At 53.4% G+C, this 69,425-nt stretch overlaps 4 protein-coding genes and 1 pseudogene across 5 annotated transcripts; 1 reads left to right on the top strand and 4 right to left on the bottom strand.

The window, feature by feature from the left end:
• Nucleotides 1-4,448, bottom strand: part of LOC117194563 — a 6,666-nt pseudogene extending 2,218 nt beyond the window's left edge.
• A 9,645-nt stretch (nucleotides 4,449-14,093) lies between these two features.
• On the top strand, nucleotides 14,094-15,927 carry LOC117194679. Its single transcript, XM_033399191.1, has 4 exons — nucleotides 14,094-14,128; nucleotides 14,208-14,346; nucleotides 15,509-15,749; nucleotides 15,818-15,927. Exons 2-4 carry the CDS (start codon nucleotides 14,253-14,255, stop codon nucleotides 15,822-15,824), a joined length of 342 nt encoding a protein of 113 aa, XP_033255082.1. The 5' UTR covers nucleotides 14,094-14,128; nucleotides 14,208-14,252; the 3' UTR covers nucleotides 15,825-15,927.
• A 22,066-nt stretch (nucleotides 15,928-37,993) lies between these two features.
• Nucleotides 37,994-39,220, bottom strand: LOC117194672. The gene is made up of 2 exons (XM_033399185.1): nucleotides 39,011-39,220; nucleotides 37,994-38,924 (listed from the first exon to the last, which is right to left on the bottom strand). Exon 2 carries the CDS (start codon nucleotides 38,875-38,877, stop codon nucleotides 38,323-38,325), a length of 555 nt encoding a protein of 184 aa, XP_033255076.1. The 5' UTR covers nucleotides 38,878-38,924; nucleotides 39,011-39,220; the 3' UTR covers nucleotides 37,994-38,322.
• Nucleotides 39,221-39,404: 184 nt separating this feature from the next.
• LOC117194671 (protein tantalus-like) lies at nucleotides 39,405-45,244 on the bottom strand. Of its 2 annotated transcripts, XM_033399183.1 has the most exons (3): nucleotides 45,152-45,244; nucleotides 44,730-45,082; nucleotides 39,405-40,221 (listed from the first exon to the last, which is right to left on the bottom strand). In XM_033399183.1, exons 1-3 carry the CDS (start codon nucleotides 45,186-45,188, stop codon nucleotides 39,976-39,978), a joined length of 636 nt encoding a protein of 211 aa, XP_033255074.1. In that variant the 5' UTR covers nucleotides 45,189-45,244; the 3' UTR covers nucleotides 39,405-39,975. The 2 variants fall into 2 exon arrangements, with proteins under 2 accessions (XP_033255074.1, XP_033255075.1); XM_033399184.1 differs by lacking the exons at nucleotides 44,730-45,082; nucleotides 45,152-45,244 and adding an exon at nucleotides 40,629-40,708 and having other exon boundaries at nucleotides 39,405-40,574.
• Nucleotides 45,245-49,522: 4,278 nt separating this feature from the next.
• On the bottom strand, nucleotides 49,523-69,189 carry LOC117194562. Its single transcript, XM_033399108.1, has 3 exons — nucleotides 68,195-69,189; nucleotides 49,694-49,791; nucleotides 49,523-49,562 (listed from the first exon to the last, which is right to left on the bottom strand). The coding sequence occupies exons 1-3, from the start codon at nucleotides 69,077-69,079 to the stop codon at nucleotides 49,523-49,525; spliced, it is 1,023 nt and encodes a 340-aa protein (XP_033254999.1). The 5' UTR covers nucleotides 69,080-69,189.
• Nucleotides 69,190-69,425: the final 236 nt, after the last annotated feature.

Below are 69,425 nucleotides of genomic sequence, written 5' to 3'. Positions count from 1 at the left end.
GCAATGGCTGGGTACTCACTCGATGGATGGCTGTGGCGTCAGCGCTCTGCATTGGCTGGGGCGTTGGTTTTGGCGCCTGCGCCGAGGGCTCTGCTGCTGCTGCTGCTATTGGCGGTGTTTGTGTTGGTGTTGTTGGCTGCTGCTGCTGCTGCTAGGGCGCCTCTGCGGGCCGCTCTGCCGCCGTCGCTGTGGCGTCTGGTTGACCCTCGTCTGGCCATTCCTCTGGTCATGGCTGGCTGTTGGTTTGTGTGTTGGCGATCTGCTGCCTGTTTGTTGTTCTTTAATTGAAAAGTCTCTTGTGTGTGTTTGTGTTTAATGTAATTTATTGGCTCTTTTATTCTCTTTTTTTTTTTACGATGTGGACGGGAACAAAAGTTTGTCAAGGTAAGTAATGGGTGTGGTGGAGGAAGGGCGGCACGGCACGGCACACGACAGACACCACAAAAAAGAAAACAAAGCACAACAGCAAGACAACGGAAAACGGCGACACGAAAAAACGACACGAAACGGTTATGGCACATACGTCCGACGATCGCGACCTCTCGAGCGGGTGGACGAGATGAGAGTGGCGGACGAGGTTCATGGTGGTACTCTCACATGTCCGCCTACTCCCATACTCTCCCCCTCAACTCGACTGGCCCGATCGCCGATCGTCATTAACCGGTGCTCTCACCCCCGGTTCCACTTTCACTCACCCCAATATTGAGTGAGATGAAAGTGGTCCGAGGGCAGCAGCACCGATAAGTAGGCAATGGAGAATTGGAATAGCCGTTTGTTTTAGTGGCTGTGTGTGTTGTCGTTGTCGTTGGTTGAAATGGCTTTATTGGGGCGTTTGGCAGAGTGGCGGAGGTTGGCAGTGTTAATTTTGCTCCTGCTCAACCGCATTTGGCATTTAGTGGCATTTGAAGTGGGTAGGGGGTGGGGAGGAATTGGCTGGGCATAAATTGCCGAATTTGCGACCGATAACAAACTGGGCATTGATAAATGCATTTTAAATTTGAAATGGCTTTTTGGTGTGTTATCGGTCATAGCCTGGTATTTGCGTGGTATTTTTGGTAATACCACGTGTCAAGGGGAATTATGGGAATGGCAGATAGGTTGGGAAGAAGAGTAAGAAGGTAAAACTAATTAGAAAACTACGAAAAATATACAATTAACTACAGAAAAACTTCATTAGTCTACAAAAACTTAATTCTAATATCACAGGTAAGTAACTAAAACTATCTACGGACATGCAAAAACTACAAAAAACAACAGGATTGACATCTACAACAAGAACATTGATGCAGACAAGGTAAAATAAACGATAATTGACATACATTTACACACATATAAACATATTAATTATATTTATTTTATTTCTAACAGGAGGACAACTACAACGAATCACCGGCCGGCATAACAAACGCAATGCGAACATTACGCCGTATACCGGCCGGCTCTGTTGTCCCCCTGTGTGTTGTTTATTGGCTGGCTGGTTGTGAGTATTGGCGTGCATCGTGGGCAATGATGGTGTTGATGGCGAGCGGCTCTGGTCCGGCCGCCCACGTTGCATCTGTCTGTTGGTTTGGTGCAGCAGACCGAGTGGCACTGGTCCGGCCACCCGAAGATGCATTGTCCAGTGTGTTGGCATTGGCATCGAAAAGTGATGCCAACGAATCGTGATATTGGCCGCATCCAAGTGGCTGCTGGTCCGGCCACCAGGATACGTTGTCGATTGTATTGTTGTTGGCCGCATCCGAGTGGCTGCTGGTCCGGCCACCCAGGATGCGTTGTCAGTAGAATTGGCCTGGCCTCCTCGGCCACGTTCGTCGTCAATTTGTAACGGCGTTTTGAGTGGCTGGTGGTCCGGCCACCCAGTTGAGGAGGTGTTTGCTTTGGCGTGTGATTTTAATTTGTGTTTATTTGCAGGTACTTGTCGGCGTTTGGATGCTGTTGCTGGCGACCCTTGTCTGGTTTGTGTTGGCGTGAGAGGCGTTTGCAGGTGAGTATATGTGTTTATTGGCAGCCTCTCTCCTGATTCTCCTTCTTCTTTTGCAGGATTTGCTGGCGTCCGGCGGCTCAACACCAGGCCATCCCGCCCTCACATAATTGGCATGAGAGACGGGTGCGACCCAGTGGAGCGGTAACAGGCGCCAGCATCTGCGTCGTCGTTGGAAATGGCATTGGAATTGTCAGTGTTGATGGCGAGGCAGCTTCCTGCTGGGCAGCTCTGTCTGGTGATTGGCAGGTAAGTGTGGATTTCATGTGTTTTGGCCGTTTTTCGTGTTGTCGTGGTGCATGTGGTGGTGGTGCAGATGGTGGGCAGTGGCAGTAGCTTTGGTGCTGCTGCTTGAGGCTACAGCGGTGCTGGCGACCGTGCTGGCTGGCCCGGACGCGGACGCGGACGCCAGGCGATGGCTATTCAGGAGCAGGGTGGCCGTGCTGCCCGAGCTGGGACTGCTGCCGGGGCTGGGATTGTTGCTGTTGCTGCTGGAACTATTGCTGTTGGCGCCGCTGTTCTGTGGCTGCTTCTTATAGACGGCCATCAGCGGGTCGGAGGCGCGGCAAATGCTGTTCATTCGTGCTGCTGTCGCGGCTGCTGCCGAGTAGCTGATGTTGCTGCTGTTTCCCCCTGCACTGCGTCGCATATTGTTGCCGCTGCTGCTCCCGCTACTGCCGCCGCACTCGTTGACGGGACTGTGGCCGTTGTGGCTGCTGGTGCTGCTGTGTCCGGGGCAGACTAGCGTCTCCTCCAGCTGAAACTTCTTGACCAGAGCCTTCACCGAGGTGGCCGATCCATGGGACTCTCCCGTGGGTGCCTTGCGGATCACTTTCGGTGTGGTGGGCGCATCGGGAAAGAGTGTCAGGGTGGCCACCACTGTGGCGAACTCGTCGAGGCCGTTGCTGCCCAGCTGGATGGTGGCCTGCACCGGGGGCTTCTTCACAAATGTCGCCGTGTATGTGTTCTCCTTGTCCGAGTCGGAGGCTCGACGTGTGGGTGTCACGATCTGAGTGGGCTTGGCGGACAGGCAGACCGTGTTGCTCTGTCCGTGTCCATTGCTGGTCAGCGTGTGTATGGCTGTCGTTGTCTCTGTGCTGGTGCTGGTGCTGGTGCTGCTTATGGGGCTTCCCAGGAGCTTCCCGGTGGCAATGGGTATTTTTGAGATGCTGCTACTGCTCCCATTGCTGTGGGCCCGATGGTGGCCATTGTGCGTGGGTTTGTTGCTGCCACTGCTTGACTTCTGTTTCTTTTGTTATTCCTGTGACTGCTGTTGCTGTTCCTGCTCCTCTGCCTTCTCCTCGGCCACTGGCTCCTCCACTTCCTCATCCTCAAGGTCGTCTTCTTCCTCCTCCTCTTCCTCTTCCTCTTTAGCATCGCTCTGAGCCTGCAGATACATTTGTCTATCCATCGAGCTCTCATCCTTCAGCCAGACATGTTCCAGGCATCCAGCGGCACTCATGCGATCGTTTGGCTTAATTCGCAATGCGCGGTGTATGAAATCGATGGCCACTGGCGAGACGCCACCGAATAGGTTGTCCGGAAAGGTGAGCGCACACTGCGAGATATTGAGGAAGGTCTCCTGCTTGGTGTTCCCGCCAAAGGGCGAGAAGCCGGAGAGCAAGACATAGGTGAGAACGCCCACGGACCAGATGTCCGTCAGCAGGGAGAGTGGCTCGTACTGGAGCACCTCGGGGGCCACGTAGTCGGGTGTGCCGGCCATCTCGCGGACATTGATGCCCTCGCACACAACGCGCGAGATCCCAAAGTCACAGAGCTTGAGGCCATCTTCTATCCGCTCGCCGGCGAGCAAAACGTTCTGTGGCTTGAGGTCCAGGTGGGCAATGGATCGGTCGTGGAGAAACTTGAGAGCCTTCAGCACCTCTCGCATGCAGTGGCGGGCCTGGGCCTCTGTCAGGCACTCCTCGGTGTCCAGTATGGTCTGCAGCTCGCCACCAGTGGCCAGTTCCAGCAGCAGGGCTGTGTCCGAACGGGTCTCGTGCACCGCATTCAGATTGACAATGTTCTCCTCGCCCTCGCAGAGTATTAGGACGGCGATCTCGTGTTTGATCTCCTTGTCGCTGCTCTGTGCGCGTCGGCGTCGCTTCAAGAACTTTGCCGCGAAATGGGAGCCCGTGTTCTTGTGAATGGCACGGCGAACGGCGGCGAATTTGCCCCTGGCAAACGGCGTCTGTTCCACCTCGTAGATCTCGTTGATGTCATGCGACACGAGCAATCCGTTAAAGCGTTCGTCATCTACATCCAAAAGGCCATCGCCTATGGGAAAGATTCCCTTTTCGGTGAACATGATCTATCGATCTGTGCCGTGTCGCCATTGACGTTTTTTTTCTGTGTTGCCCTGTTTTCTTTTTGTGGTGTCTGTCGTGTGCCGTGCCGTGCCGTGCCGCCCTTCCTCCACCACACCCATTACTTACCTTGACAAACTTTTGCTCCCGTCCACATCACAAACCAAAAAGAGAACGAGGTGGAAAGTTGTGAGTTGCTGCGGACACCGCAGCTCTACAGTTATACCCGATACTAAGTCAGTATGGCTCTCCTGCGGCAGACGCCGCTAATATTGAACCACACGACAAAGAGTGCGTGCGAGAGAGACAGAAAATCAGTCTGAGCGTGACGTCGGGCGCTGCGTGGCCACTGCAAATTGATTTCTTGCTTTTGGCTACAAAAATGATCCGATATGATCCAGATTCAGCAATCTGATAGATATAGTCATTATCTATGATTCTGCATTTATAGTTTTCTCGAATGTGCAATATTGTGGATGCAACAGATTTTCGTTCTTTGTGGAGGCGGAAGGGGGTGGAGCGAAATTCTGAGATATACGTTTTATAGTGAAATCTAACTGAAGTGCGGATACCAAATTTGGTTACTCTAGCCTTAATAGTCTCTGAGATTTGTGGATGCCCCAGATTTTCGTCCTTTGCGGGGGCGGAAGGGGGTGTGGCGAAATTTGGACACGAAACGGTCAAGGTCCGATATCACAGGAGTGTGGATACCAAATTTGGTTGCTCTGGCTCTTATAGGTTCTGAGATCCTTGAACTCATATTTTGCAATTGGCAAAACCGACCATGAAACCTGTGTGTTAGAGAGAGACAGAGCGAGAAAGAATGAAATTGTTTTCTTGATTCTGGCTATAATAGTTATACGATCTGGTTGAGATTTTACACTCTAGAACATATAGTCATCCTCTACGATTCTGCGTTTTTGGTTTTATCGTATCTTTAAAAATGTGGATGACACAGATTTTCGTCCTTTGTGGGGGCGGAAGTGGGCGGGGCAAAGTTTTGAAATGTTTTTGTAGCAGTGACATATCACAGATGTCTTGCTCTAGCTCTTATAGTCTTTGAGCACTAGGCGCTGAAGGGGACGGACGGACGGACGGACGGACGGACGGACAGACGGACAGACAGACAGGGCTCAATCGACTCGGCTATTGATGCTGATCAAGAATATATATACTTTATGGGGTCGGAAACGATTCCTTCTGGACGTTACACACATCCACTTTTACCACAAATCTAATATACCCCAATACTCATTTTGAGTATCGGGTATAAAAAGGGGAAAGGAAAAAAAAGAGCAAAAGGAAAAAAAGAAAGAAAAAATCAAGGGCGAAACACGCGGGAAGAAAATGAATAAAGAGAGACGAAAAAGAGAAAAGTGGAATACTTACTGGGGAGAGATATCGAGTGGATCGCCTAAACGCCCCTACACCTTATCGATAGGTGGGGATTCGGCCCCAGCCAGAAAATTGCAAGGGCTGGCAGCGCCGCCCGAGCAAACGCGCCAGAGGGCGCCCGGGCGCCCGTGATCCCAGATGCCGTAAGGAGCGCGCGTAAAATGGGGCCGTTTGAATGAGGAAAGCACACTCCGTCGCAAGGTCGTGGAAAACGGGAGTATTCCGCTGCGGGAAGAAAGAGGGGGGTGTGAGGAACCGTGGTTCCCACAGGCCGAATTCGACCAAAGCATAGCCGGATAAAGGCGGTGGGACGGTCGGATAAAGGCTGATGGCTGGCTGGATAAGGCGAAGGTCAGCCCAGATACCCACGGATATCCGGATGCGGCGAAGAGGCCAAGGGCCCCGAGAGGAGAAGTGTCCCGCTCTCGGAGCAAGAGAAACGCGAGAGGCAGAGGAGACGGCGGGATCGGGCCGGCAGCGATCCGACGCATGACCAAATATGGGCATGGGATCACGCCACCGGCCAGGCCCCGTTACGAAGGTCGTGGAAACCAGGAGACGGCGATGGAAAACTACCAACGCCGAGCCGGGGCCCGTCAAGGGGCTATAAAAGGAGGCTGCGGCAACGAAGCGGGTCTCTTTTTCCGTGGAGAAGTGATCGCGCGCGCACGTTGAAACCCCGCCGAAACGTGAGAGTAATACCCGGTACGGTTCGAAGAAGTGCAGTGAAGTGAATAGCAACAGGAAGACAGGCCCCGCCTGCCCCCAGAGTGAGTCTAAGTTAAGAGGTGATCCACAGTTGCCGGCGGAAGCTAAGAGGGGAGTGCGAGACGTAGAGTGCGGATTTGCGTGGCGGGCCAAAGCAATAGCGGAGGTCAAATAGCCAATCAATAGCCTCAACGCTGCCACACCCGACGAGAGCCCACGCGTGGTGGAGATCCATAGATAAGCTGAATTGTAGCATCTAGCCTTAAGTCCTAATATAAGTACGAATAAAGAGAGATTCGATTAAAGAAAAGGAAGGTCTTATCATTTGTCGTTGGGGGCAACAATAAAAATACGTTGCGACGAATCGGCCGACCGCTGAGCGAGCCCAGCAAACTCAAGCGAACCAAGAAGCAGGTCCGTTACAGCATGTCCGTAGATAGTTTGTCCATAGTTTTAGTTACTTGCCTGTGATATTAGGAATAAGTTTTTGTAAATTAATGTAGTTTTTTCTGTAGTTAATTGTATATTTTTCGTAGTTTCTGATTAGTTTTACCTTTTTCCGTCCTCTTCTTCCCAACCTATTTGCCATTCCCATAATTCCTCTTGACACGTGGTATTACCAAAATACCACGCAAATACCAGACTTGACCGATAACACACCAAAAAGCCAATTCAAATTCAAATTGCTTTTATCAATGCCGTGTGTTATCGGTCGCAACTTCGGCAATTATGCCCAGCCAATCCCACACCCACCCCACCCACCCACATCAAATGCCATCGAAGACCAAATGAGGCTGAGCAGGACTAAAATGTACACTGCCATCCTTCGCCACTCTGCCAAACGCCCCAACAAGCCATTACAACCGCCCACAAGATGCTATGCGGTCGACTCTTCGGAGCGTTTCGCGCCCGGATCGTAAGATCCGGAAGTTGAAAGTATCCGGGCGGTTATACGGGAGCAGGCAATTTTCCCCCTTCCCATCCCATCCCATCCTTGACAACAGATCAGCCAATTCACACAGCACAGAGAAACATTAGGCACGGGCCATTGCCCAACAACAACAAACACAGCCACTAATGCAAACAGCCATTAACATTTTCATTGCCTACTTATCGGTGCTGCTGCCCTCGGACCACTTTCATCTCACTCAATATTGGGGTGAGTGAAAGTGGAACCGGGGGTGAGAGCACCGGTAAATGACGATCGGCGATCGGGCCAGTCGAGTTGAGGGGGAGAGTATGGGAGTTGGCGGACATGTGAGAGTACCACCATGAACCTCGTCCGCCACTCTCATCTCGTCCACCCGCTCGAGAGGTCGCGATCGTCGGACGTATAATAATTGAACCATCGCCGCCGCCATTAAAATAAAATAAAATCGCAAGCTTGTTTGTTCGTTGCCATCAGTGTTGCCCGTGTCGTTTGTCGTTTTGACTGTTTGTCGTATATCGTTTGCCGTGTCATTTGTGCTCTGGTGCCAAAAAATAAAGACAGTGAAGGCCAGACGACGCCAAGCCAAGCCAGGCAGCAGCCATTTTGTGTCGCCCACCCCACCCTCACCATTCGCCGCTGTACATGACCATTCCAAACGCGGAAAAGTGCTCCTCGCCAATCCACCACGCCACAGCCCTTCCTTCACCCCACCCACTACTATCTCCGACAAGCTTTAGTTCCTGTGCCACTACAAACATCACAAACAGCACAATCTAAAAGAGAAAACTGTGATAGACAAGAAAAAAAAAAAAAAAAAAGAGAACTAAGGTGCCAATAAATACATTAAACACAAACACACACACACAAGAGACTTTTCAATTAAAAAACAACAAACAGGCAGCAGATCGCCAACACACAAACCAACAGCCAGCCATGACCAGAGGAATGGCCAGACGAGGGGCAACCAGACGACACAGCGACGGCGGCAGAGCGGCCGGCAGAGGCGCCCTAGCAGCAGCAGCAGCAGCCAACAACACCAACACCAACACCGCCAATAGCAGCAGCAGCAGCAGAGCCCTCGGCGCAGGCGCCAACACCAACGCCCCAGGCCAATGCAGAGCGCCGACGCCACAGCCTTCCATCGAGTGAGTACGCAGCCATTGCCATGGCCGATATATCCACGGCCACAGCCACTCCCCCTCGAGACCCGTCACAAAAACCGCGCCAACCACAAAGGGAAAGGCCGAAAAGACGCCGCTCTCACTGCCACTTTTCCCGCCTCTCACGCTCTTGGACGCACAAAACTGTTCAGGAGTAACGGGAGAGGGAGAAGACGGAGGAGAGCCGGCAAGCCGACGCGCAAGAGCGGAGCGCAAAAACGGCCAACGGGCAGCCACACACACACACACGACCGGATCGAACCTGTTGCGTGTCGAACCTGGTTCGAGCTCGAGCAGCGGGTCGATCCGAGCCATAGCCCAGCCTCCTCCAATGCCACAAATCCCACCAACACCAAAACGACGCCGCGCCCTCATCGACAGTGGGAGTGACGATGAGGGTGAGGGTGAGAGGAAGCAGGCTAGACGACGGGGCCGCCATCACCAGCAGCGGCAGCAAACACAAAACACAAATACAAACACCAACACCGTCACCGCCACTCACACCAGCACCATCGCCAATACCAACACCAACACAACTACTGCCACTCCCAATACACACACCCTTGCCATTGCCAATGACATCCGGCACGGCGAGTTCGGGCATCAGCCTGTGGAGGACAGAGGCTTGAGGATCCTCATCCGAGGTCTTCCCCATTCCACGCCCTCTGACTGGTTCCGGGACTGTATGCAGGCCGAGGGGTACACGGTCCGGTTTACTCGGGCGATCACCGATCGATTCGATCGCAGCCGCCAATACAACCTCTTCGAGGCTGAGATCGCCCCCAAACCGGACCGTGGTCAATTCGATGTTTTGAAGCTGCGACGCCTGGGTGGGAGGCCCGTCACGGTTGAGAGACTTTGAGTCTCCCGTGACCCTGCCCAGTGCCATCGATGTCAGGTGTTTGGCCACACCCGCGCATATTGTAGACGAGCTGCTGTCTGCATGAAATGCGCGGGTGGACATCAGACGACGGAGTGCAGCAAGCCAAGGGCCGTCAATCCCAAATGCGCCAACTGCCAAGGCGCCCACATCAGCGCCTACAAGGGCTGCAGCGCCTACAAGGCAGCCAGGCAGCGGCTCCTGGCCCACAGGGTCGCTGTCCAGGAGCATCGACGGCAGCAGCAGCAGCCTCAGCCACTACGGCAACAGCCACAGCAAATGCAGCAGCCAATACATTAGCAACAGCCAGCACATCGTCTCCAGCAGCCATCACAACGTCACCAGCAGCCACTACAGCGACAGTTGCAGCAGCAGCCACCCACACAGCCACTCCACCCACAGCCGCAGCAGCAACGCCAACGCGGTCCGGGTCGGCAGCATCGGCAACAGCTACAGCATCGCGACCAACATCCCCAGCCACTGGCCGAGGGGCGCCAACACCACAGGGTCCTGTCGATGCAGCCGATCCCAAATCGTGCTCCGACGCCACGCCAACCCCAGCTACAGCAGCAGCCAGGCGCCCAGTGCGATGGGAGCTGTGCCCATATCCTGAAAAGATATGCCGTAAAAATTAAAGAGCTGGAGGATAAGCTGGCAGCAATTTTGACGAAACTGACAAACCTGCTGCAGGCAAGGGACGAGAGCACGGGAGGAGTGCCGCCACTTCAGACAAAAACAGCAGCAGCAGCATCCACACAGCCATCACCACGACCAACTGCAAATACGCACCATGACGCCGCAGCCATATCGGACTCCGAATCCGATATGGACTGCGAAGCAATTGACGACGAACATGACGACGAATGGACCGACCACGATCCATTCGACGATCTGGAGGGTCAGGGCCAAGTGTGGAGGGCCCAAATCGAATACTCACCCGCAAACAATCAGCAAAAATCAGACAAGGGTCGCCAGCAACAACATCCAAATCAACGAAAGGCACCTGCAAATAAACGCAAATTAAAATCAAAAAGCCAAAAAAAACACCTCCTCACCTGAGTGGCCGGACCAGCAGCCATTCAAAACGCAACTACAAATTGACGACGAACGTGGCCGAGGAGGCCAGGCCAATCCACCTGACAGCGCATCCTGGGTGGCCGGACCAGCAGCCACTTGGATGCGGCCAATCAACAATTAAAATCGACAACGCATCCTGGTGGCCGGACCAGTTCGCCACTTGGATGCGGCCAATAACTCCGACCATTGCCATCACACACCGATGCCAATGCCAACACGATGACAATGCAGTTGGGTGGCCGGACCAGTGCCCCTCGAGTGCAGCAGCCAACACTAACCAACAGACAGATGCAACGTGGGCGGCCGGACCAGAGCCGCTTGCCATCAAGACCATCATTGCCCACGATGCACGCCAATACTCACAACCAGCCAATAAACAACACACAGGGGGACAACAGAGCCGGCCGGTATACAGCGTAATGTTCGCATTGCGTTTGTTATGCCGGCCGGTGCTTCGTTGTTGTTTGTCCTCCTGTTAGAAATAAAATAAATATAATTAATATGTTTATATGTGTGTAAATGTATGTCAATTATCGTTTATTTTACCTTGTCTGCATCAATGTTCTTGTTGTAGATGTCAATCCTGTTGTTTTTTGTAGTTTTTGCATGTCCGTAGATAGTTTTAGTTACTTACCTGTGATATTAGAATTAAGTTTTTGTAAATTAATGTAGTTTTTCTGTAGTTAATTGTATATTTTTCGTAGTTTTCTAATTAGTTTTACCTTCTTACTCTTCTTCCCAACCTATCTGCCATTCCCATAATTCCCCTTGACACGTGGTATTACCAAAAATACCACGCAAATACCAGACTATGACCGATAACACACCAAAAAGCCATTTCAAATTTAAAATGCATTTATCAATGCCCAGTGTGTTATCGGTCGCAAATTCGGCAATTTATGCCCAGCCAATTCCTCCCCACCCCCTACCCACTTCAAATGCCACTAAATGCCAAATGCGGTTGAGCAGGAGCAAAATTAACACTGCCAACCTCCGCCACTCTGCCAAACGCCCCAATAAAGCCATTTCAACCGCCCATATGATGCTATGCGGTCGACTCTTCGGAGCGTCACGCGCCCGGATCGAAAGATCCGGAAGTTTACAGTATCCGGGCGGTTATACGGGAGCAGGCATTTACCCCCCCCAACCCATCCTATCCCATCCCCCAACAACAGAGCAGCCACTACACACAGCACAAACATAAGACACTGGCCGCTAACCAACGACAACGACAACACACACAGCCACTAAAACAAACGGCTATTCCAATTCTCCATTGCCTACTTATCGGTGCTGCTGCCCTCGGACCACTTTCATCTCACTCAATATTGGGGTGAGTGAAAGTGGAACCGGGGGTGAGAGCACCGGTAAATGACGATCGGCGATCGGGCCAGTCGAGTTGAGGGGGAGAGTATGGGAGTTGGCGGACATGTGAGAGTACCACCATGAACCTCGTCCGCCACTCTCATCTCGTCCACCCGCTCGAGAGGTCGCGATTGTCGGACGTACGTGCCATAACCGTTTCGTGTCGTTTTTTCGTGTCGCCGTTTTCCGTTGTCTTGCTGTTGTGCTTTGTTTTCTCTTTTGTGGTGTCTGTCGTGTGCCGTGCCGTGCCGCCCTTCCTCCACCACACCCATTACTTACCTTGACAAACTTTTGCTCCCGTCCACATCACAAACCAAAAAGAGAATAAAAGTGCCAATAAATTACATTAAACACAAACACACACAAGACACTTTTCAATTAAAGAACAACAAACAGGCAGCAGATCGCCAACACACAAACCAACAGCCAGCCATGACCAGAGGAATGGCCAGACGAGGGACAACCAGACGACACAGCGACGGCGGCAGAGCGGCCCGCAGAGGCGCCCTAGCAGCAGCAGCAGCAGCCAACAACACCAACACAAACACCGCCAATAGCAGCAGCAGCAGCAGAGCCCTCGGCGCAGGCGCCAACACCAACGCCCCAGCCAATGCAGAGCGCCGACGCCACAGCCTTCCATCGAGTGAGTACCCAGCCATTGCCATGGCCGATATATCCACGGCCACAGCCACTCCCCCCTCGAGACCCGTCACAAAAACCGCGCCAACCACAAAGGGAAAGGCCGAAAAGACGCCGCTCTCACTGCCACTTTTCCCGCCTCTCACGCTCTTGGACGCACAAAACTGTTCAGGAGTAACGGGAGAGGGAGAAGACGGAGGAGAGCCGGCTAGCCGACGCGCAAGAGCGGAGCGCCAAAACGGCCAACGGGCCGCCACACACACACACACGACCGGATCGAACCCGTTGCGTGTCGAACTTGGTTCGAGTTCGAGCAGCGGGTCGATCCGAGCCATAGCCCAGTCAGCACCAATACTACGACAAACAGCAGCAACTACACAACCACAATCACAGCCAATCCCACCAACACCAAAACGACGCTGCTGCTGCTGCTGCAGCCAATCTGGTGAGCTGCTCTGCGGGTGGACGAGATGAGAGTGCCTGCTCCCGTATAACCGCCCGGATACTGTAAACTTCCGGATCTTTCGATCCGGCGCGTGACGCTCCGAAGAGTCGACCGCATAGCATCATATGGGCGGTTGAAATGGCTTTATTGGGGCGTTTGGCAGAGTGGCGGAGGTTGGCAGTGTTAATTTTGCTCCTGCTCAACCGCATTTGGCATTTAGTGGCATTTGAAGTGGGTAGGGGGTGGGGAGGAATTGGCTGGGCATAAATTGCCGAATTTGCGACCGATAACACACTGGGCATTGATAAATGCATTTTAAATTTGAAATGGCTTTTTGGTGTGTTATCGGTCATAGTCTGGTATTTGCGTGGTATTTTTGGTAATACCACGTGTCAAGGGGAATTATGGGAATGGCAGATAGGTTGGGAAGAAGAGTAAGAAGGTAAAACTAATTAGAAAACTACGAAAAATATACAATTAACTACAGAAAAACTACACTAATTTACAAAAACTTAATTCTAATATCACAGGTAAGTAACTAAAACTATCTACGGACATGCAAAAACTACAAAAAACAACAGGATTGACATCTACAACAAGAACATTGATGCAGACAAGGTAAAATAAACGATAATTGACATACATTTACACACATATAAACATATTAATTATATTTATTTTATTTCTAACAGGAGGACAAACAACAACGGAGCACCGGCAGGCATATCAAACGCAATGCGAACCTTACGCTGTATACCGGCCGGCTCTGTTGTCCCCCTGTGTGTTGTTTAGTGGCGGTGGCTGGATTGATGGTGTTGGCGTGCATCGTGGGCAAAGTTGGAGATGGCGAGCGGCTCTAGTCCGGCCGCCCACGTTGCATCTGTCTGTTGGTTTAATGCAGCAGACCGAGTGGCACTGGTCCGGCTACCCGAGATGCGTTGTCCAGTGTGTTGGCGTTGACATCGGTGTGTGATGTCAGACTGTCAGTATTATTGGCCGCATCCAAGTGGCAACTGGTCCGGCCACCAGGATACGTTGTCGATTTACTTGTTGATTGGCCGCATCCGAGTGGCTGCTGGTCCGGCCACCAGGATGCGTTGTCAGCAGAGTTGGCCTGGCCTCCTCGGCCACGTTCGTCATCGGTTCAAAAAAGGCCTCCTTTTCCGCCCCTTTGGCAGAAAATTGATGATGTTCATGGCGAGGCAGCTGCTGTGGGGGCAGCTCTGTCTGGTGATTGGCAGGTACGTGTGTTTTTGTGTGTTTTGGGCGTTTTTTTTTTTTCGTGTTGGCGTGTATTGACTGTTTTTCTTTGTGTTTTAGTGGCTGGCCTCTGGACTTCTGTTGGAATTGACGGCAGTGCTGCTGATGAGGCCTCCAAATTACGCCCATTATGCCTCAAGAGAGTTCCAGGAGTGGCGAGGCAGCTGCTGGAGGGGCAGCTCTGTCGGTTTAATAGCAGGTGAGTATGTTTGTTGGTCATTTGCAGATTGTTGTTAATTGTGTTTAATTATACCAGATACTCAAAATGAGTATTGGGGTATATTAGATTTGTGGTAAAAGTGGATGTGTGTAACGTCCAGAAGGAATCGTTACCGACCCCATAAAGTATATATATTCTTGATCAGCATCAATAGCCGAGTCGATTGAGCCCTGTCCGTCCGTCCGTCCGTTGTCCGTCCGTCCCCTTCAGCGCCTAGTGCTCAAAGACTATAAGAGCTAGAGCAACGATGTTTTGGATCCAGACTTCTGTGATATGTCACTGCTTTAAAAATATTTCAAAACTTCGCCCCGCCCACTTCCGCCCCCACAAAGGACGAAAATCTGTGGCATCCACATTTTTAAAGATACGATAAAACCAAAAACGCAGAATCGGTGAGGATGACCATATCTTCTACAGTGCAAAATCTGAACCAGATCGTATAATGATTATAGCCAGAATCAAGAAAACAATTTCATTCTTTCTCGCTCTGTCTCTCTCTAGCACACAGGTTTCATGGTCGGTTTTGTCAATTGCAAAATATGAGTTCAAGGATTTCAGAACCTATAAGAGCCAGAGCAACCAAATTTGGTATCCACACTCTTGTGATATCGGACCTTGACCGTTTTGTGTCCAAATTTCGCCACACCCCCTTCCGCCCCCGCAAAGGACGAAAATCTGGGGCATCCACAAATCTCAGAGACTATTAAGGCTAGAGTAACCAAATTTGGTATCCGCACTTCTGTTAGATCTCACTATAAAACGTATATCTCAGAATTTCGCCCCACTACTTTTCGCCCCCACAAAAGACGAAAATCTGTTGCATCCACAATATTGCACATTCGAGAAAACTAAAAACGCAGAATCATAGATAATGACCATATCTATCAGATTGCTGAATCTGGATCAGATCGGAACATTTTTGTAGCCAAAAGCAAGAAATCAATTTTCAGTGGCTACGCAGCGCCCGACGTCACGCTCAGACTGATTTTCTGTCTCTCTCGCAAGCACTCTTTGTCGTGTCGTTTAATATTAGCGGCGTCTGCCGGAGGAGAGTTATACTGACTTAGTATCGGGTATAACCGTAGAGTTGCGGTGTCCGCAGCAACTCACAACGTTCCCCCTCGTTTTTTTCTATTTTTAGGTTTTATTGGCATTAAACTTCTGCTATTTGTCGCAATCAGTAGACGCCGTTTAATCCGTCGCTTTCGGAGTCGCCACTGGATTCTCCATTTAGAAACCTACCTAGGTCCTCATAAGGCTCTTCATCGGTCCATTGGCTGTCGTCGTCCATGTCCATATCCGGCTCACCGTCCGATATGGCCACTGCTGCTGCTGTATTGGCGGCTATTGGAACCGCTGCTGCTGCTGCTGCAGCCAATCTGGTGAGCTGCTCTGCCATCCGTTCGATCCTCCTTTCCAACTCTGTTATACGCTGTACGTACAATTGCAGGTTTTGAGCGCAGCTGCCATCACACTGGGCGTCTGGCCGCTGCTGCTGCTGGTGTTGGCGTGGCGTCGGAGCATCATTCGCGATCGGCTGCATCGGCTGGACCCTCTGGTGTTGGCGCCCCCTGGTCGATGGCTGCGGATGTTGGTCGCCATACCGATGCTGCTGCCGATGCTGCCGATCCGGTTGGTGTTGGCGTTGCTGCTGCGGATTATGGAGTGGCTGTGGATGTGGCTGCTGCTGGCGACGTTGTATTGGCTGGTGTCGCTGTTGGCTTGGCTGTGGCTGCTGTCTGCGACGCTCCTCCTCCCTGGCGACCCTGTGGGCCACGAGCCTCTGCCTGGCTGCCTTGTAGGATGGGCATCCTTTGTATGAGCTGATGTTCTGGCCCTGGCAGTTGGCGCATTTGGGATTGACGGCCCTCGGCTTGCTGCACTCCGGCGTCAGGTGCCCGCCCGAGCATTTCATGCAAACTGCAGCGCGTCTACAATATGCGCGGGTGTGGCCAAACACCTGACATCGATGGCACTGGGCAGGGTCACGGGAGACTCCAAGTCTCTCAACCGTGACGGGCCTCCCACCCAGGCGTCGCAGCTTTAACACCCCGCATTGGCCACGGTCGGGTTTGGGGGCGATATCAGCCTCGAAGAGGTTGAATTGGCGGCTGCGATCAAATCGATCGGTGATCACCCTTACAAACCGAACCGTGAACCCCTCATTCAGCATGCTGCTGCGAATCCAATCCGGCGGCGTGGAGTGGGAGAGTCCTCGGATGAGGATCCTCAAGCCACGTTCCTGGCTGGGCTGATGCCCGAATTCGCCGTGCCGGATGTCATCGTCGGTGGTAGTGGCAGGGGTGTTTGTGATGGTGATGGCGGTGGTGGTGTTGGTGTTTGTATTGGCGGGTGTATTTGTATTTGTATTGGCGTCATTATTATCTCTATTGTTAATTGTGGTATTGTCTGTGTGAATGGCTGGTGATTGTCTATGTATTGGCTGTTGTCGATGTTGGTGATGGCTGTGGGTCTGGCTATTTGTATTTATACTAGTGGCAGGGGCAGGGGCAGGGGCAGGGTCATGTGTTGGCTGTGTTGATTGCGGCAGAGTGGCAGGATCGGCAACTGTGTTGGTGTTGGCTGCATGTGCCGTCCGTTTCTGCTGCTTCTGCTGTTGCTCCCTCAGCTCGTGCTGCCTCAGCTGCTCCTGGACAATAGCCTCCAGCTCCTCCATTGTCTGCCTTTTCTTCTTCGGCTTCCTAATTGGCGGCCGCTGCTGCCGCTGCTGGTGATGGCGGCCCCGTCTTCTGGCCTGCTTCCTCTCACCCTCATCCTCATCTTCGCTCCCACTGTCGATGAGGGCGCGGCGTCGTTTTGGTGTTGGTGGGATTGGCTGTGATTGTGGTTGTGTAGTTGCTGCTGTTTGTCGTAGTATTGGTGCTGACTGGGCTATGGCTCGGATCGACCCGCTGCTCGAACTCGAACCAAGTTCGACACGCAACGGGTTCGATCCGGTCGTGTGTGTGTGTGTGGCGGCCCGTTGGCCGTTTTGGCGCTCCGCTCTTGTTATGGCACGTACGTCCGACGATCGCGACCTCTCGAGCGGGTGGACGAGATGAGAGTGGCGGACGAGGTTCATGGTGGTACTCTCACATGTCCGCCAACTCCCATACTCTCCCCCTCAACTCGACTGGACCGATCGCCGATCGTCATTTACCGGTGCTCTCACCCCCGGTTCCACTTTCACTCACCCAATATTGAGTGAGATGAAAGTGGTCCGAGGGCAGCAGCACCGATAAGTAGGCAATGGAGAATTGGAATAGCCGTTTGTTTTAGTGGCTGTGTGTGTTGTCGTTGTCGTTGGTTAGCGGCCAGTGTCTTATGTTTGTGCTGTGTGTTGTGGCTGCTCTGTTGTTGGGGGATGGGATAGGATGGGTTGGTGGGGGGGGGGGGGGGGGGGGGGTAAATGCCTGCTCCCGTATAACCGCCCGGATACTGTAAACTTCCGGATCTTTCGATCCGGGCGCGTGACTCTCCGAAGAGTCGACCGCATAGCATCATATGGGAGGTTGAAATGGCTTTATTGGGGCGTTTGGCAGAGTGGCGGAGGTTGGCAGTGTTAATTTTGCTCCTGCTCAACCGCATTTGGCATTTAGTGGCCTTTGAAGTGGGTAGGGGGTGGGGAGGAATTGGCTGGGCATAAATTGCCGAATTTGCGACCGATAACACACTGGGCATTGATAAATGCATTTTAAATTTGAAATGGCTTTTTGGTGTGCTATCGGTCATAGTCTGGTATTTGCGTGGTATTTTTGGTAATACCACGTGTCAAGGGGAATTATGGGAATGGCAGATAGGTTGGGAAGAAGAGTAAGAAGGTAAAACTAATTAGAAAACTACGAAAAATATACAATTAACTACAGAAAAACTACATTAATTTACAAAAACTTAATTCTAATATCACAGGTAAGTAACTAAAACTATCTACGGACATGCAAAAACTACAAAAAACAACAGGATTGACATCTACAACAAGAACATTGATGCAGACAAGGTAAAATAAACGATAATTGACATACATTTACACACATATAAACATATTAATTATATTTATTTTATTTCTAACAGGAGGACAAACAACAACGGAGCAGTTGCATGTATATCAAACGCAATGCGAACATTACGCTGTATACCGGCCTGCTCTGTTGTCCCCCTGTGTGTTGTTTAGTGGCGATGGCTGGATTGATGGTGTTGGCGTGCATCGTGGGCAAAGTTGGAGATGGCGAGCGGCTCTAGTCCGGCCGCCCACGTTGCATCTGTCTGTTGGTTTAATGCAGCAGACCGAGTGGCACTGATCCGGCTACCCGAGATGCGTTGTCCAGTGTGTTGGCGTTGACATCGGTGTGTGATGTCAGACTGTCATTATTATTGGCCGCATCCAAGTGGCAACTGGTCCGGCCACCAGGATACGTTGTCGATTTACTTGTCGATTGGCCGCATCCGAGTGGCTGCTGGTCCGGCCACCAGGATGCGTTGTCAGCAGAGTTGGCCTGGCCTCCTCGGCCACGTTCGTCATCGGTTCAAAAAAGGCCTCCTTTTCCGCCCCTTTGGCAGAAAATTGATGATGTTCATGGCGAGGCAGCTGCTGTGGGGGCAGCTCTGTCTGGTGATTGGCAGGTACGTGTGTTTTTGTGTGTTTTGGGCGTTTTTTCGTGTTGGCGTGAATTGGCTGTTTTTCTTTGTATTTTAGTGGCTGGCCTCTGGACTTCTGTTGGAATTGACGGTAGTGCTTCTGATGAGGTCTCCAAATTTCGCCCATTATGCCTCAAGAGAGTTGCAGGAGTGGCGAGGCAGCTGCTGGAGGGGCAGCTCTGTCAGTTTAATAGCAGGTGAGTATGTTTAATGGTCATTTGCAGATTGTTGTTAATTGTGTTTAATTTTGTCTATTTTTAGGTTCTATTGCCATTAAACTTCTGCTATTTGGCGCAATCAGTAGACGCCGTATAATCCGTCGCTTTCAAAGTCGCCACTGGATTGTCCATTTAGGAACCTACGTAGGTCATCGTAAGGCTCTTCGTCGGTCCATTGGCTGTCGTCGTCCATGTCCATATCCGGCTCACTGTCCGATATGGCTACTGCTGCTGCTGTATTGGCGGCTGGTTGTGGTGACGGCGGGTGTGTAGGTGGTGTTGTCTGTAGTGGCGGCATGGCTGCCAAGCCCCCGCCTCTAGCCTCTGTCAGGTTTGCGATCAGCGTGGCCATTGCTGCCAACCTTTCCTCCAGCATTTTGAGTTTAATGGCGCTCTCTTTTAGATGTTTGGCACAGCTGCCATCGCACTGAGCTGCTGGCCGCTGCTGCTGCTGGTGTTGGCGTGGCGTCGGGGCATCATTCGCGATCGGTTGCATCGGCTGGACCCTCTGGTGTTGGCGCCCCTGGTCGATGGCTGGGGATGATGGTCGCCATACCGATGCTGTTGCCGATGCTGCCGACCCGGTTGGTGTTGGCGTTGCTGCTGCGGGTTATGGAGTGGCTGTGGATGTGGCTGCTGCTGGCGGCGTTGGATTGGCTGTTGTCGGTGTTGTGTTGGCTGCTGCTGCTGCCGTCGATGCTCCTCCTCCCTGGCGGGCCTGTGGGCCAGGAGCCGCTGCCTGGCTGCCTTGTAGGCGCTGCAGCCCTTGTAGGCGCTGATGTGGGCGCCCTGGCAGTTGGCGCACTTGGGAGCAACGTTCCTTGGCTTGCTGCACTCCGTCGTCAGATGTCCACCCGCGCATTTCATGCAGACAGCAGCTCGTTTACAGTATGCGCGGGTGTGGCCAAACACCTGGCATCGATGGCACTGGGCAGGGTCACGGGAGACTCCAAGTCTCTCAACCGTGATGGGCCTCCCACCCAGGCGTCGCAGCTTCAACACCTCGTATTGGCCACGGTCCGGTTTGGGGCGATCTCAGCCTCGAATAGGTTGTATTGACGGCTGCGATCGAATCGATCGGTGATTGCCCTTACAAACCGAACCGTGAACCCCTCGTTCAGCATGCTGCTGCGAATCCAATCCGGCGGCGTGGAGTGGGAGAGTCCTCGGATGAGGATCCTCAAGCCACGTTCCTGGCTGGGCTGATGCCCGAATTCGCCGTGCCGGATGTCATCGTCGGTGGTAGTGGCAGAGGTGTTTGTGATGGTGATGGCGGTGGTGGTGTTGGTGTTTGTATTGGCAGGTGTATTTGTATTTGTATTTGTATTGGCGTCATTATTATCTCTATTGTTAATTGTGGTATTATCTGTGTGAGTGGCTGGTGATTGTCTTTGTATTGTCTGTTTTTGATGTTGGTGATGGCTGTGGGTCTGGCTATTTGTATTTATACTAGTGGCAGGGGCAGGGGCAGGGCAGGGGCATGTGTTGGCTGTGTTGATTGCGGCAGAGTGGCAGGATCGGCAACTGTGTTGGTGTTGGCTGCATGTGCCGTCCGTTTCTGCTGCTTCTGCTGTTGCTCCCTCAACTCGTGCTGCCTCAGCTGCTCCTGGACAATAGCCTCTAGTTCCTCCATTGTCTGCCTTTTTTTCTTCGGCTTCCCAATTGGCGGCCGCTGCTGCCGCTGCTGGTGATGGCGGCCCCGTCGTCTGGCCTGCTTCCTCTCACCCTCACCCTCATCGTCACTCCCACTGTCGATGAGGGCGCGGCGTCGTTTTGGTGTTGGTGGGACTGACGGCATTTGTGCAGGCTCAGCATTGGCCCGGATCGACCCGCTGCTCGAGCTCGAACCAGGTTCGACTCGCAACAGGTTCGATCCGGTCGTGTGTGTGTGTGTGGCTGCCCGTTGGCCGTTTTGGCGCTCCGCTCTTGCGCGTCGGCTTGCCGGCTCTCCTCCGTCTTCTCCCTCTCCCGTTACACCTGAACAGTTTTGTATGTCCGAGAGCGTGAGAGGCGGGAAAAGTGGCGTCTTTTCGGCCTTTCCCTTTGTGTTTGGCGGGATTTTGGGATTTGGCGGGGTTGCGGGATTTGCAGTTGGTATTGGCGCTGCTGTTGCTGCTGATGTGATGGGGCTCGAGGGGGGAGTGGCTGTGGCCGTGGATATATCGGCCATGGCAATGGCTGGGTACTCACTCGCTGGGTGGCTGTGGCGTCGGCGCTCTGCATTGGCTGGGGCGTTGGTATTGGCGCCTGCGCCGAGGGCTCTGCTGCTGCTGCTGCTATTGGCGGTGTTGGTGTTGGTGTTGTTGGCTGCTGCTGCTGCTGCTAGGGCGCCTCTGCGGGCCGCTCTGCCGCCGTCGCTGTGGCGTCTGTTCGACCCTCGTCTGGCCTCGAGTGGCTCTGGTCCGGCCACCCAGGATGCGTTGTCAGTAGTATTGGCCTGGCCTCCTCGGCCACGTTCATCGACGGTTTGTAGTTGCGTTTTGAATGGCTGCTGGTCCGGCCACCCAGATGAGGAGGTGTTTGTTTTGGCTTTGATTTTAATTCGTGTTTATTTGCAGGTACTGTCGGCGTTTGGATGTTATTTGTGGCGACCCTTGTCTGGTTTGTGTTGGCGTAAAACAGCAGGTGAGTATTTTGTGTTTTGGCAGTCTGTTTCTCCCTCCTGTTTCTTCTTCCTTTTGCAGGATTTGCTGGCGTCCGGCGGCTCAACACCAGGCCATCCCGCCCTCACATAATTGGCATGAGAGACGGGTGTAACCCAGTGGAGCGGCAACAGGCGCCAGCATCTGCGTCGTCGTTGGAATTGGCAGCTGTTGGTTCGGAGTGGCGTGACGTCACGGCCATGGTCAGGCGGCAGCGTCATCAGAAGAGGCCTCCTTTTCCGCCCCTTTGGCAGAAAATTGATGATGTTGATGGCGAGGCAGCTTCTTGTTGGTCAGCTCTGTCTGGTGATTGGCAGGGGAGAGTGAATTTCTTGTGTTTTGGCAGTTTTTCGTGTTGGCGTGAATTGACTGTTTTTCTTTGTGTTTTAGTGGCTGGCCTCTGGACTTTTGTTGGATTGGCGGTAGTGCTGCTGATGAGGCCTCCAAATTTCGCCCATTATGCCTCGAGAGAATTGCAGGAGTGGCGAGGCAGCTGCTGGAGGGGCAGCTCTGTCAGTTTAATAGCAGGTGAGTATGTTTAATGGTCATTTGCAGATTGTTGTTAATTGTGTTTAATTATTGTCTATTTTAAGGTGGCATTGGCATTAAGCTTCTGCTATTTGTCGCAATCAGTAGACGCCGTATAATCCGTCGCTTTCGAAGTCGTCACTGGATTGTCCATTTAGGAACCTACGTAGGTCCTCATAAGGCTCTTCATCGGTCCATTGGCTGTCGTCGTCCATGTCCATATCCGGCTCACCGTCCGATATGGCTACTGCTGCTGCTGTATTGGCGGCTATTGGAACTGCTGCTGCTGTTGCTGCAGCCAATTTGGTGAGTTGCTCTGCCATCTGTTCGATCCTCCTTTCCAACTCTGTTATACGCTGTACGTATAATTGCAGGTTTTGAGCGCAGCTGCCATCGCACTGGGCGTCTGGCCGCTGCTGCTGCTGGTGTTGGCGTGGCGTCGGGGCATCATTCGCGATCGGCTGCATCGGCTGGACCCTCTGGTGTTGGCGCCCCCTGGTCGATGGCTGGGGATGTTGGTCGCCATACCGATGCTGCTGCCGATGCTGCCGATCCGGTTGGTGTTGGCGTTGCTGCTGCGGATTATGGAGTGCCTGTGGATGTGGCTGTGGATGTGGCTGCTGCTGGCGACGTTGTATTGGCTGGTGTCGCTGTTGGCTTGGCTGTGGCTGCTGTCTGCGTCTCTCCTCCTCCCTGGCGACCCTGTGGGCCACGAGCCTCTGCCTGGCTGCCTTGTAGGATGGGCAACCCTTGTAGGCACTGATGTGCTGGCCCTGGCAGTTGGCGCACTTGGGAGCGACGTTCCTCGGCTTGCTGCACTCCGTCGTCAGGTGTCCACCCGCGCATTTCATGCAGACAGCAGCTCGTCTACAGTATGCGCGGGTGTGGCCAAACACCTGACATCGATGGCACTGGGCAGGGTCACGGGAGACTCCAAGTCTCTCAACCGTGACGGGCCTCCCCCCCAGGCGTCGCAGCTTTAACACCCCGCATTGGCCACGGTCCGGTTTGGCGGCGATCTCAGCCTCGAAGAGGTTGAATTGGCGGCTGCGATCAAATCGATCGGTGATCACCCTCACAAACCGAACCGTGTACCCCTCGTTCAGCATACTGCTGCGAATCCAATCCGGCGGCATGGAGTGGGAGAGTCCTCGGATGAGGATCCTCAAGCCACGTTCCTGGCTGGGCTGATGCCCGAATTCGCCGTGCCGGATGTCATCGTCGGTGGTAGTGGCAGGGGTGTTTGTGATGGTGATGGCGGTGGTGGTGTTGGTGTTGGTAGTGGCAGGTGTATTTGTATTGGCGTCATTATTATTTCTATTGTTAATTGTGGTATTGCCTGTGTGAATGGCTGGTGATTGTCTATGTATTGGCTGTTGTCGATGTTGGTGATGGCTGTGGGTCTGGCTATTGGCAATTATAGTAGTGGCAGGGGCAGGGGCAGGGGCATGTGTTGGCTGTGCAGATTGCGGCATAGTGGCAGGATCGGCAACTGTGTTGGTGTTGGCTGCATCTGCCGTCCGTTTCTGCTGCTTCTGCTGTTGCTCCCGCAGCTCGTGCTGCCTCAACTGCTCCTGAACAATAGCCTCCAGCTCCTCCAGAGTTTGCCTTTTCTGGTGATGGCGGCCCCGTCGTCTGGCCTGCTTCCTCTCACCCTCATCCTCATCTTCACTCCCACTGTCGATGAGGGCGCGGCGTCGTTTTGGTGTTGGTGGGATTTGTGGTATTGGTGCCGGCTCAGCATTGGCCCGGATCGACCCGCTGCTCGAACCAGCTCGAACCAGGTTCGACTCGCAACAGGTTCGATCCGGTCGTGTGTGTGTGTGTGTGGCGGCCCGTTGGCCCGCTCCTTCTCGGCGGCTTGCCGGCTCTCCTCCGTCCTCTCCCTCTCCCGTTACTTTCGAACTATTTTGTATGTCCGAGAGCGTGAGAGGCGGGAAAAGTGGTGTCTTGTTGGGCCTTTCTTTTGTGTTTGGCGCCTTTCTTTGGGTATTATTGTGTGAGGGGGGGGGGCGGTGGGGGGGGGGGGGTGGGGAAGGGCAATGCAAGTGGCGGGAATGGCTGTGTCTGTGTGTGTATTGGCGGCGTCTGCGTACTCACGATCGGTGCAGTCTGTGTTGGCGTTGTTATTGCTGCTGCTGATGCAGCCACCGTCGCTGTGGCGTCGGCGCTCTGCATTGGCTGGGGCGTTGGTGTTGGCGCCTGCGCCGAGGGCTCTGCTGTTGCTGCTGCTATTGGCGGTGTTGGTGTTGGTGTTGTTGTACTGTAGAATTACAAAGAAGAGACAGCATACTTTCGAGCGTGGCCCCACTTTACTTTCTTGACTCACACCACACACACACACACACACACTTGACACACCCGCGAATTTTTCGAGTGCGGACGCGCCAAACAGCTGCTCTGCGAGACACAGACAAATCGCGAAAGATACCTGGAAAAAAATACCCGAAATTAGCTCAAGCTCTTGCTGACACCGCGTGCTCACCTGGGAGGATCGAGTCTCACCCCGACTGGCTTCAGATCCGGGCTGCGCGTTGCACTTCCACGGTCACCCAAAGGGGCCAGGGGCGCTGGGGCCCACCGTGAGTGCTTTGGACGGCGCTTTTCACTCGTCACTTGGAGATTCCCACCTTTTTTCATCCTTTCTCTCCTTTGGGCCGGTTCTCCCGTTCTTCTTCTTCACTCCAGGCCTCGCAGCTGATCGACTGGGGTACCAGGGCTGGATAGTGCAGGCCACTAACCAGCTGATCGACTGCAGTGCGGTGAAGGGGCACTAGGTGCCAAAGCATCCAGCCCTCGACAGAGCCCGCTGCGGAGGATAACTGCGCCCACAGCAGCTAGCTTCTGTCAGCGACCGCACCTGAGGGAAGGTACTGCCTAACTCCTAGGCGGGATCACTTGCAAACCGCACATACACCTACGCATAAGTTCCATCCCAAATTCACACGCGTGGAGGAATCCCGTGGCCGGGGCGCGGACCCTGGAGGCCCTGAGAGATGTTCCCCCGAATCCTGCTTCGCCGGTGGCACACTTGGCCGACGAAGCAAAATTCGCTACAAGCCAAGGAGCAATGGTGGCCAAGGGCCCGAACACCGCCACAAGCAGCTTTAACACCGCCAATGAAGCAGAGGTCGTTGCACAGCTTTGCCAGTGGGGCCACGCAGGACGGCGGCAAGGGCACTGATACTCTGAAGAGGCCGAGGGACCCCCTACACCATCGAGTAGCGGGAGAAAAACCCCCCCCCCAAGCGAAGCAGGAACTGCTTACAGGACATAGACGAGATTGGCGCAATCCTGGACGACCTACTCTACCAGATGAACGAGAAGGGCCAGAGGTCGATCAACATGGCCATCAAGAAGATGGTAGCACGCATGAAGGAGTTGCAAGTGGAAGTCAAATCCCATCTGCAGGCGCCAGAGGATAAAAGGGCAGCGCCAGGAGGATGCCAGTGCCATGATCACACTGCAGGCCCAACTGGCCCCCCACCCAGGATGACCAAGCCCAGTGCGACTAAGGCGACGCAAACGGCATCAGGAGCCCACAAGAGCGAAGCAAAACCCCGAACTGAGGAGAAGAGCGCGCGCGGAAGGCCCAGGCAAGGACACCAAGCTGACGCCACTCGACAAGAGGAAACCAAGATGCAGTGCGGCAAGGCGGAAGACACCAACCCTACACAGAAGTGGAGTGAGGTGAGAGGCAGGCGTGCGAAACGCAAGCAGACAGGCCGACCAGACGCAGTGCTGGTCAAATGCACCGAGGAGGCATCATACGCCGACATCCTCAAACTGGTGAAGGCAGCACCAACGCTCCAGAGCCTCAAAAACAAGGTTCAGGGCATCAGGAAGACAGCCTCGGGCGAGCTGCTTCTAAGGATGCAACAATCCTCAGACCCCGCCACCCAGGAGCTGCAGATGGCCATCCAGGCAGCGCTTGGGAACAAGGCAGCCGTGAAGGCCATGCAGGAGACAGTCGCGGTTGAGGTACTCAACATAGACGAGCTCACGACAGGCGACGAGGTATGTGAGGCCATAGCTGCAGCGATCGACGGCGACTTAACACAAGGAGCAGTGCCGTACATGCGGAAAGCATATGGCGCAACGCAGGTAGCTACGCTGAACCTTCAGCACGCACTCGCAAAGAAGCTCCTGGAGCTCGGAAAAGTTCGAATCGGCTGGGTTGTCTGCCGCGTGCGGCAACGGATTGCGCCAACCCGCTGCTTCAAGTGCATGGCCTATGGACACACTGCAGCCAGGTGCAGATCCAAGCGGCCTGTGTCAAGCAATGCATGCTACAAATGTGGTGGGGAGGGGCACAAGCACAACCAGTGCAACAACCCGCCAATGTGCATACTATGCGCTGGCAAGCCAGGAGACGTCCGCTCAGCAGCCCACTCGGCCCTCAGCCGCAGCTGCCCTGAGTATAAGAAGGCACTAGCAAAACTGGTTGATGGTTAAGCTCCTGCAGCTCAACCTAAACCACTGCCGAGCTGCTCAGGATCTGTTGGCGCAAACAGTCCTGGAGCAGAAGATCGACATAGCGCTACTCAGCGAGCCGTACGGCAAAAAACACGAAGGAGTCTGGCAGCAAAGCTCAGACGGAGGAGCAGGCCAGGCCAGCTTACCCACAGAGCATCCAGAGTGGGATATGTGAGAGCTAAGCACAGCGGCACTTTTGTCTACAGCTGCTACATAGCACCAAGGTTCACGCAGCAGGAGTATGAGGCGATCAACAGCAACATCGCTAACGACGCACGAGGCAAATCGCCGGTCCTGATAGCGGGCGACTTTAACGCCTGGGCCACGACTTGGGGCAGCGCCAAGAACACACCCCGTGGGACATCGCTCCTGGACGAGTTTGCAAGCCTGAACGTCTGTCTCCTCAACACAGGAACCACACCAACGTTCAGCAAAGCAGGGCGGGAGTCTATTATAGACCTCACCTTTGCAAGCCCAGAGCTCGCACGCCACGCGAAGTGGCAAGTGCTGAGTGCTTACACCCATAGCGACCACTTAGCCGTAATGACGGAAACCTTTGCACCCAGGAACACAACAAGGATACAGCGGGCGCTCCAGGCCGGGTACAAGGAGGAAAGCCTGAGCAGAGCCGCGCTCCTCTCGGCAGCAGAAAACCTAAGCGCCGCCGGGGATGCTGAAGCATCCGCGCTTGCCGTTTACAGGACCGTCAAAGCGGCCTGTGATGCAGCCATGAAAAAAAGAAAGATCGGAGGAAGCAGGCACCGGCCAGTACCGTGGTGGAATGAGCACATTGCCAAGGCCAGGAGGGAGTGCTGCGCAGCTCGGCGTGCCTACCAGCGAGCAAGAGGCTCCGCCCAATTTGGCAGAAATGGCGCGGCATTCAAGGCCAAAAGAAAAGAGCTGAAGGAGGCCATCAGAAGCAGCAAACTCAAATGCTTCAAGGAGCTCTGCGATGCGGCCGATGCGGAACCTTTTGGTGGAGCATACAAACTAGTCATGGGGAGATTAAACAGACAGCCTATGCCCAAGGATCCGGTGCATATGAGAGAGATAGTCGGCACCCTATTCCCTAGACAACCACCCTTACAAGAGGAAGCTAGGCTAGAAGGAGCTAGCCTGAGGGACACCACCACCATCATCACTGCCAGAGAAGTACTGGAAGCCACGGGTAAGCTGAAGATCGGAAAAGCTAGTGGAGCATTGGCAGTGGCAGTGGCAGTGGCAGTGGCAGGGGCAGGGGCAGGGGCGGGGGCAGGGGCATTTTGTGTAATTGTCCGCTGATGTTGTTGCTGGTTTGATTGTTGGTGATGATAGGGATGGTTTTGAATTAGGGGGATATGGGATTTGCTTGCCTGTTGGTTGGTACTTTCCCGGAGTCGTCGTTTGGCCGATTTTGCTCCCGCGGGACTGCCGCTAGGCATTACTTCGCGGTGCGGGCTGTGGGGTCATCCTTCTGGCTTAGTTTGTCCGGCTTCGCTCCAGCCTGCGCAGCTCCTTGATCACGCTTGCTGCCATGTAGGCGACCGCGTTCCAAGATTGCTCATCGGCTAGCATCTGGTCGGTGAGGGTGTCCACACTCACTTCTGCAAGCGTCTCCCCTAGCCTCGTTCGTTCTTGCGAGAAGCGGGGCATACAAAGAAGACGTGCTCTGCATCCTCGTCGACTCCAGGCCCGCAGCAGCTGCTACACGGGTCGTCAGCATGCCTAAAGCGATGCAGGTACTGCTTGGAGCAGCCATGCCCCGTCAGCAGTTGGCCCAAATAATGGTCCATTTGGCCGTGCCTTCTTCGCAGCCATGGGCTAAGCTGGGGAAGGAGACGTCTGGTCCACCTCCCTTTTGCCGCTTGGTCCCAGGGCCGTTGCCACAGGGCTATAGTGCGCTCTCGCCGCTCGCTGGCTACCTCCACTCCGCTCTGCCGCTCAGCTGCCAGGAGATCCAGTGGGACCATGCCTGCCACAATAAGTGCGGCGTCTTCAGACACCGTCCGGAAGCAGCATGTAACCCTCAGGGCACAGCGTCGGTATGCGCTTCTGCAGTCTCTGCTGTATGTGGAAACCATCATTGCTGGTGCCCACACTGCTGATCCATATAAGATTATGGAGGTGACCACCCCAGCGATGAGCTGCCTGCTACGCTGCCGTGGTCCCCCTGTATTGGCCATCATCCTGCTTATGGCCGCCGTTGCTGCAGTCGCTTTTGCGCTGGCGTATTCCAGGTGGGCCTTGAAGTTCAGCCTCTGGTCCATCATTACCCTTGGTCCTGATGATCGTGCTACCGACTCTCACGCATGCCTGCTCGACCTTTTTTCTGCTGCTCATTAGCACAGCCTCCGTCTTCTTCTCCGCCAGTGCTAGCCCGTTGGCTGCGAGCCAGGCCAACGACATAGCACTGGTGACAGTGTCGAAACACGTAAGAGACGTAGAGGAGAAAACCAACGTAGCAGTCGGGATGATAGTGGTATCATCCCGACTGCTACGTTGGTTTTCTCCTCTACGTCTCTTACGTGTTTCGACACTGTCACCAGTGCTATGTCGTCGGCGAAGCCCACCAGGGTGCACCCTTCCGGTAATGTAAGCCGCAGGATATCGTCATACGTCACGTTCCACAGTATCGGCCCTAGGACCGAGGCCTGTGGGACGCCTCCGGTGATTTGGTGATGTTCTGCTCCTTCTTCCGTGTCGTAGATCAGGACGCGGTCCGTGAAATAGCTTCGCAGAGTCCGTGTGATTTGCTCAGATATACCCCTCCTGGTCAGGGCCTCTAGGATGCTCTACCAGCTGGCAGAGTTGAAGGCGTTTCGTACGTCTAGTGTACATACTAGGCAGTACTTTTTGTCGCCTCCAGCCCATCGCGTTCCTGCCATGGCTTCCCTGGCAAGGTTTGTCACCATCTCGATGGCGTCAGTGGTGCTCCTCTGCTTGCGGAACCCGAATTGGAGGTCGGAAAGTCCGCGACGCTCAGCCAGTTCCGCCTCCAGTCGGTTACATACCATCCTCTCGAAAATCTTGCCCATGGTATCCAGCATGCACAGCGGCCGGTATGACGATGGGTCGTTGAGCTCTTTGCCTGGCTTGGGTATCAGAACCAGCCTTTGCCGTTTCCATGCTCGTGGGACTGTCCGCTCCGCTAGGCACTGGGTGTACATTGTGGCGAATGCTTCCGGATGGGCTCTAGTTATGCATTTTAGTGCTGCATTAGGGAATCCATCTGGACGGACACTAGCTCTACCTCACTCACCTGCAAATGCAACTAGTAGTTGCGGCACAGGAACCCACAGCAGCAGCAGCGGCGGCGGCGTTGGGCTGCTCCAGCTGCCCTCCCTGAGTATGCCCAATGCCAGACAAATTCGGATGCTGCAGCGACAGCACCAACCAACAACAATTATTCCCCCCCCCCATCATTCTGCCAGCTGTCCCCGACATTATGCCCATTCTGGACAAGCTGCAGAATGACCCGAGGGTGGGCAACAGTAGCTATCACATTGTTATTTCTGCAAGTGCTTGTCTCTTTTTTATTTTAGTGTATTTCCTCTTATTTTCCACGCAAAGCACCTGCATTGTTTACCTGTTTCTCTTTATCTATTCCTCAATTGACTACGTGTTACAACACTGCACTTTCTGAATTTTCGATCTCATTTCTTTAACCCCTTCTTCCCCCCATTGTTATTTTCGTAATTAGTGCGGTTCTCCGACACCCCACTACAAAAATATTACAATCTGTGATAAAAATCTTCGGCGGCAACGGTGCTGACAATTGATTATCGGTTTCAAATCGACTTTCAAATCAGCCTCATTTGCCGCCACACCACCATCACTACGGCCTAAATTGAGCCAAAAATGCTAGTCTTCGAATAAAACAATTACGCCCCTATAAACTGCCCGCCCACATGTACATGCTACATTCCTAGTCGTCTGCCCTCAGCAGGCGGCAAGGGTAGTAGAGGGGACTGAAGACCACACACCGCATTACAGCCAACAAAACATCAAGTTGACGAACTCACAGGGGATTGCAAATCAAATTTTAAGTTAGGGAGAATTACAAAGAAGAGACAGCATACTTTCGAGCGTGGCCCCACTTTACTTTCTTGACTCACACCACACACACACACACACACACTTGACACACTATTACACACACTTGACGAGTCCTCTCCCCCTCTTGACAATTCGTACTTTTGGAGCCTTTTGCCCCGATCGTGGAGTGGTCTCGAGTCTGGGTCTCTGTCCAAACAAAAAGTCGTGTCGTGAACGTTGTGGAGTCGAGACGTGTTCGAGGTTTAGTTTAGTCCCTCCGTCAAAGTGCCGAATATTTTGTGTCTCTCTCTTTTTCCCTTCCCCCCCCCCCCCCCCCTGCTGGCTGCGGGCCTATTTCGAGGTTACAAGTGTTTCGTTGCTGCAGTATTATATGTTTGTAAAGTTTATTGTGCCATCAAATGTACTAGTGTGTGTTTGAAGTGTCGTTTAAAGTTTAATTGTAAAACAAACACAAAAATGTACATAAATTAAATTAAGACATATACTGCCCAACAAAATATTAATAAAGCAACGCGCTTGGTTGCTGGCGGCTCACACCCCAGCCTCTCAGCCCCTCCCTTGCTGGAGCACTGAGAGCGCTCAACCCAAAGCGGGTATATATTGAAAAAAAAAAATAAAAAACTGTGTGAATAATTTGGCTTGACAAAAACTCCACTCGCGTCGGTTGAAAAATTTATTACCAAATCCAACCAAAGCCAATCCAGCGCAGCTATGCCACGCGGATCCACTGCCAGAAGAGGACGACGACGACGAGGACCACACGGCGTCACAGCCAGGGATCGCCCCAAATCAGCCATTTCCACTGCCAGCTCCGACAGCGCCGCCGACAGCGAAGCCAGCGCCGACAGCGCAGCCACCGGCACCGTGGCAAACGCAGCGATACTGAGACGCCAATCCACCGACTCCGCCACCTGGTTGGAGGCACTTCCTCCAATTCCTGGACCGGCTCCAGCCACCATTGCCGGGTATGTGAGGACCACATACCATGCCGACACCACCATCACGGCCACAAGCCCCATCCCCGACCCCGACCTGCCCTGCCCCAACAGCTGGGCGGCCATTCCCAATCTCACCAGCCAGTAGCAGTTCCAGATCGGCGACTGGGTGGAGGCGGTCCATACCCAGGAACGCCAGCAGCTGCAGCAGCAGACCATCAGCAGCAGCAGCGGTAGTCGCCGGCTTGAGGCATTGGCGGCGTCGGCAGCGGCAGCGGCGTCAGCCAAAGCACCGCAATGTCAAGCCAAGCCAAGCCAAGGGGTACCAAGCGCGCCAATAATTCCGCTTCCCACACTCCAACACACACAGACACGTATCGATGCACCGTATGCCGATGCATCGTGTGGAGAGAGCCGGAAACAGCAAGGAGCGAGAGAAGGCGCAAAGAGAGAGCGGGTAACGACCACGTACCAGCGACAGTACGAGAGGGCACTCGAGCAGCCTCTGCACGAACAGCAGCCAACAAAAGATTCGTGTTCGAGTGCCCGTTCGGGAGCGAGTTCGAACTCGAACCACAGCCATGGCACAAACCCCGCTCGATCGGCCACAGCAGCGGTTCCAAATGCAATGCACACAGCCAATACCACAACCACAACCACAAATACAATGATGACATACATCAGCACACAAACAGCGACATCAAACACAAAAACGACAACTACGATTACGTCGGCAGCCAGACGACGATGCCTGTTAACAGCAATGTTAACAGGCGGACCCCCCCACCACCGCCGCCAGAGGAACATCAGCAGCAGCAGCAAACACATCAACAACAACAACAACATCAGCCAACGGCAACAAACACAGCCAATACCGATGATTACACAGACGAAGCCGCGTTGACAGAAGTTGTTAAACCGCCGCAACTTTGGCATTTAGCTGGGTGCGGTGGACGAAACCACCGCACTTTACACAGACGAAGCCGCGTTGACAGAAGTTGTTAAACCGCCGCAATTTTCGCATTTAGCTGGGTGCGGTGGACGAAACCACCGCACTTTACACAGGCGAAGCCGCGTTGACAGTAGTTGTCTGTGGTTTAAGAAATCTTTGTGTTTTATGATTCTCTTTGTGGTTTGTGATTTGAATATATGTTTAGTGGCGCACAGAATTTTAATTTACATTGGCGAGAAAGAGGAAATAAAGCTTGTCGGTAGTGGTTGGGAAGGGGAATGTGAATGTGTGTGGGGCGAGTTGGGAAAATGGCTGCTTGGCTTGGCGTCGGCATTTTAATGTATTCCTTATTGGCGTTAATTAAGAATTTTTAACAGTTTAGTTGGGCGGCAAACAAGTTAAGGGGCTCGTTAGTCGCCCGACGTGTCACACCGCTTCATCTGCCTCGTCGATCATCTGTAACTGTATCTGTATCTGTACAAAGGAGCCTAGAATTTCTTAGATCTGTGTTCTTCTACCATCCTCTACATGGATTGGTTCCACATTAATCCTAAAGATGCACAAATTTTATAGCTTGAACAAAAAAAAAAAAACACATACAATAATCGCATATCACATATTATGTTTTTTGTGGAGAGGGGAGGGGAGGGGAGGGTTCCAAAGTATTTACACGGTCCAATGTTTGCACGGGTAATATAATGGAGATTCTCTTGGTAAAGATTTTATTCGTAATTTATTCGCCCAACTATCGAGAAAGACTCGCGTGTGCCGTACGATACGATCCATTACGATACGATATCGTCTGTGGGCTATATATGTATGATGTGTGCATATGTATGTACAATCCGAAGAGAGGATTACTCTTGTTTTGTTCTCTTTCCTAGATGATAATATCGTATCAGTGGTTCTGGAAAGGGGTGCTTAAACCTACGACGAAAGCTATAATCCAGTGGATGGGTCGGAATAGGTGTCCTGTTCCTCCGCTCAGACATAGACCTCTCCTGTCTTGGCCTCGGGACTGTGTTTGGCGAGGGTTGAGGTAGCACTCGTGGCCGTTGCCGTTGCCGTGGCGCCGCTCTGGGGCAGGGCGATCGTGCCACCGGATGAAGAGTTGTCCACTGTATCCACTGTGGGGGCTCCTGCCGAACGCACCGAGGAGCGCACTGTGGGGTCCTGCAGGTTGAAGCTCAGACTGAAGCTGTTGTTCCGCGAAATGTTGCCGTTGCCGCTGCCGTTCAGGGGCTTCACGGACAGGAGGGCCGTGGTGGTGATGCCGCCGCCGCCGCCCGCACCCGGCCCCACGGTCATGCCGTTGCTGGAGCCACTGTTGCTGTAGCCGTCCTGCTCCTGGGCCAGGTCCACGATGGACAGGGACGAGGGGAAGCGCTGAATGGAGAGCGAGACGGGGATCGTGGTGATGACGTCATTGGGCTCGTAGCCACTGGCCGTTGTCGTGATGGTCGGCAGCTGGGCGTTCGCCGCGATGGGAAGGATGCTCAGGGTCCCCGTGGGAATGGTGTACCCGCCGCCGCTGCTGTTGGCCATCGTGAAGGGAAACGACAGCGTGGTGATGTTCGTGGCAGCGGAGAGGGCTACGGAATCGAGAATCGAAGGGAGAGAGATTGTGGTTGGAGTATCTGAATCTGCATCTGCGGGAGTATCTGTGCCCGGTACTCACTGCTGTGAACTCGCTGTAAATGATGACCACTGCGGGCAGGGTCAACGCCTTGACGCAGCACATGAGGAACCCAAAGAAGAGCCACGCGATCTCCCCGCAGGTGGAGAAGCGGAAGAGCTGCAGGAAGCCGATCGGCTGTGTGGGCTCCAGTCCTGCGGCCACCGGCGCCTCATCCAGGGACTTGCCATCGGTTGTCGTCGTGCCAGAAGCCTCGTCCATCTATCGGTACGACGAAGGACGGAGGAATAGTGTTACTCGAGCCAAGACCCGCGATTTATTCACAGACACGGACAGAGACAGACGGCACGCAAAGGTTAATTCAATTACTGCCACACTCTCAGAGGCATGTATCTGTATCTGTGGCTGTGGCAAGGGTACAGCAGCTACTTTGTATCTTTTGCCATAGTTCTCTCTCATTGACCCGCGGGGTTAACGAGTAATAGAATCTACCGTTTATTATTGGACATTCCAACGCCAATTTGGAGCGATTCGATTCGATTCCCTTTCAGAGGCCCGTACAGAAATCTGTGTGGCGCCATTCGCCCCCTGCCCCTCTCCTTGTCGTGGGATGGATGATCACCTTTTAATTGATTTTCAACACTTTGATCCTTCAGATACTGTATCTATGCACTGATTTCTGCAGAAGATCCGTTACTGCTCACTCGGACCGCCCAAGCGCGACTGCTGGAACACCGTCCGCGGAGCCACCCATTTATGTTGATTCCCCGATGTGGATGCTGGACAGAGTACTCGGGCTTGGGCATGAGTACTCGTGAGTGTATCGTATCAATCGCTCGCTTTGGGGTTCACAATTCTAATTGATCTCCGCTTTCCGCTCTTGGGGTAGGTTCCGCCGAAAGAGGCGCTTCAATTTACAATGAGAGCAAAAGAGACATTCTGTAGAGGGTTTTTCTTTTCTTTGCTTTTCTTTTCTTTATTCTTTTTCTTTCATTTGGAGGGTGGAAGGTGCAACAATCTAAAACGGAGGCAGACTCTTGAGCCTCCTGCTGGTGCGCAGCACGAATGGTGCCGGCTGATTTGTACCGGCATTTCCTCCAGCGGGAACGACTTCGGGAGCAGCTACGGGAGCGACTGCGGGAGCGACTCCGACCGACTCGCCTTCATCGTCCGAGCCCCCGAGCATTACGCTGTCCAAAGTAGTGCGGGACGCCCGCAGTGTCATCATGTGCCGGGTGCTGCGTTCGCCCAAGGTGTTGCGCACCTTCAGGCAGCTCTTCTGCGACAGGGTTCTTTTTTTTTCGCCCGTACCCAGGGCGAGGACGCGGCGCTGGCACTCGCCGAATGCCACGGCATGGCTGCTGGTGGGCCCGTCGTCCTCATTGCCGGGCCGTTCAAAAATCGTCTCGAGACCGGTGGGCCTCGACTTTGCGATGGTCTGCGATGGTCTGCCTGAGAACCGGTGGTCGGCGTCAGGCTGGGCTTCTTGGCCAGGCGGCTGGGACTAAGACTGGGCCTGGCGGCGCTCTGGCTCTTGCTCTTGCAGGCGCGCGGCGGCATTTGGCGCCGAACCATAGTCGCGGTTGCCACAGATCCTGTATCCCCCGGTATACTCCCGGCTGAAATGAGACGAAATGAGAAATGAGTTACGACTGTCCGATGGCCGCAGAACCGAGTACTTCCTTTACCTTTAGCTTTGCCTTCAAGTTTTTTCTTTGCAGGCATTTCTCGTATCTTTTTCCGGCTTTTCCGTCTCCTGGGTAAACCTTTCGACTTCTCAAACGAGCAACGAGCAACGCGCCTCTTTGGGTTGAGGGCTCTCAGTGCTCCACAGGGGAGGGGCTGAGAGGCTGGGGTGTGAGCCGCCAGCAACCAAGCGCGTTGCTTTATTAATATTTGTGGGCAGTATATGTCTTAATTTAATTTATGTACATTTTTGTGTTTGTTTTACAATTCAACTATTGAGTCTCAATACCCACGCTACAAGGAGTGGAAACAGCAGCCGAGAGAGAGAGCGATCCCAATACCCACGCTACACGATGGAGAAGCAGCAGCCAGAACAAGAGCCACGAAGAGGGGAATAGTCGGATCTCTCCCACTCCGACCAGTGACGCCGATGTGATCAACAACTCTCCCCGGCCAGCCCGAAGCCAACGCCTACAAGGGAGACCGAGAGAGAGGCCGCCGTCGCGAAACTGAGAGAGAGTTTTTCACTTAAAACAATGGGGGAGCAACAACGGAACCAGATCCCACAGGAACCACGACGAGCATCACTAGCATTAATACCGACGTCACACGAAGGGGAAATCGCAGCCAAGAGAGAGCCAGGGCTGGAGCGATCCCATACCTTTGTCACACGAAGGGGAAATGGTAGCCGAGAGCGATCCCAATACCCACGCTACAAGGAGGGGAAACAGCAGCCGAGGAACTCCAGCGCCACCGCTCCTATACGCCATCTACTTATTTGTATATGTACTAAATTCAAATAATACATGCCATATTTTACATTTTACATGTAGTTGCAGTGTTTTTGGCTGAACAATGGGAAGGTAACACTAGTTACAGTAGTGGTAGGTATTCGGTATTTTTTATGCAAGTATTTTGAGTAAAGAAAGTTAAGGTAACACTAGACTTAACATTAACATGTGTTTTCTTTTACAATGGATTGCGTCTTTTCAGTCCGTTCCCGTCCTCGGAGCGGGCTTCATATAAGTGGCGGCGCAAGGCTGATCCTCATATCAGCATCAGCATAGGCCCTGTAGTTGGATGGGTGCGTACCGCCGCAACTTTGGCATTTAGCTGGGTGCGGTGGACGAAACCACCGCACTTTACACAGACGAAGCCGCGTTGACAGAAGTTGTTAAACCGCCGCAACTTTGGCATTTAGCTGGGTGCGGTGGACGAAACCACCGCACTTTACACAGACGAAGCCGCGTTGACAGAAGTTGTTAAACCGCCGCAATTTTCGCATTTAGCTGGGTGCGGTGGACGAAACCACCGCACTTTACACAGGCGAAGCCGCGTTGACAGTAGTTGTGTGTGGTTTAAGAAATCTTTGTGTTTTATGATTCTCTTTGTGGTTTGTGGTTTGTGATTTAAATATATGTTTAGTGGCGCACAGAATTTTAATTTACATTGGCGAGAAAGAGGAAATAAAGCTTGTCGGTAGTGGTTGGGAAGGGGAATGTGAATGTGTGTGGGGCGAGTTGGGAAAATGGCTGCTTGGCTTGGCGTCGGCATTTTAATGTATTCCTTATTGGCGTTAATTAAGAATTTTTAACAGTTTAGTTGGGCGGCAAACAAGTTAAGGGGCTCGTTAGTCGCCCGACGTGTCACACCGCTTCATCTGCCTCGTCGATCATCTGTAACTGTATCTGTATCTGTACAAAGGAGCCTAGAATTTCTTAGATCTGTGTTCTTCTACCATCCTCTACATGGATTGGTTCCACATTAATCCTAAAGATGCACAAATTTAATAGCTTGAACAAAAAAAAAAAAAACACATACAATAATCGCATATCACATATTATGTTTTTTGTGGAGAGGGGAGGGGAGGGGAGGGCTCCAAAGTATTTACACGGTCCAATGTTTGCACGGGTAATATAATGGAGATTCTCTTGGTAAAGATTTTATTCGTAATTTATTCGCCCAACTATCGAGAAAGACTCGCGTGTGCCGTACGATACGATCCATTACGATACGATATCGTCTGTGGGCTATATATGTATGTATATTGATGTGTGCATATGTATGTACAATCCGAAGAGAGGATTACTCTTGTTTTGTTCTCTTTCCTAGATGATAATATCGTATCAGTGGTTCTGGAAGGGGGTGCTTAAACCTACGACGAAAGCTATAATCCAGTGGATGGGTCGGAATAGGTGTCCTGTTCCTCCGCTCAGACATAGACCTCTCCTGTCTTGGCCTCGGGACTGTTTTTGGCGAGGGTTGAGGTAGCACTCGTGGCCGTTGCCGTGGCGCCGCTCTGGGGCAGGGCGATCGTGCCACCGGATGAAGAGTTGACCACTGTATCCACTGTGGGGGCTCCTGCCGAACGCACCGAGGAGCGCACTGTGGGGTCCTGCAGGTTGAAGCTCAGACTGAAGCTGTTGTTCCGCGAAATGTTGCCGTTGCCGCTGCTGTTCAGGGGCTTCACGGACAGGAGGGCCGTGGTGGTGATGCCGCCGCCGCCGCCCGCACCCGGCCCCACGGTCATGCCGTTGCTGGAGCCACTGTTGCTGTAGCCGTCCTGCTCCTGGGCCAGGTCCACGATGGACAGGGACGAGGGGAAGCGCTGAATGGAGAGCGAGACGGGGATCGTGGTGATGACGTCATTGGGCTCGTAGCCACTGGCCGTTGTCGTGATGGTCGGCAGCTGGGCGTTCGCCGCGATGGGAAGGATGCTCAGGGTCCCCGTGGGAATGGTGTACCCGCCGCCGCTGCTGTTGGCCATCGTGAAGGGAAACGACAGCGTGGTGATGTTCGTGGCAGCGGAGAGGGCTACGGAATCGAGAATCGAAGGGAGAGAGATTGTGGTTGGAGTATCTGAATCTGCATCTGCGGGAGTATCTGTGCCCGGTACTCACTGCTGTGAGCTCGCTGTAAATGATGACCACTGCGGGCAGGGTCAACGCCTTGACGCAGCACATGAGGAACCCAAAGAAGAGCCACGCGATCTCCCCGCAGGTGGAGAAGCGGAAGAGCTGCAGGAAGCCGATCGGCTGTGTGGGCTCCAGTCCTGCGGCCACCGGCGCCTCATCCAGGGACTTGCCATCGGTTGTCGTCGTGCCAGAAGCCTCGTCCGACGAAGGACGGAGGAATAGTGTTACTCGAGCAAAGACCCGCGATTTATTCACAGACACGGACAGAGACAGACGGCACGCAAAGGTTAATTCAATTACTGCCACACTCTCAGAGGCATGTATCTGTATCTGTGGCTGTGGCAAGGGTACATCAGCTACTTTGTATCTTTTGCCATAGTTCTCTCTCATTGACCCGCGGGGTTAACGAGTAATAGAATCTACCGTTTATTATTGGACATTCCAACGCCAATTTGGAGCGATTCGATTCGATTCCCTTTCAGAGGCCCGTACAGAAATCTGTGTGGCGCCATTCGCCCCCTGCCCCCTCTCCTTGTCGTGGGATGGATGATCACCTTTTAATTGATTTTCAACACTTTGATCCTTCAGATACTGTATCTATGCACTGATTTCTGCAGAAGATCCGTTACTGCTCACTCGGACCGCCCAAGCGCGACTGCTGGAACACCGTCCGCGGAGCCACCCATTTATGTTGATTCCCCGATGTGGATGCTGGACAGAGTAATCGGGCTTGGGCATGAGTACTCGTGAGTGTATCGTATCAATCGCTCGCTTTGGGGTTCACAATTCTAATTGATCTCCGCTTTCCGCTCTTGGGGTAGGTTCCGCCGAAAGAGGCGCTTCAATTTACAATGAATGCAAAAGAGACATTCTGTAGAGGGTTTTTCTTTTCTTTGCTTTTCTTTTCTTTATTCTTTTTCTTTCATTTGGAGGGTGGAAGGTGCAACAATCTAAAACGGAGGCAGACTCTTGAGCCTCCTGCTGGTGCGCAGCACGAATGGTGCCGGCTGATTTGTACCGGCATTTCCTCCAGCGGGAACGACTTCGGGAGCAGCTACGGGAGCGACTGCGGGAGCGACTCCGACCGACTCGCCTTCATCGTCCGAGCCCCCGAGCATTACGCTGTCCAAAGTAGTGCGGGACGCCCGCAGTGTCATCATGTGCCGGGTGCTGCGTTCGCCCAAGGTGTTGCGCACCTTCAGGCAGCTCTTCTGCGACAGGGTTCTTTGTTTTTCGCCCGTACCCAGGGCGAGGACGCGGCGCTGGCACTCGCCGAATGCCACGGCATGGCTGCTGGTGGGTCCGTCGTCCTCATTGCCGGGCCGTTCAAAAATCGTCTCGAGACCGGTGGGCCTCGACTTTGCGATGGTCTGCGATGGCGCCTGAGAACCGGTGGTCGGCGTCAGGCTGGGCTTCTTGGCCAGGCGGCTGGGACTAAGACTGGGCCTGGCGGCGCTCTGGCTCTTGCTCTTGCAGCCGCGCGGCGGCATTTGGCGCCGAACCATAGTCGCGGTTGCCACAGATCCTGTATCCCCCGGTATACTCCCGGCTGAAATGAGACGAAATGAGAAATGAGTTACGACTGTCCGAGTACTTTCTTTACCTTTAGCTTTGCCTTCAAGTTTTTTCTTTGCAGGCATTTCTCGTATCTTTTTCCGTCTCCTGGGTAAACCTTTCGACTTCTCAAACGAGCAACGAGCAACGAGCCTCTTTGGGTTGAAGGCTCTCAGTGCTCCACAGGGGAGGGCTGAGAGGCTGGGGTGTGAGCCGCCAGCAACCAAGCGCGTTGCTTTATTAATATTTGTGGGCAGTATATGTCTTAATTTAATTTATGTACATTTTTGTGTTTGTTTTACAATTCAACTATTGAGTCTCAATACCCACGCTACAAGGAGTGGAAACAGCAGCCGAGAGAGAGAGCGATCCCAATACCCACGCTACACGATGGAGAAGCAGCAGCCAGAACAAGAGCCACGAAGAGGGGAATAGTCGGATCTCTCCCACTCCGACCAGTGACGCCGATGTGATCAACAACTCTCCCCGGCCAGCCCGAAGCCAACGCCTACAAGGGAGACCGAGAGAGAGGCCGCCGTCGCGAAACTGAGAGAGAGTTTTTCACTTAAAACAATGGGGGAGCAACAACGGAACCAGATCCCACAGGAACCACGACGAGCATCACTAGCATTAATACCGACGTCACACGAAGGGGAAATCGCAGCCAAGAGAGAGCCAGGGCTGGAGCGATCCCATACCTTTGTCACACGAAGGGGAAATGGTAGCCGAGAGCGATCCCAATACCCACGCTACAAGGAGGGGAAACAGCAGCCGAGGAACTCCAGCGCCACCGCTCCTATACGCCGTCTACTTATTTGTATATGTACTAAATTCAAATAATACATGCCATATTTTACATTTTACATGTAGTTGCAGTGTTTTTGGCTGAACAATGGGAAGGTAACACTAGTTACAGTAGTGGTAGGTATTCGGTATTTTTATGCAAGTATTTTGAGTAAAGAAAGTTAAGGTAACACTAGACTTAACATTAACATGTGTTTTCTTTTACAATGGATTGCGTCTTTTCAGTCCGTTCCCGTCCTCGGAGCGGGCTTCATATAAGTGGCGGCGCAAGGCTGATCCTCATATCAGCATCAGCATAGGCCCTGTAGTTGGATGGGTGCGTACCGCCGCAACTTTGGCATTTAGCTGGGTGCGGTGGACGAAACCACCGCACTTTACACAGACGAAGCCGCGTTGACAGAAGTTGTTAAACCGCCGCAACTTTGGCATTTAGCTGGGTGCGGTGGACGAAACCACCGCACTTTACACAGACGAAGCCGCGTTGACAGAAGTTGTTAAACCGCCGCAATTTTCGCATTTAGCTGGGTGCGGTGGACGAAACCACCGCACTTTACACAGGCGAAGCCGCGTTGACAGTAGTCGTTAGTCTGTGGTTTAAGAAATCTTTGTGTTTTATGATTCTCTTTGTGGTTTGTGATTTGAATATATGTTTAGTGGCGCACAGAATTTTAATTTACATTGGCGAGAAAGAGGAAACTAAGCTTGTCGGTAGTGGTTGGGAAGGGGAATGTGAATGTGTGTGGGGCGAGTTGGGAAAATGGCTGCTTGGCTTGGCGTCGGCATTTTAATGTATTCCTTATTGGCGTTAATTAAGAATTTTTAACAGTTTAGTTGGGCGGCAAACAAGTTAAGGGGCTCGTTAGTCGCCCGACGTGTCACACCGCTTCATCTGCCTCGTCGATCATCTGTAACTGTATCTGTATCTGTACAAAGGAGCCTAGAATTTCTTAGATCTGTGTTCTTCTACCATCCTCTACATGGATTGGTTCCACATTAATCCTAAAGATGCACAAATTTTATAGCTTGAACAAAAAAAAAAAAACACATACAATAATCGCATATCACATATTATGTTTTTTGTGGAGAGGGGGAGGGGGGGGGGGAGGGTTCCAAAGTATTTACACGGTCCAATGTTTGCACGGGTAATATAATGGAGATTCTCTTGGTAAAGATTTTATTCGTAATTTATTCGCCCAACTATCGAGAAAGCCTCGCGTGTGCCGTACGATACGATCCATTACGATACGATATCGTCTGTGGGCTATATATGTATGTATATTGATGTGTGCATATGTATGTACAATCCGAAGAGAGGATTACTCTTGTTTTGTTCTCTTTCCTAGATGATAATACCGTATCAGTGGTTCTGGAAGGGGGTGCTTAAACCTACGACGAAAGCTATAATCCAGTGGATGGGTCGGAATAGGTGTCCTGTTCCTCCGCTCAGACATAGACCTCTCCTGTCTTGGCCTCGGGACTGTGTTTGGCGAGGGTTGAGGTAGCACTCGTGGCCGTTGCCGTTGCCGTGGCGCCGCTCTGGGGCAGGGCGATCGTGCCACCGGATGAAGAGTTGTCCACTGTATCCACTGTGGGGGCTCCTGCCGAACGCACCGAGGAGCGCACTGTGGGGTCCTGCAGGTTGAAGCTCAGACTGAAGCTGTTGTTCCGCGAAATGTTGCCGTTGCCGCTGCCGTTCAGGGGCTTCACGGACAGGAGGGCCGTGGTGGTAATGCCGCCGCCGCCGCCCGCACACGGCCTCACGGTCATGCCGTTGCTGGAGCCACTGTTGCTGTAGCCGTCCTGCTCCTGGGCCAGGTCCACGATGGACAGGGACGAGGGGAAGCGCTGAATGGAGAGCGAGACGGGGATCGTGGTGATGACGTCATTGGGCTCGTAGCCACTGGCTGTTGTCGTGATGGTCGGCAGCTGGGCGTTCGCCGCGATGGGAAGGATGCTCAGGGTCCCCGTGGGAATGGTGTACCCGCCGCCGCTGCTGTTGGCCATCGTGAAGGGAAACGACAGCGTGGTGATGTTCGTGGCAGCGGAGAGGGCTACGGAATCGAGAATCGAAGGGAGAGAGATTGTGGTTGGAGTATCTGAATCTGCATCTGCGGGAGTATCTGTGCCCGGTACTCACTGCTGTGAACTCGCTGTAAATGATGACCACTGCGGGCAGGGTCAACGCCTTGACGCAGCACATGAGGAACCCAAAGAAGAGCCACGCGATCTCCCCGCAGGTGGAGAAGCGGAAGAGCTGCAGGAAGCCGATCGGCTGTGTGGGCTCCAGTCCTGCGGCCACCGGCGCCTCATCCAGGGACTTGCCATCGGTTGTCGTCGTGCCAGAAGCCTCGTCCATCTATCGGTACGACGAAGGACGGAGGAATAGTGTTACTCGAGCCAAGACCCGCGATTTATTCACAGACACGGACAGAGACAGACGGAACGCAAAGGTTAATTCAATTACTGCCACACTCTCAGAGGCATGTATCTGTATCTGTGGCTGTGGCAGCGGTACAGCAGCTACTTTGTATCTTTTGCCATAGTTCTCTCTCATTGACCCGCGGGGTTAACGAGTAATAGAATCTACCGTTTATTATTGGACATTCCAACGCCAATTTGGAGCGATTCGATTCGATTCGATTCCCTTTCAGAGGCCCGTACAGAAATCTGTGTGTCGCCATTCGCCCCTGCCCCCTCTCCTTGTCGTGGGATGGATGATCACCTTTTAATTGATTTTCAACACTTTGATCCTTCAGATACTGTATCTATGCACTGATTTCTGCAGAAGATCCGTTACTGCTCACTCGGACCGCCCAAGCGCGACTGCTGGAACACCGTCCGCGGAGCCACCCATTTATGTTGATTCCCCGATGTGGATGCTGGACAGAGTACTCGGGCTTGGGCATGAGTACTCGTGAGTGTATCGTATCAATCGCTCGCTTTGGGGTTCACAATTCTAATTGATCTCCGCTTTCCGCTCTTGGGGTAGGTTCCGCCGAAAGAGGCGCTTCAATTTACAATGAGAGCAAAAGAGACATTCTGTAGAGGGTTTTTCTTTTCTTTGCTTTTCTTTTCTTTATTTTTTTTCCTTCATTTGGAGGGTGGAAGGTGCAACAATCTAAAACGGAGGCAGACTCTTGAGCCTCCTGCTGGTGCGCAGCACGAATGGTGCCGGCTGATTTGTACCGGCATTTCCTCCAGCGGGAACGACTTCGGGAGCAGCTACGGGAGCGACTGCGGGAGCGACTCCGACCGACTCGCCTTCATCGTCCGAGCCCCCGAGCATTACGCTGTCCAAAGTAGTGCGGGACGCCCGCAGTGTCATCATGTGCCGGGTGTTGCGCACCTTCAGGCAGCTCTTCTGCGACAGGGTTCTTTTTTTTTCGCCCGTACCCAGGGCGAGGACGCGGCGCTGGCACTCGCCGAATGCCACGGCATGGCTGCTGGTGGGCCCGTCGTCCTCATTGCCGGGCCGTTCAAAAATCGTCTCGAGACCGGTGGGCCTCGACTTTGCGATGGACTGCGATGGCGCCTGAGAACCGGTGGTCGGCGTCAGGCTGGGCTTCTTGGCCAGGCGGCTGGGACTAAGACTGGGCCTGGCGGCGCTCTGGCTCTTGCTCTTGCAGGCGCGCGGCGGCATTTGGCGCCGAACCATAGTCGCGGTTGCCACAGATCCTGTATCCCCCGGTATACTCCCGGCTGAAATGAGACGAAATGAGAAATGAGTAACGACTGTCCGATGGCCGCAGAACCGAGTACTTCCTTTACCTTTAGCTTTGCCTTCAAGTTTTTTCTTTGCAGGCATTTCTCGTATCTTTTTCCGGCTTTTCCGTCTCCTGGGTAAACCTTTCGACTTCTCAAACGAGCAACGAGCAACGAGCCTCTTTGGGTTGAGGGCTCTCAGTGCTCCACAGGGGAGGGGCTGAGAGGCTGGGGTGTGAGCCGCCAGCAACCAAGCGCGTTGCTTTATTAATATTTTTTTGGGCAGTATATGTCTTAATTTAATTTATGTACATTTTTGTGTTTGTTTTACAATTAAACTTTAAACGACACTTCAAACACACACTAGTACATTTGATGGCACAATAAACTTTACAAACATATAATACTGCAGCAACGAAACACTTGTAACCTCGAAATAGGCCCTTAGCCAGAAGGGTTGGGGGGGGGGGGGGGGGGAAGGGAAAAAGAGAGAGACACAAAATATTCGGCACTTTGACGGAGGGACTAAACTAAACCTCGAACACGTCTCGACTCCACAACGTTCACGACACGACTTTTCCTTTGGACAGAGACCCAGACTCGAGACCAATCCACGATCGGGGCAAAAGGCTCCAAAAGTACGAATTGTCAAGAGGGGGGAGGGGGACTCGTCAAGTGTGTGTAATAGTGTGTCAAGTGTGTGTGTGTGTGTGTGTGGTGTGAGTCAAGAAAGTAAAGTGGGGCCACGCTCAAAAGTATGCTGTCTCTTCCCTTTGTAATTCCCCCTAACTTAAAAATTTGATTTGCAATCCCCTGTGAGTTCGTCAACTTGATGTTTTGTTGGCTGTAATGCGGTGAGTGGTCTTCAGTCCCCTCTACTACCCTTGCCACCTGCTGAGGGCAGACGACTAGGAATGTATCATGTACATGTGGGCGGGCAGTTTATAGGGGGCGTAATTGTTTTATGCGAAGACTAGCATTTTTGGCTCAATTTAGGCCGTAGTGGTGGTGGTATGGCGGCAACTGATGCTGATTTGAAAGTCGATTTGAAACCGATAATCAATTGTCAGCACCGTTGCCGCCGAAGATTTTTATCACAGATTGTAATAATTTTGTAGTGGGGTGTCGGAGAACCGCACTAATTACGAAAATAACAAGGGGGGGGGGGGGGAAGAAGGGGTTAAAGAAATGAGATCGAAAATTCAGAAAATGCAGTGTTGCAACACGTAGTCAATTGAGGAATAGATAAAGAGAAAAGGTAAACAATGCAGGTGCTTTGCGTGGAAAATAAAAAAAAAAGAGACAAGCACTTGCAGAAATAACAATACAGATAAGTAGTAGACTGGGGTGAAGACGACGGAAAAACAGGTAATAAAAGAGATACTACACTGGAACAAAGACGAGACAAAACAGGTACAATTGATTTACGTTAACAATATTACAATAAACATAACAATTTAAAATAATGTCTATATCTTTTTTTTTTCTATAATTACAGGGAAGACAAGAAACAGGGGTGTATCGGCCGGCATAGCAAAACACAATGCTTGTAAAGACATTGCGTTGCATACCGGCCGACCCCGTCGTCCCCCTGATCGTCGAAATTGGCGTCATCCGAAGTCGTCAGAAGTAGGTGCAATTAGCACCTCGTCGTCGTCGTTGTGGCTGTGGCTGCCCTCTTGGAGAACCAGTGGCACTGGCCACCAGCTGGGAGCCAGGAGTAGACGGCACACATATTACTGTGGCGACACGGGTCCGGCCGCCAAAGTGAAATGGATGTGAGTGTGTGTGTGCGTCGGCAATTGTGGCCCTAATGTAGAGCGAGTGGCACTGGTCCGGCCACCAGCTGTGGGCAATGGCGGACAACGACACACCTACTCGAACGGCACAGGTCCGGCCGCCCAAGTGTAATGGATGTTTGTGTGTGTGTGTGTATTTCCATTCCAGGTACACATGGCACTCTGAATGCCACGGCACCTGGTTCCAGCAACCAGTTGAGGGCAATGGCGGACATGCCACACCTACTCGAACGGCACAGGTCCGGCCGCCCAAGTGTAATGGATGTTTGTGTGTGTGCGTCTGTGTAGCGGAGAGTATTGTCGGTGTCATTTTAATCGTAATTGCAGCTGATTAATTTCTTGCTTTTCCTTTCCAGCTCCTTTGGCACTCTGAATGCCGTTGGCACTGGATCCGGCCACCAACTAAGGACGATGGCGGACACGACACACCTACTCGAACGGCACAGGTCCGGCCGCCCAAGTGTAATGGGTGTTTGTGTGTGTGTGTGTATTTCCATTCCAGGTACACATGGCACTCTGAATGCTTTGATGGCGGCAGCGTCCGTTGTTCATTTTTGTTGTGGCATGCGAGTGATATGCATTTGTCATTTAATCCAATGCAGTGGCAGAGATGTGTCCAATTAGTACACAGCGTTCCAGGATATCTGGTTCTCAAGATGGTACCTCATGTTGCGGGCGTAGGCCTTAATGTCATCCATGGAGTCGTCATCTTTCCACATTTCATCGTCATCATTTTCTTCATCCATTTCAGGAGCCGTCTCTGGAATGGCGGCTGGCGTTGGCCCTAACGTTTTTTGTGGTGGCTGTGATCGTGGTGGTTTCTTTGACCGCCTGGCTGCTGGAGCTGGGGCAACCACTGTTGCTGCTGCCATTGTTGGTGGATTTTCCGATGTAACTGCAACTGCTGGAGTTGCCGTCACTGCCTGGGATTGGATGAGCGAGGTGAGTAGTGACATCGTCACTTCCAGCGTCTTTTCCAATCGCGTCATCCTCTGCGTATTCTCCAACAGTGCCTGGCTGCAGGATCCCTCGAAAGATTGGCGTTTCGGCTGCATCTTCTGCCGGGAGCGGTTGTTGGCAAACTGCTGCTGCTGCTGCTGCTGCTGCTGTCGCTGTTGTTGTTCGCGCTGCGGCTGCTGTAGCTGCTGCTGTTGTGGTGCCTGGGAACGGCTCAATGGCTGCTCTGGACGTCGTCGCCCAGTGCGTGGGCCAGAGGCAGCAGGCGTCTGTTTTTTTGTCTGAATTGGCTGCTGCTGCTTCTGCTTCTGCTGATGTTGTTGTCCTCTTCGTCGCCCAGGAGAGGAGACATTGAGTGGCGTCCATGCTGCCTGCTGCTGCTGCTGTCCGCGCCAGGGATTGGCTGGCGTTTGAGCTGGCTGTTGCTGCTGCTGCTGTCGGCGCCCTGGATGTGCTGGTGTTGTTTTTGCTGGTGGCTGCTGCTCTGGCAATGGCTGCAGAAGCGAGCTGCGCTTGCGACGCAACTCCTGCATGGCCACTCGGTGCGACAGAAGGCGGCCCCTTGCTGCCTTGAATGCCGGACATCCCTTGTAGGCGCTGATGTGGGCGCCCTGGCAATTGGCGCATTTAGGGGCGTCTGCCCTTGGCTTGGCACATGCCGTGGACGCGTGGGCACCCGCACACTTCATACAGACGAATGAACGCCTGCAGTAGGTGCGGGTGTGCCCAAAAGCCTGACATCTGTGGCACTGGGCTGGGTCCATCGGCTTGGCCTGCCTCTCAACGATCACCAACTGGTTGCCCAGCTGGGTTAATTGGAGGACATCGTGGTGGCTTTCATCCGGCTTGGGGGCTATCTCCAACTCGAACTGGTCGAGTGGCTGTCCACCGGATCTCGCTTTAATGGCTCTAATAAATTTAACTGAATAGCCCAGTTCGGCCATTTGATTTGTTATTAGTTGGGTGCTTGTGGAGTGGTGGAGATCTCGCACGACGATCCGTAGCCCACGGTCACTCTTGTGCTAGTGTGTGTAGTGGCCAGTCATCGCCTCGTTGCCGCCGCCATCGCCCAGGATTGCCATGATGGCATCCCTGGTAGCATGTCGCGGGCCTGGATACGGACACCATTGCGGCTGATGAGCTTGGTGTGATAGCTACTGTTGCCCACCCTCGGGTCATTCTGCAGCTTGTCCAGAATGGGCATAATGTCGGGGACAGCTGGCAGAATGATGGGGGGGGAAATAATTGTCGTTGGTTGGTGCTGTCGCTGCAGCATCCGAATTTGTCTGGCATTGGGCATACTCAGGGAGGGCAGCTGGAGCAGCCCAACGCCGCCGCCGCTGCTGCTGCTGTGGGTTCCTGTGCCGCAACTACTAGTTGCATTTGCAGGTGAGTGAGGTAGAGCTAGTGGAGCATTGGCAGTGGCAGGGGCAGGGGCAGAGCGGGGGCGGGGGCAGGGGCATTTTGTGTTATTGTCCGCTGATGTTTTTGCTGGTTTGATTGTTGGTGATGATGGGGATGGTTTTGAATTTGGGGGATATGGGATTTGCTTGCCTGTTGGTTGGTACTTTCCCGGAGTCGTCGTTTGGCCGATGCATGACTGGCATCCAAATTGTCGTCGTCATCGTCGTCATCAAACTCAACAACCATGACATCACTGTCATCATCATCGTCATCATCATCAACCACGGCGCGGACGCGCTTCAGTGGCGAACGGGCCGCTGCAGCAGAGGTGGATGGGATATCATCGGTATTGGCTGTGTTTGTTGCCGTTGGCTGATGTTGTTGTTTTTGATGTTGATGTGTTTGCTGCTGCTGATGTTCCTCTGGCGGCGGTGGTGGGGGGGTCCACCTGTTAACATTGCTGTTAACAGGCATCGTCGTCTGGCTGCCGACGTAATTGTAGTTGTCGTTTTTGTGTTTGATGTCGCTGTTTGTGTGCTGATGTATGTCATCAAGAGAGACACTAAATATTCGGCACTTTGACGGAGGGACTAAACTAAACCTCGAACACGTCTCGACTCCACAACGTTCACGACACGACTTTTCCTTTGGACAGAGACCCAGACTCGAGACCAATCCACGATCGGGGCAAAAGGCTCCAAAAGTACGAATTGTCAAGAGGGGGGAGGGGGACTCGTCAAGTGTGTGTAATAGTGTGTCAAGTGTTTTTTTTTTTTTTTTTTTTTTTTTTCTGTATTAACTCTTAATTTTATTAAATTTTATAATAACTAAAGCTAGACAGGGAGCTGTATTAAGTTGGAGAGACCGGCAAGAAGTTCCGGGTCTCTGCGGGACGGCCGCAAAGCATTGCTTCGCAGGGACCATGGTTCCTCCTAGCCACTCTCGTTCCTTCGGCGCTCGCACCTACGCAGCTCCTTCATGGCGCCGGCTGCAAAGTTGCTCCAGGCCGACCATACCATGGGATCTTCCACAATCTTCTCGATCAGGTTGTTCGGCGTGAGCTGCCCGCCGGCGGCTCGCCACAACTCCTCCCTAGTAAGTGAGAAGCGCCCACATTGAAAAATGATGTGCTCAGCGTCTTCAGTGGCGTCGCCGCACCACGAGCAGTTCGGCGTGTCAAGTGTGTGTGTGTGTGTGTGTGGTGTGAGTCAAGAAAGTAAAGTGGGGCCACGCTCGAAAGTATGCTGTCTCTTCTTTGTAATTCTCCCTAACTTAAAATTTGATTTGCAATCCCCTGTGAGTTCGTCAACTTGATGTTTTGTTGGCTGTAATGCGGTGTGTGGTCTTCATTCCCCTCTACTACCCTTGCCGCCTGCTGAGGGCAGACGACTAGGAATGTAGCATGTACATGTGGGCGGGCAGTTTATAGGGGGCGTAATTGTTTTATGCGAAGACTAGCATTTTTGGCTCAATTTAGGCCGTAGTGATGGTGGTGTGGCGGCAACTGATGCTGATTTGAAAGTCGATTTGAAACCGATAATCAATTGTCAGCACCGTTGCCGCCGAAGATTTTTATCACAGATTGTAATATTTTTGTAGTGGGGTGTCGGAGAACCGCACTAATTACGAAAATAACAATGGGGGGGAAGAAGGGGTTAAAGAAATGAGATCGAAAATTCAGAAAGTGCAGTGTTGTAACACGTAGTCAATTGAGGAATAGATAAAGAGAAACAGGTAAACAATGCAGGTGCTTTGCGTGGAAAATAAGAGGAAATACACTAAAATAAAAAAGAGACAAGCACTTGCAGAAATAACAAATAGCTACTGTTGCCCACCCTCGGGTCATTCTGCAGCTTGTCCAGAATGGGCATAATGTCGGGGACAGCTGGCAGAATGATGGGGGGGGGAAAAATTGTTGTTGGTTGGTGCTGTCGCTGCAGCATCCGAATTTGTCTGGCATTGGGCATACTCAGGGAGGGCAGCTGGAGCAGCCCAACGCCGCCGCCGCTGCTGCTGCTGTGGGTTCCTGTGCCGCAACTACTAGTTGCATTTGCAGGTGAGTGAGGTAGAGCTAGTGGAGCATTGGCAGTGGCAGTGGCAGTGGCAGGGGCAGAGGCAGGGGCGGGGGCAGGGGCATTTTGTGTAATTGTCCGCTGATGTTGTTGCTGGTTTGATTGTTGGTGATGATAGGGATGGTTTTGAATTAGGGGGATATGGGATTTGCTTGCCTGTTGGTTGGTACTTTCCCGGAGTCGTCGTTTGGCCGATTTTGCTCCCGCGGGACTGCCGCTAGGCATTACTTCGCGTTGCGGGCTGTGGGGTCATCCTTCTGGCTTAGTTTGTCCGGCTTCGCTCCAGTCTGCGCAGCTCCTTGATCACGCTTGCTGCCATGTAGGCGACCGCGTTCCAAGATTGCTCATCGGCTAGCATCTGGTCTGTGAGGGTGTCCACACTCACTTCTGCAAGCGTCTCCCCTAGCCTCGTTCGTTCTTGCGAGAAGCGGGGGCATACAAAGAAGACGTGCTCTGCATCCTCGTCGACTCCAGGCCCGCAGCAGCTGCAATACGGGTCGTCAGCATGCCTAAAGCGATGCAGGTACTGCTTGAAGCAGCCATGCCCCGTCAGCAGTTGGCCCAAATAATGGTCCATTTGGCCGTGCCTTCTTCGCAGCCATGGGCTAAGCTGGGGAAGGAGACGTCTGGTCCACCTCCCTTTTGCCGCTTGGTCCCAGCGCCGTTGCCACTGGGCTATAGTGCGCTCTCGCCGCTCGCTGGCTACCTCCACTCCGCTCTGCCGCTCAGCTACCAGGAGATCCAGTGGGACCATGCCTACCACAATAAGTGCGGCGTCTTCAGACACCGTCCGGAAGCAGCATGTAACCCTCAGGGCACAGCGTCGGTATGCGCTTCTGCAGTCTCTGCTGTATGTGGAAACCATCATTGCTGGTGGCCACGCTGCTGATCCATATAAGATTATGGAGGTGACCACCCCAGCGATGAGCTGCCTGCTACGCTGCCGTGGTCCCCCTGTATTGGCCATCATCCTGCTTATGGCCGCCGTTGCTGCAGTCGCTTTTGCGCTGGCGTATTCCAGGTGGGCCTTGAAGTTCAGCCTCTGGTCCATCATTACCCCTAGGTACTTTAGCGCAGGCTTGGTCCTGATGATCGTGCTACCGACTCTCACGCATGCCTGCTCGACCTTTTTTCTGCTGCTCATTAGCACAGCCTCCGTCTTCTTCTCCGCCAATGCTAGCCCGTTGGCTGCGAGCCAGGCCACTATCATCCCGACTGCTACGTTGGTTTTCTCCTCTACGTCTCTTACGTGTTTCGACACTGTCACCAGTGCTATGTCGTCGGCGAAGCCCACCAGGGTGCACCCTTCCGGTAATGTAAGCCGCAGGATATCGTCATACATCACGTTCCACAGGATCGGCCCTAGGACCGAGCCCTGTGGGACGCCTCCGGTGATTTGGTGATGTTCTGCTCCTTCTTCCGTGTCGTAGATCAGGACGCGGTCCGTGAAATAGCTTCGCAGAGTCCGTGTGATTTGCTCAGATATACCCCTCCTGGTCAGGGCCTCTAGGATGCTCTTCCAGCTGGCAGAGTTGAAGGCGTTTCGTACGTCTAAGGTACATACTAGGCAGTACTTTTTGTCGCCTCCAGCCCATCGCGTTCCTGCCATGGCTTCCCTGGCAAGGTTTGTCACCATCTCGATGGCGTCAGTGGTGCTCCTCTGCTTGCGGAACCCGAATTGGAGGTCGGAAAGTCCGCGACGCTCAGCCAGTTCCGCCTCCAGTCGGTTACATACCATCCTCTCGAAAATCTTGCCCATGGTATCCAGCATGCACAGCGGCCGGTATGACGATGGGTCGTTGAGCTCTTTGCCTGGCTTGGGTATCAGAACCAGCCTTTGCCGTTTCCATGCTCGTGGGACTGTCCGCTCCGCTAGGCACTGGGTGTACATTGTGGCGAATGCTTCCGGATGGGCTCTAGTTATGCATTTTAGTGCTGCATTAGGGACTCCATCTGGACCTGCCGCTTTCCCGATCTTCAGCTTACCCGTGGCCTCCAGTACTTCTCTGGCAGTGATGATGGTGGTGGTGTCCCTTAGGCTAGCTCCTTCTACCCTAGCTTCCTCTTGTAAGGGTGGTTGTCTAGGGAATAGGGTGCCGACTATCTCTCTCATATGCACCGGATCCTTGGGCATAGGCTGTCTGTTTAATCTCCCCATGACTAGTTTGTATGCTCCCCCAAAAGGTTCCGCATCGGCCGCATCGCAGAGCTCCTTGAAGCATTTGAGTTTGCTGCTTCTGATGGCCTCCTTCAGCTCTTTTCTTTTGGCCTTGAATGCCGCGCCATTTCTGCCAAATTGGGCGGAGCCTCTTGCTCGCTGGTAGGCACGCCGAGCTGCGCAGCACTCCCTCCTGGCCTTGGCAATGTGCTCATTCCACCACGGTACTGGCCGGTGCCTGCTTCCTCCGATCTTTCTTTTTTTCATGGCTGCATCACAGGCCGCTTTGACGGTCCTGTAAACGGCAAGCGCGGATGCTTCAGCATCCCCGGCGGCGCTTAGGTTTTCTGCTGCCGAGAGGAGCGCGGCTCTGCTCAGGCTTTCCTCCTTGTACCCGGCCTGGAGCGCCCGCTGTATCCTTGTTGTGTTCCTGGGTGCAAAGGTTTCCGTCATTACGGCTAAGTGGTCGCTATGGGTGTAAGCACTCAGCACTTGCCACTTCGCGTGGCGTGCGAGCTCTGGGCTTGCAAAGGTGAGGTCTATAATAGACTCCCGCCCTGCTTTGCTGAACGTTGGTGTGGTTCCTGTGTTGAGGAGACAGACGTTCAGGCTTGCAAACTCGTCCAGGAGCGATGTCCCACGGGGTGTGTTCTTGGCGCTGCCCCAAGTCGTGGCCCAGGCGTTAAACTCGCCCGCTATCAGGACCGGCGATTTGCCTCGTGCGTCGTTAGCGATGTTGCTGATGATCGCCTCATACTCCTGCTGCGTGAACCTTGGTGCTATGTAGCAGCTGTAGACAAAAGTGCCGCTGTGCTTAGCTCTCACATATCCCACTCTGGATGCTCTGTGGGTAAGCTGGCCTGGTTGTGGGCCACAGCTCCAGATTGCTGCTCCTCCGTCTGAGCTTTGCTGCCAGACTCCTTCGTGTTTTTTGCCGTACGGCTCGCTGAGTAGCGCTATGTCGATCTTCTGCTCCAGGACTGTTTGCGCCAACAGATCCTGAGCAGCTCGGCAGTGGTTTAGGTTGAGCTGCAGGAGCTTAACCATCAACCAGTTTTGCTAGTGCCTTCTTATACTCAGGGCAGCTGCGGCTGAGGGCCGAGTGGGCTGCTGAGCGGACGTCTCCTGGCTTGCCAGCGCATAGTATGCACATTGGCGGGTTGTTGCACTGGTTGTGCTTGTGCCCCTCCCCACCACATTTGTAGCATGCATTGCTTGACACAGGCCGCTTGGATCTGCACCTGTCTGCAGTGTGTCCATAGGCCATGCACTTGAAGCAGCGGGTTGGCGCAATCCGTTGCCGCACGCGGCAGACAACCCAGCCGATTCGAACTTTTCCGAGCTCCAGGAGCTTCTTTGCGAGTGCGGGCTGAAGGTTCAGCGTAGCTGCTGAGGGCAGACGACTAGGAATGTATCATGTACATGTGGGCGGGCAGTTTATAGGGGGCGTAGTTGTTTTATGCGAAGACTAGCATTTTTGGCTCAATTTAGGCCGTAGTGGTGGTGGTATGGCGGAAACTGATGCTGATTTGAAAGTCGATTTGAAACCGATAATCAATTGTCAGCACCGTTGCCGCCGAAGATTTTTATCACAGATTGTAATAATTTTGTAGTGGGGTGTCGGAGAACCGCACTAATTACGAAACTAACAATGTGGTGGGGGGGGGGGGGAAGAAGGGGTTAAAGAAATGAGATCGAAAATTCAGAAAATGCAGTGTTGCAACACGTAGTCAATTGAGGAATAGATAAAGAGAAAAGGTAAACAATGCAGGTGCTTTGCGTGGAAAATAAAAAAAAAAGAGACAAGCACTTGCAGAAATAACAATACAGATAAGTAGTAGACTGGAGTGAAGACGACGGAAAAACAGGTAATAAAAGAGATACCACACTGGAACAAAGACGAGACAAAACAGGTACAATTGATTTACGTTAACAATATTACAATAAACATAACAATTTAAAATAATGTCTATATCTTTTTTTTTTCTATAATTACAGGGAAGACAAGAAACAGCGGAGCATCGGCCGGCATAGCAAAACACAATGCTTGTAAAGACATTGCGTTGCATACCGGCCGACCCCGTCGTCCCCCCTGATCGACGAAATTGGCGTCATCCGAAGTCGTCAGAAGTAGGTGCAATTAGCACCTCGTCGTCGTCGTTGTGGCTGTGGCTGCCCTCTTGGAGAACCAGTGGCACTGGTCCGGCCACCAGCTGGGAGCCAGGAGTAGACGGCACACATATTACTGTGGCGACACGGGTCCGGCCGCCAAAGTGAAATGGATGTGAGTGTGTGTGTGCGTCGGCAATTGTGGCCCTAATGTAGAGCGAGTGGCACTGGTCCGGCCACCAGCTGGGAGCCAGGAGTAGATGGCACACATTTTACTGTGGCGACACGGGTCCGGCCGCCAAAGTGAAATGGATGTGAGTGTGAGTGTGCGTCGGCAATTGTGGCCCTAATGTAGAGCGAGTGGCACTGGTCCGGCCACCAGCTGTGGGCAATGGCGGACAACGACACACCTACTCGAACGGCACAGGTCCGGCCGCCCAAGTGTAATGGATGTTTGTGTGTGTGTGTGTATTTCCATTCCAGGTACACATGGCACTCTGAATGCCACGGCACCTGGTTCCAGCAACCAGTGGAGGGCAATGGCGGACATGACACACCTACTCGAACGGCACAGGTCCGGCCGCCCAAGTGTAATGGATGTTTGTGTGTGTGCGTCTGTGTAGCGGAGAGTATTGTCGGTGTCATTTTAATCGTAATTGCAGCTGATTAATTTCTTGCTTTTCCTTTCCAGCTCCTTTGGCACTCTGAATGCCGTTGGCACTGGATCCGGCCACCAACTAAGGACGATGGCGGACACGACACACCTACTCGAACGGCACAGGTCCGGCCGCCCAAGTGTAATGGGTGTTTGTGTGTGTGTGTGTATTTCCATTCCAGGTACACATGGCACTCTGAATGCTTTGATGGCGGCAGCGTCCGTTGTTCATTTTTGTTGTGGCATGCGAGTGATATGCATTTGTCATTTAATCCAATGCAGTGGCAGAGATGTGTCCAATTAGTACACAGCGTTCCAGGATATCTGGTTGTCAAGATGGTACCTCATGTTGCGGGCGTAGGCCTTAATGTCATCCATGGAGTCGTCATCTTTCCACATCTCATCGTCATCATTTTCTTCATCCATTTCAGGATCCGTCTCTGGAATGGCGGCTGGCGTTGGCCCTAACGTTTTTTGTGGTGGCTGTGATCGTGGTGGTTTCTTTGACCGCCTGGCTGCTGGAGCTGGGGCAACCACTGTTGCTGCTGCCATTGTTGGTGGATTTTCCGATGTAACTGCAACTGCTGGAGTTGCCGTCACTGCCTGGGATTGGATGAGCAAGGTGAGTAGTGACATCGTCACTTCCAGCCTCTTTTCCAATCGCGTCATCCTCTGCGTATTCTCCAACAGTGCCTGGCTGCAGGATCCCTCGAAAGATTGGCGTTTCGGCTGCATCTTCTGCCGGGAGCGGTTGTTGGCAAACTGCTGCTGCTGCTGCTGCTGCTGTCGCTGTTGTTGTTCGCGCTGCGGCTGCTGTTGCAGCTGCTGTAGCTGCTGCTGTTGTGGTGCCTGGGAACGGCTCAATGGCTGCTCTGGACGTCGTCGCCCAGTGCGTGGGACAGAGGCAGCAGGCGTCTGTTTTTTTGTCTGAATTGGCTGCTGCTGCTTCTGCTTCTGCTGATGTTGTTGTCCTCTTCGTCGCCCAGGAGAGGAGACATTGAGTGGCGTCCATGCTGCCTGCTGCTGCTGCTGTCCGCGCCAGGGATTGGCTGGCGTTTGAGCTGGCTGTTGCTGCTGCTGCTGTCGGCGCCCTGGATGTGCTGGTGTTGTTTTTGCTGGTGGCTGCTGCTCTGGCAATGGCTGCAGAAGCGAGCTGCGCTTGCGACGCAACTCCTGCATGGCCACTCGGTGCGACAGAAGGCGGCCCCTTGCTGCCTTGAATGCCGGACATCCCTTGTAGGCGCTGATGTGGGCGCCCTGGCAATTGGCGCATTTAGGGGCGTCTGCCCTTGGCTTGGCACATGCCGTGGACGCGTGGGCACCCGCACACTTCATACAGACGAATGAACGCCTGCAGTAGGTGCGGGTGTGCCCAAAAGCCTGACATCTGTGGCACTGGGCTGGGTCCATCGGCTTGGCCTGCCTCTCAACGATCACCAACTGGTTGCCCAGCTGGGTTAATTGGAGGACATCGTGGTGGCTTTCATCCGGCTTGGGGGCTATCTCCAACTCGAACTGGTCGAGTGGCTGTCCATCGGATCTCGCTTTAATGGCTCTAATAAATTTAACTGAATAGCCCAGTTCGGCCATTTGATTTGTTATTAGTTGGGTGCTTGTGGAGTGGTGGAGATCTCGCACGACGATCCGTAGCCCACGGTCACTCTTGTGCTAGTGTGTGTAGTGGCCAGTCATCGCCTCGTTGCCGCCGCCATCGCCCAGGATTGCCATGATGGCATCCCTGGTAGCCATGTCGCGGGCCTGGATACGGACACCATTGCGGCTGATGAGCTTGGTGTGATAGCTACTGTTGCCCACCCTCGGGTCATTCTGGAGGGGGGGGGGGGGAATAATTGTCGTTGGTTGGTGCTGTCGCTGCAGCATCCGAATTTGTCTGGCATTGGGCATACTCAGGGAGGGCAGCTGGAGCAGCCCAACGCCGCCGCCGCTGCTGCTGCTGTGGGTTCCTGTGCCGCAACTACTAGTTGCATTTGCAGGTGAGTGAGGTAGAGCTAGTGGAGCATTGGCAGTGGCAGTGGCAGGGGCGGGGGCGGGGGCAGGGGCATTTTGTGTTATTGTCCGCTGATGTTTTTGCTGGTTTGATTGTTGGTGATGATGGGGATGGTTTTGAATTTGGGGGATATGGGATTTGCTTGCCTGTTGGTTGGTACTTTCCCGGAGTCGTCGTTTGGCCGATGCATGACTGGCATCCAAATTGTCGTCGTCATCGTCGTCATCAAACTCAACAACCATGACATCACTGTCATCATCATCGTCATCATCATCAACCACGGCGCGGACGCGCTTCAGTGGCGAACGGGCCGCTGCAGCAGAGGTGGATGGGATATCATCGGTATTGGCTGTGTTTGTTGCCGTTGGCTGATGTTGTTGTTTTTGATGTTGATGTGTTTGCTGCTGCTGATGTTCCTCTGGCGGCGGTGGTGGGGGGGGTCCGCCTGTTAACATTGCTTGGCTTGGCTTGGCTTGACATTGCGGTGCTTTGGGTTGAGGGCTCTCAGTGCTCCAACAGGGGAGGGGCTGAGAGGCTGGGGTGTGAGCCGCCAGCAACCAAGCGCGTTGCTTTATTAATATATATATATTTTTTTTTTTTTTATCGGCAGTATATGTCTTGATTTAATTTATGTACATTTTTGTGTTTGTTTTACAATACAACTTTAAATGACACTCAAACACACACTAGTACATTTGATGGCACAATAAACTTTACAAACAGATAATACTGCAGCAACGAAACACTTGTAACCTCGAAAAAGGCCCGCTGCCAGCGGGGGGGGGGGGGGGGGGGGGGGGGGGGGGGGGGGGGGGGTCGAGAAAGGGAAAAAGAGAGACACTAAATATTCGGCACTTTGACGGAGGGACTAAACTAAACCTCGAACACGTCTCGACTCCACAACGTTCACGACACGACTTTTCCTTTGGACAGAGACCCAGACTCGAGACCAATCCACGATCGGGGCAAAAGGCTCCAAAAGTACGAATTGTCAAGAGGGGGGAGGGGGACTCGTCAAGTGTGTGTAATAGTGTGTCAAGTGTGTGTGTGTGTGTGTGTGGTGTGAGTCAAGAAAGTAAAGTGGGGCCACGCTCGAAAGTATGCTGTCTCTTCTTTGTAATTCTCCCTAACTTAAAATTTGATTTGCAATCCCCTGTGAGTTCGTCAACTTGATGTTTTGTTGGCTGTAATGCGGTGTGTGGTCTTCAGGCCCCTCTACTACCCTTGCCACCTGCTGAGGGCAGACGACTAGGAATGTAGCATGTACATGTGGGCGGGCAGTTTATAGGGGGCGTAATTGTTTTATGCGAAGACTAGCATTTTTGGCTCAATTTAGGCCGTAGTGATGGTGGTATGGCGGCAACTGATGCTGATTTGAAAGTCGATTTGAAACCGATAATCAATTGTCAGCACCGTTGCCGCCGAAGATTTTTATCACAGATTGTAATATTTTTGTAGTGGGGTGTCGGAGAACCGCACTAATTACGAAAATAACAATGGGGGGGGGAAGAAGGGGTTAAAGAAATGAGATCGAAAATTCAGAAAGTGCAGTGTTGCAACACGTAGTCAATTGAGGAATAGATAAAGAGAAAAAGGTAAACAATGCAGGTGCTTTGCGTGGAAAATAAGAGAAATACAAAAAAAAAAGAGACAAGCACTTGCAGAAATAACAATACAGATAAGTAGTAGACTGGAGTGAAGACGACGGAAAAACAGGTAATAAAAGAGATACTACACTGGAACAAAGACGAGACAAAACAGGTACAATTGATTTACGTTTACAATTTTACAATAAACATAACAATTTAAAATAATGTCTATATCTTTTTTTTTCTATAATTACAGGGAAGACAAGAAACAGCGGAGCATCGGCCGGCATAGCAAAACACAATGCTTGTAAAGACATTGCGTTGCATACCGGCCGACCCCGTCGTCCCCCCTGATCGTCGAAATTGGCGTCATCCGAAGTCGTCAGAAGTAGGTGCAATTAGCACCTCGTCGTCGTCGTTGTGGCTGTGGCTGCCCTCTTGGAGAACCAGTGGCACTGGTCCGGCCACCAGCTGGGAGCCAGGAGTAGACGGCACACATATTACTGTGGCGACACGGGTCCGGCCGCCAAAGTGAAATGGATGTGAGTGTGTGTGTGCGTCGGCAATTGTGGCCCTAATGTAGAGCGAGTGGCACTGGTCCGGCCACCAGCTCCCGCGGGACTGCCGCTAGGCATTACTTCGCGGTGCGGGCTGTGGGGTCATCCTTCTGGCTTAGTTTGTCCGGCTTCGCTCCAGCCTGCGCAGCTCCTTGATCACGCTTGCTGCCATGTAGGCGACCGCGTTCCAAGATTGCTCATCGGCTAGCATCTGGTCGGTGAGGGTGTCCACACTCACTTCTGCAAGCGTCTCCCCTAGCCTCGTTCGTTCTTGCGAGAAGCGGGGGCATACAAAGAAGACGTGCTCTGCATCCTCGTCGACTCCAGGCCCGCAGCAGCTGCAATACGGGTCGTCAGCATGCCTAAAGCGATGCAGGTACTGCTTGAAGCAGCCATGCCCCGTCAGCAGTTGGCCCAAATAATGGTCCATTTGGCCGTGCCTTCTTCGCAGCCATGGGCTAAGCTGGGGAAGGAGACGTCTGGTCCACCTCCCTTTTGCCGCTTGGTCCCAGCGCCGTTGCCACTGGGCTATAGTGCGCTCTCGCCGCTCGCTGGCTACCTCCACTCCGCTCTGCCGCTCAGCTGCCAGGAGATCCAGTGGGACCATGCCTACCACAATAAGTGCGGCGTCTTCAGACACCGTCCGGAAGCAGCATGTAACCCTCAGGGCACAGCGTCGGTATGCGCTTCTGCAGTCTCTGCTGTATGTGGAAACCATCATTGCTGGTGCCCACACTGCTGATCCATATTAGATTATGGAGGTGACCACCCCAGCGATGAGCTGCCTGCTACGCTGCCGTGGTCCCCCTGTATTGGCCATCATCCTGCTTATGGCCGCCGTTGCTGCAGTCGCTTTTGCGCTGGCGTATTCCAGGTGGGCCTTGAAGTTCAGCCTCTGGTCCATCATTACCCCTAGGTACTTTAGCGCAGGCTTGGTCCTGATGATCGTGCTACCGACTCTCACGCATGCCTGCTCGACCTTTTTTCTGCTGCTCATTAGCACAGCCTCCGTCTTCTTCTCCGCCAATGCTAGCCCGTTGGCTGCGAGCCAGGCCACTATCATCCCGACTGCTACGTTGGTTTTCTCCTCTACGTCTCTTACGTGTTTCGACACTGTCACCAGTGCTATGTCGTCGGCGAAGCCCACCAGGGTGCACCCTTCCGGTAATGTAAGCCGCAGGATATCGTCATACATCACGTTCCACAGTATCGGCCCTAGGACCGAGCCCTGTGGGACGCCTCCGGTGATTTGGTGATGTTCTGCTCCTTCTTCCGTGTCGTAGATCAGGACGCGGTCCGTGAAATAGCTTCGCAGAGTCCGTGTGATTTGCTCAGATATACCCCTCCTGGTCAGGGCCTCTAGGATGCTCTTCCAGCTGGCAGAGTTGAAGGCGTTTCGTACGTCTAAGGTACATACTAGGCAGTACTTTTTGTCGCCTCCAGCCCATCGCGTTCCTGCCATGGCTTCCCTGGCAAGGTTTGTCACCATCTCGATGGCGTCAGTGGTGCTCCTCTGCTTGCGGAACCCGAATTGGAGGTCGGAAAGTCCGCGACGCTCAGCCAGTTCCGCCTCCAGTCGGTTACATACCATCCTCTCGAAAATCTTGCCCATGGTATCCAGCATGCACAGCGGCCGGTATGACGATTGGTCGTTGAGCTCTTTGCCTGGCCTGGGTATCAGAACCAGCCTTTGCCGTTTCCATGCTCGTGGGACTGTCCGCTCCGCTAGGCACTGGGTGTACATTGTGGCGAATGCTTCCGGATGGGCTCTAGTTATGCATTTTAGTGCTGCATTAGGGACTCCATCTGGACCTGCCGCTTTCCCGATCTTCAGCTTACCCGTGGCCTCCAGTACTTCTCTGGCAGTGATGATGGTGGTGGTGTCCCTCAGGCTAGCTCCTTCTACCCTAGCTTCCTCTTGTAAGGGTGGTTGTCTAGGGAATAGGGTGCCGACTATCTCTCTCATATGCACCGGATCCTTGGGCATAGGCTGTCTGTTTAATCTCCCCATGACTAGTTTGTATGCTCCACCAAAAGGTTCCGCATCGGCCGTTTGCTGCTTCTGATGGCCTCCTTCAGCTCTTTTCTTTTGGCCTTGAATGCCGCGCCATTTCTGCCAAATTGGGCGGAGCCTCTTGCTCGCTGGTAGGCACGCCGAGCTGCGCAGCACTCCCTCCTGGCCTTGGCAATGTGCTCATTCCACCACGGTACTGGCCGGTGCCTGCTTCCTCCGATCTTTCTTTTTTTCATGGCTGCATCACAGGCCGCTTTGACGGTCCTGTAAACGGCAAGCGCGGATGCTTCAGCATCCCCGGCGGCGCTTAGGTTTTCTGCTGCCGAGAGGAGCGCGGCTCTGCTCAGGCTTTCCTCCTTGTACCCGGCCTGGAGCGCCCGCTGTATCCTTGTTGTGTTCCTGGGTGCAAAGGTTTCCGTCATTACGGCTAAGTGGTCGCTATGGGTGTAAGCACTCAGCACTTGCCACTTCGCGTGGCGTGCGAGCTCTGGGCTTGCAAAGGTGAGGTCTATAATAGACTCCCGCCCTGCTTTGCTGAACGTTGGTGTGGTTCCTGTGTTGAGGAGACAGACGTTCAGGCTTGCAAACTCGTCCAGGAGCGATGTCCCACGGGGTGTGTTCTTGGCGCTGCCCCAAGTCGTGGCCCAGGCGTTAAACTCGCCCGCTATCAGGACCGGCGATTTGCCTCGTGCGTCGTTAGCGATGTTGCTGATGATCGCCTCATACTCTTGCTGCGTGAACCTTGGTGCTATGTAGCAGCTGTAGACAAAAGTGCCGCTGTGCTTAGCTCTCACATATCCCACTCTGGATGCTCTGTGGGTAAGCTGGCCTGGTTGTGGGCCACAGCTCCAGATTGCTGCTCCTCCGTCTGAGCTTTGCTGCCAGACTCCTTCGGGTTTTTTGCCGTACGGCTCGCTGAGTAGCGCTATGTCGATCTTCTGCTCCAGGACTGTTTGCGCCAACAGATCCTGAGCAGCTCGGCAGTGGTTTAGGTTGAGCTGCAGGAGCTTAACCATCAACCAGTTTTGCTAGTGCCTTCTTATACTCAGGGCAGCTGCGGCTGAGGGCCGAGTGGGCTGCTGAGCGGACGTCTCCTGGCTTGCCAGCGCATAGTATGCACATTGGCGGGTTGTTGCACTGGTTGTGCTTGTGCCCCTCCCCACCACATTTGTAGCATGCATTGCTTGACACAGGCCGCTTGGATCTGAACCTGGCTGCAGTGTGTCCATAGGCCATGCACTTGAAGCAGCGGGTTGGCGCAATCCGTTGCCGCACGCGGCAGACAACCCAGCCGATTCGAACTTTTCCGAGCTCCAGGAGCTTCTTTGCGAGTGCGGGCTGAAGGTTCAGCGTAGCTACCTGCGTTGCGCCATATGCTTTCCGCATGTACGGCACTGCTCCTTGTGTTAAGTCGCCGTCGATCGCTGCAGCTATGGCCTCACATACCTCGTCGCCTGTCGGGAGCTCGTCTATGTTGAGTACCTCAACCGCGACTGTCTCTGCAGCTCCTGGGTGGCGGGGTCAGAGGATTGTTGCATCCTTAGAAGCAGCTCGCCCGAGGCTGTCTTCCTGATGCCCTGAACCTTGTTTTTGAGGCTCTGGAGCGTTGGTGCTGCCTTCACCAGTTTGAGGATGTCGGCGTATGATGCCTCCTCGGTGCATTTGACCAGCACTGCGTCTGGTCGGCCTGTCTGCTTGCGTTTCGCACGCCTGCCTCTCACCTCACTCCACTTCTGTGTAGGGTTGGTGTCTTCCGCCTTGCCGCACTGCATCTTGGTTTCCTCTTGTCGAGTGGCGTCAGCTTGGTGTCCTTGCCTGGGCCTTCCGCGCGCGCTCTTCTCCTCAGTTCGGGGTTTTGCTTCGCTCTTGTGGGCTCCTGATGCCGTTTGCGTCGCCTTAGTCGCACTGGGCTTGGTCATCCTGGGTAGGGGGCCAGTTGGGCCTGCAGTGTGATCATGGCACTGGCATCCTCCTGGCGCTGCCCTTTTATCCTCTGGCGCCTGCAGATGGGATTTGACTTCCACTTGCAACTCCTTCATGCGTGCTACCATCTTCTTGATGGCCATGTTGATCGACCTCTGGCCCTTCTCGTTCATCTGGTAGAGTAGGCCGTCCAGGATTGCGCCAATCTCGTCTATGTCCTGTAAGCAGGTTGGGGGGGGTTTTTCTCCCGCTACTCGATGGTGTAGGGGGGTCCCTCGGCCTCTTCAGAGTATCAGTGCCCTTGCCGCCGTCCTGCGTGGCCCCACTGGCAAAGCTGTGCAACGACCTCTGCTTCATTGGCGGTGTTAAAGCTGCTTGTGGCGGTGTTCGGGCCACCTTTGAGGCTTTTTGGAAAGCCATTGCTCCTTGGCTTGTAGCGAATTTTGCTTCGTCGGCCAAGTGTGCCACCGGCGAAGCAGGATTCGGGGGAACATCTCTCAGGGCCTCCACGGTCCGCGCCCCGGCCACGGGATTCCTCCACGCGTGTGAATTTGGGATGGAACTTATGCGTAGGTGTATGTGCGGTTTGCAAGTGATCCCGCCTAGGAGTTAGGCAGTACCTTCCCTCAGGTGCGGTCGCTGACAGAAGCTAGCTGCTGTGGGCGCAGTTATCTTCCGCAGCGGTCTCTGTCGAGGGCTGGATGCTTTGGCACCTAGTGCCCCTTCACCACACTGCAGTCGATCAGCTGGTTAGTGGCCTGCACTATCCAGCCCTGGTACCCCAGTCGATCAGCTGCGAGGCCTGGAGTGAAGAAGAAGAACGGGAGAACCGGCCCAAAGGAGAGAAAGGATGAAAAAAGGTGGGAATCTCCAAGTGACGAGTGAAAAGCGCCGTCCAAAGCACTCACGGTGGGCCCCAGCGCCCCTGCCCCCTTTGGGTGACCGTGGAAGTGCAACGCGCAGCCCGGATCAGAAGCCAGTCGGGGTGAGACTCGATCCTCCCAGGTGAGCACGCGGTGTCAGCAAGAGCTTGAGCTAATTTCGGGTATTTTTTTCCAGGTATCTTTCGCGATTTGTCTGTGTCTTGCAGAGCAGCTGTTTGGCGCGTCCGCACTCGAAAAATTCGCGGGTGTGTGCGTCGGCAATTGTGGCCCTAATGTAGACCGAGTGGCACTGGTCCGGCCACCAGCTGTGGGCAATGGCGAACAACGACACACATAACTCGAACGGCACAGGTCCGGCCGCCCAAGTGTTTGTGTGTGTGTGTCTGAATGGCTGGCGGTAAGTATTTTGAGAGCCCTTTTTTTCGTATGTGTGGCTGATGGATTTTTTTCCTTTTCCAGGACCATAGGGCAGTCTGAATGCCATGGCACTGGATCAGGCCACCAACTAAGGACGATGGCGGACACGACACACATAACTCAAACAGCACAGGTCCGGCCGCCAAGTGAAATGGATGTTTGTGTGTGTGTGTGTATTTCCATTCCAGGTACACATGGCACTCTGAATGCTTTGATGGCGGCAGCGTCCGTTGTTCATTTTTGTTGTTGCATGCGAGTGATATGCATTTGTCATTTAATCCAATGCAGTGGCAGAGATGTGTCCAATTAGTACACAGCGTTCCAGGATATCTGGTTGTCAAGATGGTAACTCATGTTGCGGGCGTAGGCTTTAATGTCATCCATGGAGTCGTCATCTGTCCACATCTCATCGTCATCATTTTCTTCATCCATTTCAGGATCCGTCTCTGGAATGGCGGCTGGCGTTGGCCCTAACGTTTTTTGTGGTGGCTGTGATCGTGGTGGGGCAACCACTGTTGCTGCTGCCATTGTTGGTGGATTTTCCGATGTTTCTGGAACTGCTGGAGTTGCCGTCACTGCCTGGGATTGGATGAGCGAGGTGAGTAGTGACATCATCACTTCCAGCCTCTTTTCCAATCGCGTCATCCTCTGCGTATTCTCCAACAGTGCCTGGCTGCAGGATCCCTCGAAAGATTGGCGTTTCGGCTGCATCTTCTGCCGGGAGCGGTTGTTGGCAAACTGTTGCTGCTGCTGTCGCTGTTGTTGTTCGCGCTGCGGCTGCTGTTGCAGCTGCTGTAGCTGCTGCTGTTGTGCCTGAGAACGGCTCAATGGCTGCTCTGGACGTCGTCGCCCAGTGCGTGGGCCAGAGGCAGCAGGCGTCTGTTTTTTTGTATGTATTGGCTGCTGCTGCTTCTGCTTCTGCTGATGTTGTTGTTGTTGTCCTCTTCGTCGCCCAGGAGAGGAGACATTGAGTGGCGTCCATGCTGCCTGCTGCTGCTGCTGTCCGCGCCAGGGATTGGCTGGCGTTTGAGCTGGCTGTTGCTGCTGCTGCTGTCGGCGCCCTGGATGAGCTGGTGTTGTTTTTGCTGGTGGCTGCTGCTCTGGCAATGGTTGCAGAAGCGAGCTGCGCTTGCGACGCAACTCCTGCATGGCCACTCGGTGCGACAGAAGGCGGCCCCTTGCTGCCTTGAATGCCGGACATCCCTTGTAGGCGCTGATGTGGGCGCCCTGGCAAATGGCGCATTTAGGGGCGTCTGCCCTTGGCTTGGCACATGCCGTGGACGCGTGGGCACCCGCACACTTCATACAGACGAATGAACGCCTGCAGTAGGTGCGGGTGTGCCCAAAAGCCTGACATCTGTGGTACTGGGCTGGGTCCACTGGCTTGGCCTGCCTCTCAACGATCACCAACTGGTTGCCCAGCTGGGTTAATTGGAGGACATCGTGGTGGCTTTCATCCGGCTTGGGGGCTATCTCCAACTCGAACTGGTCGAGTGGCTGTCCATCGGATCTCGCTTTAATGGCTCTAATAAATTTAACTGAATAGCCCAGTTCGGCCATCTGATTTGTTATTAGTTGGGTGCTTGTGGAGTGGTGGAGATCTCGCACGACGATCCGTAGCCCACGGTCACTCTTGTGCTAGTGTGTGTAGTGGCCAGTCATCGCCTCGCTGCCGCCGCCATCGCCCAGGATTGCCATGATGGCATCCCTGGTAGCCATGTCGCGGGCCTGGATACAGACACCATTGCGGCTGATGAGCTTGGTGTGATAGCTACTGTTGCCCACCCTCGGGTCATTCTGCAGCTTGTCCAGAATGGGCATAATGTCGGGGACAGCTGGCAGAATGATGGGGGGGGAAATAATTGTCGTTGGTTGGTGCTGTCGCTGCAGCATCCGAATTTGTCTGGCATTGGGCATACTCAGGGAGGGCAGCTGGAGCAGCCCAACGCCGCCGCCGCTGCTGCTGCTGTGGGTTCCTGTGCCGCAACTACTAGTTGCATTTGCAGGTGAGTGAGGTAGAGCTAGTGGAGCATTGGCAGTGGCAGGGGAAGGGGCAGGGGCAGGGGCAGGGGCGGGGGCGGGGGTTGTCCGCTGATGTTGTTGCTGGTTTGATTGTTGGTGATGATGGGGATGGTTTTGAATTTGGGGGATATGGGATTTGCTTGCCTGTTGGTTGGTACTTTCCCGGAGTCGTCGTTTGGCCGATGCATGATTGGCATCCAAATTGTCGTCGTCATCGTCGTCATCAAACTCAACAACCATGACATCACTGTCATCATCATCGTCATCATCATCAACCTCGGCGCGGACGCGCTTCAGTGGCGAACGGGCCGCTGCAGCAGAGATGGATGGGATATCATCGGTATTGGCTGTGTTTGTTGCCGTTGGCTGATGTTGTTGTTTTTGATGTTGATGTGTTTGCTGCTGCTGATGTTCCTCTGGCGGCGGTGGTGGGGGGGGTCCGCCTGTTAACATTGCTGTTAACAGGCATCGTCGTCTGGCTGCCGACGTAATTGTAGTTGTCGTTTTTGTGTTTGATGTCGCTGTTTGTGTGCTGATGTATGTCATCATTGTATTTGTGGTTGTGGTTGTGGTATTGGCTGTGTGCATTGCATTTGGAACCGCTGCTGTGGCCGATCGAGCGGGGTTTGTGCCATGGCTGCGGTTCGAGTTCGAACTCTCTCCCGAACGGGCACTCGAACACGAATCTTTTGTTGGCTGCTGTTCGTGCAGAGGCTGCTCGAGTTCCCTCTCGTACTGTCGCTGGTACGAGGTCGTTACCCGCTCTCTTTGCGCCTTCTCTCGCTCCTTGCTGTTTCCGGCTCTCTCCACACCATGCATCGGCATACGGTGCATCGATACGTGTCTGTGTGTGTTGGAGTGTGGGAAGCGGAATTATTGGCGCGCTTGGTACCGCTTGGCTTGGCTTGGCTTGACATTGCGGTGCTTTGGCTGACGCCGCTGCCGACGCCGCCAATGCCTCAAGCCGGCGACTACCGCTGCTGCTGCTGATGGTCTGCTGCTGCTGCTGCTGCTGCTGGCGTTCCTGGGTATGGACCGCCTCCACCCAGTCGCCGATCTGGAACTGCTCCTGGCTGGTGAGATTGGGAATGGCCGCCCAGCTGTTGGGGCAGGGCAGGTCGGGGTCGGGGATGGGGCTTGTGGCCGGAGTGGCCGTGATGGTGGTGTCGGCATGGTATGTGGTCCTCACATACCCGGTAATGGTGGCTGGAGCCGGTCCAGGAATTGGAGGAAGTGCCTCCAACCAGGTGGCGGAGTCGGTGGATTGGCGTCTCAGTATCGCTGCGTTTGCCACGGTGCCGGTGGCTGCGCTGTCGGCGCTGTCGGAGCTGGCAGTGGAAATGGCTGATTTGGGGCGATCCCTGGCTGTGACGCCGTGTGGTCCTCGTCGTCGTCGTCCTCTTCTGGCAGTGGATCCGCGTGGCATAGCTGCGCTGGATTGGCTTTGGTTGGATTTGGTAATAAATTTTTTTTTTCGACCGACGCGAGTGGAGTTTTTGTCAAGACAAATTATTCACACAGTTTTTTATTGGATTTTTTTTCAATATATACCCGCTTTGGGTTGAGTGCTCTCAGTGCTCCAACAGGGGAGGGGCTGAGAGGCTGGGGTGTGAGCCGCCAGCAACCAAGCGCGTTGCTTTATTAATATTTTTTTTTTTTTTTTTTTGGGCAGTATATGTCTTGAGATAATTTATGTACATTTTTGTGTTTGTTTTACAATACAACTTTAAATGACACTCAAAGACACACTAGTACATTTGATGGCACAATAA

Source organism: Drosophila miranda (assembly GCF_003369915.1).
Source record: "Drosophila miranda strain MSH22 chromosome Y unlocalized genomic scaffold, D.miranda_PacBio2.1 Contig_Y3_pilon, whole genome shotgun sequence".
Lineage (NCBI taxonomy): Eukaryota > Metazoa > Arthropoda > Insecta > Diptera > Drosophilidae > Drosophila > Drosophila miranda.
Note: the sequence above shows the minus strand (reverse complement) of the source record. Positions and strands in the feature narration are given on the sequence as shown.

Bases quoted from the DNA above. Each gene is read 5' to 3' on its own strand.
- LOC117194671 (XM_033399183.1), bottom strand. From the start codon at position 45,188: ATGCCTGCAAAGAAAAAACTTGAAGGCAAAGCTAAAG. The intron at 45,083-45,151 runs GTAAAGGAAGTA...GTCTCATTTCAG, and splicing joins ACTTGAAGGCAAAGCTAAAG to CCGGGAGTATACCGGGGGAT. The intron at 40,222-44,729 runs GTGCGCAACACC...AGCTGCCTGAAG, and splicing joins CGCAGAAGAGCTGCCTGAAG to GTGCGCAACACCTTGGGCGA.
- LOC117194679 (XM_033399191.1), top strand. From the start codon at position 14,253: ATGAGGCCTCCAAATTACGCCCATTATGCCTCAAGAGAGTTCCAGGAG. The intron at 14,347-15,508 runs GTGAGTATGTTT...TTCTATTTTTAG, and splicing joins CTCTGTCGGTTTAATAGCAG to GTTTTATTGGCATTAAACTT.
- LOC117194562 (XM_033399108.1), bottom strand. From the start codon at position 69,079: ATGCCACGCGGATCCACTGCCAGAAGAGGACGACGACGACGAGGACCA. The intron at 49,792-68,194 runs ATACATCAGCAC...TCTCTTGATGAC, and splicing joins ACCACAAATACAATGATGAC to ATACATCAGCACACAAACAG. The intron at 49,563-49,693 runs GTGGACCCCCCC...CCTCTGCTGCAG, and splicing joins GTTAACAGCAATGTTAACAG to CGGCCCGTTCGCCACTGAAG.
- LOC117194672 (XM_033399185.1), bottom strand. From the start codon at position 38,877: ATGGCCAACAGCAGCGGCGGCGGGTACACCATTCCCACGGGGACCCTG.